Source organism: Colossoma macropomum, unplaced genomic scaffold (genome assembly GCF_904425465.1).
Source record: "Colossoma macropomum unplaced genomic scaffold, Colossoma_macropomum, whole genome shotgun sequence".
Lineage (NCBI taxonomy): Eukaryota > Metazoa > Chordata > Actinopteri > Characiformes > Serrasalmidae > Colossoma > Colossoma macropomum.
In genome coordinates, this window is record NW_023494799.1 from 35,968,841 (window position 1) to 36,040,929 (window position 72,089).

Sequence of the window (72,089 nt, forward strand, 5' to 3'; positions counted from 1 at the left end):
TGTGCTGGTCAGCTGTAAGTGCTGTTGTTTTGAATTTTGAAGTGGAAACATCTCAGAATTTTGAAGTGGAAACATCTCAGAATTTTGAAGTGGAAACATCTCAGCCATAAAACATCAGGCTACCAAAGTTTCCCAAGTGTTGTTTGTTAGGAGCTTCATAAATAGTTTCTACGGCTGAGCTGTTATACCCAAGCCTACGATTACTATGTGCAATGCCAAGTGTTGGATAGAAAGGTGTGAAGCGAACAACCATTGGACTCAGTGAAAACACGTTATCTGCAGTGTTAAAACAGATTCAGTCTGATGGACAAATCCGCGTTTGGAGAATGCCAGGAAAAGCATACTTTTCCGAATGTATTCTGGTAGCTGTTTGGTGGAGGAGGAATGAGAAATGATGGTGGAGGCCTGTTTTTTAATGGTTTGGACCCCATACTTATAGTAAAGAAAGCTCGAAAAGCTTGACTTTCTCAAGAACTGTGTGATTGCAACTTTGTGGTAGCAGTTTGGGGAAATAGGGCCTTTCCTATTTCAGCATGACAATGCCTCTGTTTACACAGTGAGGTCCAGAAAGAAATGGTTTGCCAAATTTGGTCTGGAAGAACTTAACTGGCCTGCACAGAACCCTGACCTCAACCCCATCCAGCACCTTTGGGATATATTCACTGCTCAACCTCACTTATACTCTTGTGGCCAAATAGAAGCAGATCCCTGCAACCGTGATCCAAAATCTTGTGGAATGAGATGTTCAACAACCACAGATAGATGTTATGTTTACATGTTGATGGAGGGGCGAGAACAGGACTAGGGTTGTCCTCAGTTCTCATGAGCGTACTCAGATGTACAGAGATCACATTTCTTTTAAAGAGACTGCAGTGATGGCCGTTTGGCATGTTACCCAACTATTGCTTGCTTTGCTTTATTGGTTCCTGCATGAGTCAGTGTGTGTGTGTATGTGTGGGTGCTTGTGTCTTCCACCGACGGTCACTCCTCAGCTCCTCTGGTCTATTCAGACGTGTGTTTGTCTGACACAGGCCCCCACCTCCTCCCAGAGAGTGGAAAAAGGCCTCTGTTTGTGCTCCAATCAGTTTTCTATTCAGTTGCTCTAAAAGAAGCTGTCACTTGGTCGTCACTTGCGGAGCAAAACAAGGAAACAAACAGCACCTCACCAAGAACCAGAAATCACAGGCACAGTGAGTGACACAAACTGAAGACGCTTCCGCAACCCAATATTACAGCTCTGCCTTGACTTGACAGTTGTATGAAACTGAATTCTGCGAACATTTACAAGAATACAAATTCAAAATCCTCATCTTACCACTCACAAACAAACAAAACTGAACAAGGACACGAGACTGTCAGAGGTGTTACAGCACGTCCACGTTTGCCAGGTGTGCTGCCAGGTTTTCTGTATAAAAGAAGCACAAGGATTCATTCGTCGTGGGATTCACTGTGACCTTTTCTGAGTGATCATATGAGGTCATTCAGAGCACAGTCCCACTGCTAAGAGCTTGTTAGAGATTGTTAAGTGAGTTTAGTAATGATAAACGTCACTCATGTGTGGCTTAAATGTCCTATTCATTCCTTTGTCTTTTTCAAAAAATTCTTTTGTGATATTTACAACGATTTTGTTATGATCTATTTAAACCCAGGGCATTAATTGAGATAGTAATGAGCTAAATATATATAAAATCATCGTTCTATTGCGAAGTGTCTCTCTCAAACCCTAACTCCCCATCTAATGCTTATATATATATATATATATGCATTTTTAGTGTTTTTTTATCATTTGGACACAACTGCTCTCCCATGTTTTCAAGTCACTAGTCCATAGGTAGAGCCTTATTTTAGCCACACCCCTGCATTTTAGAGCAGAAAGTGAAACTGCATCCTATTGTTTTGAATCAAATGTGTCCCAAAGTCTGAAAATCCATGTGTAACCTTAAGAATTTTAGGAATTTTGCAGGAATTTTTCAGACCATGTCATTTGTCTTCATACGCACATAGTCAAAAAGAAGGTCTGACTCATGTTTAGGTCTCAAATGTCCACATACACAGCAATAATCTGAAGACATTTAAGGTGAGGTTTTGCAGATGCAGCACTGGACACTGTTTCTTACAATTACAATAGACGTTAAAGAACATTTCTCATGATTTCTGCATAATCAAATCATTTAGATGTAAGAATCATTCAAAGTGGTTTGATGTGAAATCCTCCATTCAGCAGAACTGCTCATAGCAGTGGTGATAGGAAGCCAAATGTTTAGTGGTACAGAAATTAACTACAAGAAATGGTCATGAATGCAGTGTCTGTTGTTTTAGAAATCATTTTTGGGCTAAAACATATACTTTTATATCCATGATAGAGGTAGTTGCAGGCATTGTAAGACAAAATAGTAGCCAAAGCAAACCTTTTTTTATATATTTATCACCCCTCTATGGCTCCAAAACAAGACGGGAGAAGCCAAAAGGGTACCTGAGTGCCCTCTAGTGCTCTGTGGGAAATTACCAGTGCACACCAGCACCTCGAACCTACGCAACTGACCCCACCATGTGACCGTGGAAAATTATGGGACACTTGAGTCTATAAACTTTAAATACCCTGAACGTTTCTTGAGCGTCGATTCGCTTGCGCAGTGTTTGCACTGTACAGGACTCATTTCAGTGAGACTGTAATGCTCACTCTGTAAAGTTGGTGCCTCTCAAGAGCTCCAAAGTTCAGGAAGAAACCAATCTGCTTCAAGTCTTATCACATCATTCAGTCATGAGGCTTTTCACACATCAAACAGCTCATCAAAACTCAATGATTTACCACGATGTGTTGATGTGTTCATGCATGCGCTGTAGGTGTTTATGCATGTATGTGGGATGGAGAGCGTAGAGAGATAAAGAGGCCCAGGAAGCCATAATCTGCCAGTATGGTGATATGTTAGCGTTATCATGATAAGCACATGATACATCACAGTACACATGTATCTTTCAGTTCTAGGCAGCACCAAAATGGGTTCTGTTATTGCTACGATGTCAAGCTTGTAACAATAGCAAAACCCTTTTCGTGCTATATAGAACCCGTTTCAAAAAGGTTCTACATAGAACCATTTATAACACATTGTCCATCAATCTGAAGAACCATTTCGCCATGCAAAGATCCATTTAAACATAAAATGGTTCTATATAGAACTCATGGTTCTAAATAGAACCATTCCTGTTACTAAAGAACCCTTGAAGAACCATCTTTTTAAGACTGTAGAGAGCCTGTAAACAATAATAACCACTGTACAGTAATTGCATAAACTGTGTATCATGCAGTAACATGTGGCTCATTAGATGTCAGCCCATTGTAGCATCTTCTTATTTATTAGTTTGTTTATAACCATTTGAATGATTGTTTTGTTGTTTGTTTTTTGTGTTCCTGCTTAAATACATACTCAGTTTCAAACCAGCTGAGACAGTTTGTGAAACACTAATAAAAACAAAAAGCAGTGATTAGTAAATGCTTAAGCTGTATTAAACTGAAAACTGTACAAAAACACTATTTGATGTTTTTTTCTTTTAGGAAGTGTATTATTTTTAGTACATATTTGCTTAATCCAAATGTGATGCCTCCAAAATGTTCTAAAAAAGTTAGGACTGCAGTACGTTTACCACCATGTTACATCACCTTACATTCTATCAGCACCTCGTTTGGGGACTGAAGACACCAGTTAATCCAGTTTTGAAAGCATATTGTTTTTGACATTCTTCTGTTACAGAAGTCTTCAGCTGCACAACCATAGAGGGCCTTTGTTATTGTATTTTGCACTTCACAATGTGCCAGATGTTTCAGTGAGAGACAAGTCTGGACTGCAGGCAGGCCAATCAAGCATCCAAACTCTCTGATTACACAGACATACTGTTGTAATACATGCGGAATGTGGCTTGGTGTTGTCACGTTGAAATAAGCATGGACGTCCCTGAAAAAGACATTGTCTAGAAGGCGCATGGTTGATGTTGTTGTGTTAAATGTGCTCTATAATTAATATTTATTTACTTATTTACTATATGGAAGTTATCTATTCCATGAGCACTAATACCCCCCCTGCCAAGACAGACATCAACTTTTTAACTTTAAGCTGGTGACCGTCCAGATGGGCCTTTTCCTTTGGCCCAGAAAACACAATCTGTGTTATTTCTATAAACAATCAGAAGGGTTGACTCATCTGACCACAATACACTTTTGATCATGTAATTGCTGGACTGAGAATAGTCCACCAACCAAAAATATCCAGCCAACAGCGTCCTGTGGGCAGCGTCCTGTGACCACTGATGAAGGACTAGAGGATGCCCAACACAAACTGTGCAGCAGCAGATGAGCTATCGTCTCTGACTTCACATCTACAAGGTGGACTGACAGGTAGGAGTGTCTAATAGAGTGGACAGTGAGTGGACACAGTGTTTAAAAACTTCAGCAGCACTGCTGTGTCTGATCCACTCGTACCAGCACAGCACACACTAACACACCAGTGTTACTGCAGTGCTGAGAATGATCCACCACCCAAATGGTACCTGCTCTGTGAGGGTCCATGGGGGTCCTGACCACTGAAGAACAGGGTAAAAGGGGGCTAACAAAGTATGCAGAGAAACAGATGGACTACAGTCTGTAACTGTAGAACTACAAAGTGCACCTATATAGTAAGTGGAGCTGATAAAATGGACAATGAGCGTAGAAACAAGGAGGTGGTCATAATGTTATGCCTGATTGGTGTTTTGTATGATGTTGTGTAATTACGTGCATATGTGTTATGATGAGTTTAAATGAGGTGTGGTCACTATTTCTGAGGATCTGTATCACATATGATGAATAGGGTCAGGGGTGTAGCTAGAACGTTTAGGATGGGGTAGCAGGTAAGACACCAGAGATTTTATTGGAGCGGCAAACTGCTCAGAAATTAAATTAATAAATGAAATAGCATTACTGTATTAAAATGACATATAAATCGATGTGTTGTTTTTTTCTCTGTACATAACTAAATGTGTCATATCCACATGAATACAATATTACACCAATACAGCTATTGCTGAAAGTAAAGTGAAAGACAAAATTGTGCTGATGTAACATATTTTAGTCATTTATGAGGAAATGATGGATTTAAAGTAAATGTATCAATGCTTTATTGCGCAATGTTAACTCTAAAGAAAACATTTCATATAGACAGTCCATAGAAGTTATTCATTTAGGTTGTGTTGACTACAGATTATAATTATATAATTAATGATTGCAAAGCCAGGCAGGCAGCACTGTATAAGGTAACCTACAACACATGCATGTGCTCAGCTGTAAAAAGGAATTAGTTAGCACAATAAATGATGCGGATAAATTAGAACTGACTAATTTTTGATAGTTAACTCATCTTTACATCACATTGCTTCCTTCATAATGTAGCTCACAGAGCAGCACTGCTGAATTCATTCGCCTGTTTGCTGAGCAGATTAACCTGTTATTATACATTATTAAATGCAGCATCATCACTCATAAAACTAGTTGGTAACCAGATTTTCACCATAAACTGATGGCTGACCAATAATGGCTGACTATCTCACTTTTCAGGGTGACCATGCGTCATTTCCACCCCTTGGATGTGCCTGTGAATTGGGTGTAAGGAAAGAGCAAAAAGGCCCACTCTTTCACCTGTTTTTCACCCATCTACACTCTTCATACTCTTTCCTCCCCGTGTTATTAGTACTGTGAAACAGGTATTAGTCTCTGAGATCTCCTAATTTCTTGGTACGCTGTTTCTAGAAAAAAGGCTTAAAATGAATCACTCGTCTTTTTCCTGCGCTAGGCAGGAGGCAATGATGTGACATCAGCTGAAATCCTGGCTTTACTCTACTATCTGAGCGGAATCCTTTCATTTAGCTGCTCTGCTCACCAGTAGATGACCAGATGCTTGTCCCTCATGTGTTGTGCAGTGAGAGATCTAGTGCACAGGGCCACTCAGGAAATGAGTTCAAACGGGGTGATCTGAGTGAAAGGCTGTTGTTGTATAAGGCCTGCCGTGAAAGTCTTGAAAAGACTTTCCAATATAGCCAAAGGCTTCATACAGTGGGTTTGATTACTTCTGTGTATACTATCTATTATCACTGCACTCACATAGCATTACACAACAGCACAGCATTGTGCTTTACATTGACTTCTTCGTAAGACGGGCCAGACAGAAATCACTGTAACAGCGTTTTATAATTTTACAAGTTATCCTAATTATGGCCTAACTTTTTAATTTTATAATTTTATTTATTTATCTGTGCTTTTTTTGTCTGTGGAATTTATAAAGAGCTCATTTGAGATTTTTTTTATGTTACTTTGTTGCCACCTAGTGGTCAAAACGTAGAAGACAATGAAAAATGTACCAAGAGCAATGAATTGTTCTTTATAAATCTTAAAATATTATTGTTTAATATTTGTAAAAATGTAAGAAAAAATATAATCTGTTCCATAATGGGGTTGCACATTGTTTGATTAATAGAAAAGAATAGAATAAAGTAGAATGAAATCGAATAGAACTGAATAGAATGTCTGCACTGGAGATTGCAGTAACTTTTATGTACTAACATGTATTTCTAATTATCTCAAGCGATTAATAACGTGTTAAAATATCACGCTATTTATGTATTCTTTACGGAGCCCCGCTGGTGACGTCCTGTGGCCACGACTTAGTAAGGCGTGGGATTGAGATGATTAAGTCGTGGCCATGATGCTTTACTAAGTCGTGGCCATGACTTAATCATCTCAATACCTACTAAGACGTGGCTACGCATTATTTTTATTTATACAGGATGTCACCAGCAGGGCTCCATACTGGCCCTAGTTTCCCAGGTTTCTTGTCTTACCCCGAATCTCAAATGGCCCCCTACACCCTACGTAGTGCACTACATGGGCTCCTTCTCCCAGAAACAGCGCATAGCATGTCTAATAGAGGGCCATTTGGAATTCAACCACGTGTCCACAGTTCCTTCCTGGACATACAGCGCACTATTCGCGTGCAGACGTCAAAATCACATAACTCACATAGTGCACGTACTATATAGGGAATAGGGAACCATTTGGGATTCAGCCGTATTCTTCGACTACAACACGCAACGCGTGCGGATAAACACAAACCCTCCCGATCGACCGTGACGGTTTCACTTTCTAATCAATAACTGACTCACCCAGCTGAGCAGAAACCGGGGCTGACCGTTCTGTTTGTGTTTATGAATCGCTAATGAGCCTGTTCTTCGGCGAAATCCCATTGGTTGCTCTCGCGGCTCCTCGCATAGCCATTGGCTGCCGGGCTGAAGAGGCGCTCCGCGATTGGCCAGAGCAGGCGACGCGGAGTGCGCGGTCGAGCCCCATTGGTCCGATAAGTAGGTTAGTGGTGCGCTGCTTATTACAGCGGGGAGGAAAGTAGGTCAGTGTAAATATGTACAGTCCTAACGCTGCGCCGTCCATGTTCGCGTGATGATACATGTGCTTCACTGCCTTCTTCGAGTGAGTACGACCTTTTCAGCTCATAGATTCTGTATTACTCACCCCTGCGTGTGTATATATGTGTCATGCGCCGACGTTGTTTTAGCCCGTTCTTTTGTTTTTGTACTTGGCGGCTGGGGGGTGCGAAGTAGGCTACAGCCTGACTTTCACTGCATAACTTTTAAAGCCCCTCAGAGGGGAGAGGCGCTAACTTCATCTGAGACTCCTATTGAATAAAATAGGGCTGTGGTTTGTAGCTGTGACGGGTCTAAAGTCTCAGTCCGACTGTTATTAATTCATTTCAACGTCAGTCGGTGTAAAAATGCTGAGCCCCGCTGTGTTTCCAGCCGTCGTTTCCCTGTGTGGTGCACTGGCAGCCACAATGAGCTCAATAATAACAGGCGGTTTGTCGCGCCTCCGTGCGCGGCTCACATCGCTGAAGCCCTTTGTTTGATCTGTTGCACGGTGACTAATGTTAATGTGTCAGATGGTCCATCTCATTCATAGCCTACAGCTTGAAAATGAGCATATATTGGATGAAAAGCAGCGAAAAGCGCTGTAACGTTAGCCTTTCCCCCCTGGCTGCTGTATGTAAGTATGCACGACACGTATTGGTGCAGCAGGCTAATAAACAGCCCCTCAGTCTTGGTGGCCTTAAGGCGTGTTGGTGGTGGCTTTGAGCTGCGAGTGTTCATCCCTGACCTGATGGAAGACAGTTTTCTGCCCTGCTGTACGGTCCAGTGTGATGCCCCGCTATGTTGTGCTGTGTACTGCTTCCTGGAGATGCTTATAGATGAGCATATATGGGCAAATACCATAAAGGCTCAAGCATATATTTCAATATTTGTACCACTTAATTAAGGACAGCTCCACTTACTATATAGGTGCACTTTGTAGTTCTACAGTTACAGACTGTAGTCCATTTCACCCTGTTCAGTGGTCAGGACCCCCACAGGACCACCCCAGAGCAGGTATTATGTGAGCGGTGGATCACAGTGATGCTGACTTGGTGGTGGTGTGTTAGTGTGTGTTGTGCTGGTGGAAGTGGATCAGATACAGTAGTGCTGCTGGAGTTTTCAAACACATCAGTGTTGCTGCTGGACTGTGAACCAAAAATATCCAGCCAACAGCGTCCTGTGGGCAGCGTCCTGTGACCACTGATGAAGGACTAGAGGATGACCAACACAAACTGTGCAGCAGCAGATGAGTTATTGTCTCTGACTTTACATCTACAAGGTGGACTGACAAGGTAGGAGTGTCTAATAGAGTGGACAGTGAGTGGACACAGTGTATAAAAACTCCAGCAGCACTGCTGTGTCTGATCCACTCATACCAGCACAATATACACTAACACACCACCACCACATCAGTGTTACTGCAGTGCTGAGAATGATCTGTGGTGGTCCTGTGGGGGTCCTGATTGGTGTAGAACAGAGTGAAAGGGGGCTAACAAAGTAAGCAGAGTCTGTAACTGTACAACTACAAAGTGCACCTATATAGTAAGTGGAGCTGATAAACTGGGCAGAGAGATTAGATATAAGGAGGTGTAGTTACTGAAGTGGCTGGTACAGTTATGTTTAGTTTGAAATATTAAATTATTTAAATGAGCCAGAGATCAAAATTTCATGTGTTAATGACTTTACTGCATAGCTTATGATGTGCATGTATGTAAAATTTAGTTACATAGCTAGTATGCAAATGTTAACTTTAATGTTCTATATGTATATGTTTGTATATGTTGATATCTGGCTAAATATCGCTGCTGTCGAAACGAAACCTCGTATCTCCAAAATGGTAACTTTACAGGAGAAGGAAAAAACATACTTTACTTATAATGTAAGTCAGATTTTTTCCAGGTAATTTTGGGCCGTTTCCTTTGGTCCATTCATCATGAAATTTACACACAATGTAAAGAACAACAAGCATTTTCCAAATATGTCAAAAACTGAAAAATGTCAAAAATGGAGATATGAGGTTTTCTTCCAACAACAGCGATATATATCCTACATTTGAGAACGGACAATTTCAAAAAGTTGGTATATATGTCCATATGTTACAAAAATAAGTTAGATATAAGGGAAATCCATATATGATAATGTGTCATATATCTGAAACCCATATATTGCACATATATCAGACTTAATAGGCCTGTATTAGCAGTCTGTGTTGTCCCAGCATGCTTCAGTTTTCTTCCTGCACAGTGAGCCTGATGATTAGAGCGAAAAGGCTGCACTGAGTGAAGAGAACACAGAAAGCAAAGACAATGTGCTGAGCAGGAAGGTGAGAAGGAGCAGATGTTCAGTGCAAAGAAAGAATATATGTAAAAAAGAGTTTTTAGGCTGAGAAATGAGAGCAGAATGCAGGGCAACACGGCAGAGATGATCTAGGTATCCTGATCTGTCGAGGCTGATAGCTTCACCTTTATAAAAATGGAAGAATTACTAAATCTGTCCAATGCCGATATCATTCCGATCACCGTGCATCCCCACAACGTAGCGAGTTCTTGTTTGTTTGTTTTTGTTTTGGGTGTTGTTGACATGAATAAGTGCATGTTTTTCTTCTTTTGCTGTAGATACTTTTCCACTTTGTCACCTTTTTATCAGTATCTATTATCCGACTCGTTCTCATTTCCTCTCTGATGTATTAAGCCCAGTGTTTGTTCACGCAGTGGATAATAATGGTATTTGTGAGGACAGACGGCTCAGCATGTGTTTACGGTCCACGTGAGAGGAAGTCTTAGTTGTTTACCAACTGCTTTGGGATGGATCCATAGGAGCAGGCTGCGAGCGAGGAGAAACGGAAAACAGAGCTCTCTGGGAAGGCTATTAACATATCTCGCTCATGTTTAGGTCAGCTACAGTGAGTCAGAGAGCCCGGGAGAGTTTAGATTAGGTTGGGAGGGTCGGCTGTGCTGAACTATGAATTAAAGTCAAGTCTGTATTTAACTTCTCCCGACAAGTTGGTGCATCTTTGAAGCAAGTGAAATGGGAGAAATCATTCCGGTCTAAATTAGGTGGTTCTGCTTTCCCCATCTAAAGACAAATATTTGTTCTGAGGTTCTTGAAGGAAAAACTTTCCATAAGGCGGACAACTTTATGTATTCTCACCAGTATGAATATATAGAGGGATAACTCTCCCACTAAGGTCTTTATCAGTCTTTCACTGCTTTTATTGCTTTTTTATTGTTTTTTAATTTATCTATCCGAAGCATTTGAATCACATAGATACAATACTTTCCTGAAAAAGTCAGTGTTATGGTAATATACACTGATCAGGCTGAACATTATGACCACCTCCTTGTTTCTACACTCATTGTCCATTTTATCAGCTCCACTTACTATATAGGTGCACTTTGTAGTTCTACAGTTACAGACTGTAGTCCATCTGTTTCTCTGTGTACTTTGTTAGCCCCCTTTCACCCTGTTCTTCAGTGGTCAGGACCCCCAAGGACCCTCACAGAGCAGGTACTATTTGGGTGGTGGATCATTTCACTGACATTGTGGTGGTGTGTTAGTGTGTGTTGTGCTGGTCTAAGTGGATCAGACACATCAGTGCTGCTGCAGTTTTTAAACACTGTCCACTCACTGTCCACTCTATTAGACACTCCTACCTTGTCGGTCCACCTTGTAGATGTAAAGTCAGAGACGATAGCTCATCTGCTGCTGCACAGTTTGTGTTGGGCATCCTCTAGTCCTTCATCAGTGGTCACAGGACGCTGCCCACAGGACGCTGTCGGCTGGATATTTTTGGTTGGTGGACTATTCTCAGTCCAGCAGTGACACTGAGGTGTTTAAAAACTCCAGCAGCTCTGCTGTGTCTAATCCACTCAGACCAGCACAACACACACTAACACACCACCACCACGTCAGTGTTACTGCAGTGCTGAGAATGATCCACCACCCAAATAGTGCCTGCTCTGTGAGGGTCCATGGGGGTCCTGACCACTGAAGAACAGGGTAAAAGGGGGCTAACAAAGTATCAGAGAAACAGATGGACTACAGTCTGTAACTGTAGAACTACAAAGTGCACCTATATAGTAAGTGGAGCTGATAAAATGGACAGTAAGCGTAGAAACAAGGAGGTGGTCATAATGTTATGCCTGATTGGTGTATAACTAGTGTAGTTAATCAGCTATACTTGTGTTGTTGATGCAAGCTGATTTTTTCTGTCAAATAAAAATAAAGACAGAATTTTAAACAAACAAAAAAACTTTGTCTAAAGTATATTGTATATCAAATATAAAGTATATCAGTATATTGGCTGAATCTGCTTTACAGATGTGGATATGATCTTCAGTAAAGCAGCACTAAGACACTTCGGATGAACCAAAATACAAATTCTAACAATACCTGTATACTTTTAGTTTTTGACCTTTTATGTCTTGAAAATCATAAACAGTCTTTTTAAGGCAGTTCAGGATTTTATTTTTCCTGTTTTTATAGCTTTTCTTGAAATATCAAGCAGCAAACAGTCCTATTCTTTCAATATAGAACTGGATCACATGCACATGTGTTTCATCTAGTAACCTCAGGTTTGCCTGAAGACACAGCTTCAGTAAGATGGGCTCAAAATGAATGAATGCCACGTGAGCTTTGTGGCTTCCTGCCTAAATATAGCGATGGCCAAATTTGCTTTGTGGTTGTTGGAGTCAGGGTGCGTCCGTGGTTTAGGTGGACTTCCGCAGGTGACCTAGTATTGTCAGTGGGCCTTGTGCTGAGCTTCGAAGCGCAGTGGGAGGAACTGAGTATCGCAGTATGTACAGTTATAATGCTTCATATTGCAGTTGTGGTATGTGCTGAACTCTAGGCTTATTATTCACTGATTACACTGAAGACATAGTATCCAGTAACTACAATTGAAGTCTGAGCCACCATTAGAGCTAAAAATGTTAAATCTTTTTAATCCTGCAAAGGAAAATTTGTCAATTTGCTGCCTAACTATATTCAGTCTGGGAGCAACACGGGGGGTTAATGCTGCGTTTGACTGAAGCTTATAACCCAGAATTTCCCACCTGAATTTTGGTAGTCCTATGGCTAGGAAAACGCCCACTCAGCTGGAAATTTTCTTCTCGGAAAGTCGGGATGGTGGTCTCAACTCCCAGCTCGGTTTATGATGTGAAATCATCATGGCTGCTCACGCCGTCAGTTGTAATGATAATCACTTCTCTACTTTAAATGATATTTGCTTTAGATCAGTCAACATAAAGACACAGTGATTGGTCAAGCCTATAATGTTGACCATAAAGTTCACTGCTTTGAGAGTGTAAATACGTTTATCACTCATATCACTAACATAAGCTGGCTAGGTTATTGATAACAATACTCGCTTACCCTTCTCACTGGCACACTTCCATCCAAGCATTCACTTCTGTTTTTTTTTATGCATCATTTTCATGCATCAAATCAATCAGCAATACGGTGATGCAGTATTTTCTGTTAGAAAGCTTGAAATCTCAAGATTCAATTCCTGCAAACCATTTAATGATCCATCCACAGCAGTAACGGTCGTCTCATTTGCAGCATAAGCATCGAATGAGCAAACGCTAGCAAATCTGTGGGTCTTACCCTCAAAGCCTCGCCGCTGTCCACAGAGACAAAATCCAAAAGACGTGGTCTTGATAACGCAGCAAGAGTCAGAGATCAGTTTAGAGATCTGTGAGTCAGGCGGAAATAAACCCCTTCGTTCTAGACTCTCTTACTCTGTGTCAGTAATTTCTACAATTTTTCTGACAGTTGGAAAAAAAGTTGAGTGTTGTCTTTCAAATGAGATCATGCACTCAAGCCTAGATCATGGCTGTAGCCCAGAGTATGTGAAAACAGTGCTCTTTTTACTTTGGAATGCCGTTTCAGGCAAATATGTGGTGGCAGTTCACAGGTGAAACAGTACTCATGGAGGCATCCTTGTTTTTCCCACTCTGTAGCTCAAAAGAATGGCATATTTCCAAACTCAGACTTCCCAGCCAAATCAAACACAACATTAGCTCCAACCAGGAATACCCAGTCAGTCCTGGGATTTGAATCCATGACCTTCTGGTTGCTGGCTCACCTCTCCCACCACTAGGCTAAATCGGACATGATTTAAAATTAGTCTGCACTGTTTTGACTAAAAATATTTATGTTTGTTGGATCACTTGAATGCCTTGATTCATAAAAAAACACCCACTGAAATGGGCTGGAGGTTAGGGAAGCAGCCTTGTGACCGGAAGGTCGCCGGTTAGAGCCGACAGTACGTGACTGGGGTGCCCTTGAGCAAGACACCTAACCCCCCTAACTGCTCCCCAGGCGCTGTGGATAGGGCTGCCCACCGCTCCAGGCAAGTGCGCTCACTGCCCCCTAGTGTGTGTGTTCACTAGTGTGGTGTTTCACTGCACAGATGGGTCAAATATGGAGGTTAAATTCCCCCATTGTGGGACCAATAAGAGTCGCTTAATCTAATCTTAGAAACTCATCTGGCGCATGAACGATTGGTGAGGATGCTCACAAAAAAAGTGATTCATTAGAGGGTTTGTTTGCGTATTGTAACCTTCTGCAGTGTTAGTATAAAAATGGCAATAATAGCAAAGCGCTGATATAGAATTTTCAATAACTTTTTTTTTGCATTTATAAGCAAGTTCACTCTGTGATTAGATAAGGAATGGGGAATCTAAGGCTACGTTTACACAGCAGGTGAAAGTGGCCCTAATCCGATCTTTTTCTTCATATGTGACACAGATGTGTGTCTGTTTGTCAGTGTGAACAGATAAACACACTGAATCTGACATTTTCAATTCCGATTTGAGACACTTTCATATGTGGTACTGAAATCCGATACGGATCCAATCTGCGGCGATGCGACTCCGCCTGAACAGCCAGATCGGAATTCATGCGACTTTTAAGTCAGTCCAACTCCACGTTCGTCATAATTTCGCGCTGCTGAGACTCATAAACGTTTAGGCTGATGTTTCTGTACCAAAAAATTAGCAGAGACTCATCAAAGCGCTCCGTGTTCAAAGAGGTTTCGAATGAAACGGCCGAACGCGGCCGGAGGAGACCGAGGCTGCAGCGTCAGAGAACAGTTTAAAGAATCCGAGGACATGAACCAAAGAAGTGGCCGTGGCCGAATAACGAGCCCTTTTTACAGGGAACTCGAACACATTGTGGGTGATGAGCCCAGCTGTCAACCACTGGAACTTCATAATCGCTCCTGTGATGCTGGCAAAGATGAAACTGAAAGCTTCGGGCGTTCACTGACCATCATGATTGTTTACCTCTGGACGAGCCACGAGACGCACTGTTCTTTAGAGCATGCGAGTCGGTTTAGGAGCTGATCTGTTCAGACTGATGTCGCATATGGATCACATTTAAAAGATAATGTGAACAGCCAAACAAAAAAAAACGGATTTGGTGAGAAAATCAGATTTGGGCCACTTTTACCTGCTGTGTAAACGTAGCCTAACCTCTAATCTTCTGTACGCAGGGTGGTTATGTTTTCCAGTATGCTATCTAGCGAGTGTGCATACTAAAAATGACAGAATTATCAGTTGTAATGACCTGTAGTTCTAACAGCACACCTCTGATAATAAAAGCTAAAATTCCCTGTGTATCAGCTGATAATATACCGGCTGCCTGTCTGTGTTTCACCCTCAGTGATAGTGATCAACAAGCAATGTTTTGAACAGCCCCATAGAGAAAGCGTGAAGGGGAACGGATACTGTAGTATCACGATGGTTAAACAGCTTGCCGTGCTGTGGCAGCCTCTGAGCTTTGGCTAAGAAACTGTGGCCTCCCACGATCTCCTCTGCAGCACACCATCTGTGGATCACCCATCTGTCACCCATACTGCCTTACTCATCACAAGAAGTTGTTTATTGATGACCCTACAGCCCAGCTGCTAACCTGTACTCCGCTTCTAGCAGTACAGTCAGTGAGAAGTCCACATGTGAGTGGGCATAGCTGTTCATAATGCAGTCAGAGAAAAAATCCACAAATAGTGGCTATGACTGTTCATAGTATACTCAGTCGGAAGCCCACATATGAGTGACCATGACTGTTAATAAAAGGGATGTTACGATTGCAACAGAAGTATTGTGTCAAATTGTATTTCTTGAATGTTGAATGCTTTACCATTAATATATTAATCCAAGGCACATTAGATAAGAATGTAATGAACCTTTTAGCCAACTGTGTCTGACCACATCGGAATTAGACCTCCGCATTTAACCCATCTGTGCAGTGAAACACCACATACACACTAGTGAACACACACACACTAGGGGGCAATGAGCACACTTGCCCGCAGCGGTGGGCAGCCCTATCCACGGCGCCTGGGGAGCAGTTGGGGGTTAGGTGCCTTGCTCAAGGGCACTTCAGTCACGTACTGTCAGCTGAGGGGATCGATCCAGCGACCTTCCAGTCACAAGGCTGGTTCCCTAACCTAAAGCCCACGACTCCCCAGTGTCCCTCATATCATAATATGAATCATATTGAATCAAATAATGGATGCTGTGAATCTTTACACCCCTAGTTAATAATACGCTCAGTAAGTCCACACATGTGTATTCATGACCTGGTGCTTGTCCCTCTTTTCTGTAGGTTTAGTGCCTGTTCACATATCTGGAGGTGAAGGCTATCACTGGGAACTGGACACTGGTCACCTCTAAGGTATGTACCCTTTAGTCCATAGTCAACAATTGATGTGAAAGGTGTTGCAGTTTTGAGTGGCCATCAGCTGTGTTGTAAATGTTGACTATGAGCTTCATATTTAGTGGGATTGTTGTAAAATGCCGTAGAAAATGCAAGAATTTGCCACAAGTTTATACAGGTTTCAGTTATTCTGTTTCAAAGGGCATAAACTTATGCTGGTTAACTCCTCCCATTATCATGCGTCTCGACTGATCTGATCAGACTTGTATGGTGCTAAGTACAGCTGTGAGTGGGGTTTGTTGTGTTTCGGAGATGCGTTGGGATCTGATCAGTCAAACCACCTTTGGAGGTGGTCAGGGATGAATTAGGAAGAAATTCTGCAAAATAATCTAATGACTTTTTTGCCATATAACATTAGAGTCTGTTAGGATAGAACTCATGAAAGAAGTTGCAAGACGAGATGCTGCATCTCGGCTCCAAAGTGTCCAACAACGGCTGGTTTTGAACGACTAAGAATGGACGCAAATCCTTGGCAATAAAAGTTGTGATAGAGTTTGTAATTCGCCTCCAAGTTGGGTGGAAGCTTTGGCATCACTTGTTCCTCTGGTTGGCAGCAACTGCAACGGAAAACAGGTGGAAACATGTAATTTGCTTTCTCATGTTTGTCGTTTCCAAAATATTTTAGTTTAGTGTGACACAACTCGCATATGGTATGGCTCCTGTCCAGGTCCCTTTTCCCCTGGCGTGCAGACTGCAGGTCACCTAGCAACGCAGTCTCACTTAGCTAATAGCTAACGACAAGGCAAAGAGATAGATTTAAGACAAACATTAGTCTAACTAGTCAGTTAAAAAAAATAGTTGACTGGTTGTCATTACTATGTCAGTGCAGTCTTATGCAGCTTGCAGTGCAGTTGGTTTAGTCTTGTGTAGCGTTTCCACACTAATAAGGTACTTTGGGCTTTTTCTTTTGCAGAAAAACTGTTTCTCTTTTGTCCTCCAGCCTTTTCACTGCAGTTTTTACCACCTCAAGTCTTAGACTACCACCAATTGCAGTGCCAATATTAAATCACCAGCCCTTAGTGTAGATATACACTGTATGGTTAAAATGTATGTGGACATCTGACCATCACACTAATAAGAGCTTGTTGGTTTCCAAAACAATGGGTATTAATATGGAGTTGTCCCCCCCTTTGGGGTCATAATAGCCTCCACAGTATAAGGAAGACTTTCCACAAGGTTTTGGAGTGTGTTTGTGGGAATTTGTGTTGGACACGAAGGCCTGGCTTGCATCTGATGTTTCATAGGAAAAGGTGTTAACGTCAGGGATCTCTGCAGGCCACTGAAATTCAGCCACACCAGATTTGTCTTTATGGACCTCGATTCCTGCTGGAACAGGAAATGGTCTTTCCCAAACCGTTGGAAGCATCTAATTGTGTAAAATGTCTTTGTATAGCATTACCCCACCTTCTACACTGAAACTAAGGGGCCTAGACCAAACCCTGACAAACAGGCCTAGACCATTATCCCTCCTCCACCAAACTTCACTATTGGCACAATGTAGACGAGCCAGACTCGTCCGTCAGACTGACAGACGTGATTCAGCACTTCAGGGAACGTTTCCACTGCTCCAGAGTCCAGTGGCGACACCGTTTATTCCCCTCCAGCTGACTCTCGGCGTAAGTGATCTTAGGCTTTTGCAGCTCCTTGGCTATGGAAACCAAATTCCTGAAGCTCTTAACGCACAGTTCTTGTGCTGATGTTGTCTCCAGGGACAGTTTGGGACTCTGTAGAGAGGGATACAACGGAAGCTAGGTGACTTTTATGTGCTACGTGACCTCAGCGACCTGAGTTTGCATGGTCTCCTGCTTTGGGCTGAGCTGTTGTTGCTCCTAGATGCTTCCATTTCACATCAATAGCACTTACAGTTGACTGGGGCAGATCTAGCAGGGAGGAAATCTCACAAACTGACTTGTGGCAAAGGTACCTTTCTATGACAGCGCCTCGTTTAAAGTCACCAAGCTCTTCAGTACGACCCATTCTATTGCCATTGTCTATGGAGATTGCATGGCTATGTACTTGATTTTATGCACCTGTTAGCAACGGGTGTGTCTGAAACACCTTAATGATTAGAAGGGGTGTCCACTTACTGTTCTGACCATACAATATATAATGGTATATAATGGTGTAATAGTGAAGTCTGTGATTGTTATTGAACAATGGAGTTGACATTTGAAACCTAACTCAAGACACTTACACGGGAATTGACCCCTGACCTTATTTCGATATATGGTGGTTATAGAGGTGATAAATGAATAACAGAAGTGTAAAAAGCCTGAATAACAGTGGTACAACAGTGAAACCGGACAGCAGTTTGAGTGCGTTCAGTGTGGTCAGCTGAACTGGTTGGTCTTTGAGGCCACTGTGGAAAAGGAAAGAGGAGGTAGTTAAAGCACTGCTGACTCATTTAAGCACTGTGTGTTAACAGGCTTATCCAGATGACCTACATTCACCCAGCCCTCTTTTTTTTTTTGGAGCCTTTATGTTTTTTGCCTTCTCTCCATCCGACCAGCAGCCTTTTATTTCTGCTAATGTAACCAGCCTACTTTTTCTTCGTGTCATCTGCTAGCAGGGAGGTAATGATGGATAATTTGACCGACACATCCTCTCCATCCTCACCCTTTTATTCTCCATCTGCTCATTTTCACAGCAGACCTGGAATTAGAAATACATTTTCAAAAGCACTTTTCCGTCATCTGATGGTCGGTTGGAACATCTTATAATATCGCATGAGACTCAAAACAAATGGAGTACAGATGTGGTGACTCTTCGATTTCCAGATCCACCCCTGCGATTGTACTGCAGTTTGCCAACCATGCAGGAAATGCGTTAACCCAATATTAATTGTTGCCGTTTAAAGCTACACCTAGGAAAACTTGTTAGTCCACTTAGTCCACTTGGAGGACTGATTGATTTTGATCTCTCTTGCTTAAGATAAAAGGCAATAGAAGTTATACCAAAAAGAGAAGTGTGCGCATGAAAAGATGATCGAGCTTCTTTTGGCATTTGCCCAAGAACGCTGCCCCACTGCTGTATCCAGGTAACAGGAAGATCATAAACCATCAGCTTTGCCAGCAAACTCAAACACGCTTTTATGGCTGTTTGTTTGCCATCTGATATCTGATACATCAGTTCATTAATAAAATCGGCTGGTATTAAAATTCTGCGTATTTACTGGTATCTGAGAAAATCACACTGATAAACCAGCAATATTTGAGGTTTTTTTTGTCAAGAGGTTTTTTTTCTCATTAAAAAGCAGTGCATTTTGTTACAGCTGTATGAGCGAATTAAATGTTTCAACCAATATCAAATACACCGATCAGGCATAACATTATGACCACCTCCTTGTTTCTACGCTCATTGTCCATTTTATCAGCTCCACTTACTATATAGGTGCACTTTGTAGTTCTACAGTTACAGACTGTAGTCCATCTGTTTCTCTGCATACTTGGTTAGCCCCCTTTTACCCTGTTCTTCAGTGGTCAGGACCCCCATGGACCCTCACAGAGTAGGTACCATTTGGGTGGTGGATCATTCTCAGCACTCAGTAAAAAACTCCAGCAGCACTGCTGTGTCTGATCCACTCAGACCAGCGCAACACACACTAACACACCACCACCACGTCAGTGTTACTGCAGTGCTGAGAATGATCCACCACCCAAATAGTACCTGCGAGGGTCCATGGGGGACCTGACCACCGTAGAGCGTAGAAACAAGGAGGTGGTCATAATGTTATGCCTGATTGGTGTATATCATGTGTATCAAATATACAGTCAGTGGTTCCAGCTCTTCCAAGGTTTGGGCAGTATGACAGTATTTATCGTTATCATGATAAATTATGTCACACTGTGCTTTTCTGAGCATAAAGTGGATATCGTGGGTACTTAAACACTGACCAACTGCATGTTTCATGACAAAGAGAGCATAATTAGTCCTGTTTAATTGGATTTAATGCATAGTATGTGAAATATTGAGTAACAGTCATTGGATTCATTAAAATGCAGCACTGTTTTAGCTTATCAGATGTAAAAAAAAATAAAATGTGACATAGTGTATCATAAAAAGATATTGAAGCATCAGGAGATTTCATTTTTGCCATATATCCCACGTCTACTTCCATGACTGTATAAAGTTGGGCAGAGCTGAACCTTTGTTGCGCCACTCAGAGTGTTCACTTTGCTTTGCCAACAGCTCCACTGCTGCGTTGTTGGCTCTCATTCAAAATGAATGAGCGTCTAAGCGTTGGCCCTGTCATTGGGAGATTGGGAGTCCTGTCTCTGGTGATGCCACAGCCATCTGTGTCAAGGAGTACTAGAGAGATCCCTGGTCTCCCTGTCTCTGGGTGGGTAGGATGGCCCCAGCACTATGCTAGCCTGGCTGGGTGTCTGTTGGGTAATGCATCAGAGTGTTTTAAGCTGTCCAACGAACAGACAGTTTGAAAAGATTGCATAGCTGGCTTCACATGATTTAGAGCAGCATGTACCAGCCTTAAACCTCCTAGTGCTGGTAGTATCATGTGACTGGGGGAGACCCAGGGGAGTTTGCTAAATTTAGGAGAAAAAATAATAGACTTCTGGCTGCTTTATCGCTGTCGGGGTTAGAAAGAAAGAAAATTATATTTATATTATTTATTTGTTTGTTGGCAGATCATTGACATGTTATTAACACATTATAAATGTTTTTTAGCAGGTTAACTTTGACAGTCCTGAGAATCGGTTTAGCTACTGTTATTGATTACCGAATTTCTTGAATTCCTTTTAAAATTCATATCTAGATGAAACATTAGACCAGCTGCACAGAGTTAATTAATTGTTGATCGAGCTTCTTTTGGCATTTGCCCAAGAACGCTGCCCCACTGCTGTATCCAGGTAACAGGAAGATCATAAATCAAAGCAAACTCAAACACACTTTTATGGCTGTGTTGAGAGTCCTGAGAATTAGTTCAGCTACTGTTATTGATTGTCGAATTTCTTGAATTCCTTTTAAAGTTCATATTGGTATCAGTAATCAGTGTCAGTCGGGCTCCAGATGAAACATTAGACCAGCTGCACAGAGTTATACAAGAATTATTCACTGACAAGAAGCACTCTCTACTGTAGAACATGCTCATTTTAGATGGTAACGCGTGAGGGGGCTGAGAGTGTTACGTGGCGTGTCTGATTCAGCGTCCTGACACACTGAAACCCTAGCGTCATCTGGATCGGCTGAAAGGTAGCGATGTAGTAAGGGGGAAAATAGGTCACTGGAGAATCTAATTACAAGCCGACTGGTGGCCGCTGGAGAGCATTAGCGCCGGTCCGATTCTGACAGCGGGGTGTAACCTGAGGTCTTCTGCTTTTCACGCACCTATTTTTGTAGGATTTCCATAAATCAGACAGTGAGAGTCAGCCCATTAAGTAGAAATGTTCACAGCCTGGGGAAACAAGGCATTCGAAGCAGCCTCAGCTCATTTCAGAATGTCGTGCGCTCTTAAAACGCTTTAAAAAGGTAATATTGCCAAAGCGCTTGGACAGGTTAACAAGATGAGATTCATCAAAGAGTAACTGCACCCTAAGACCTTTTTTTCCATTAACAGATGAAACGCACTGCTCTGTAATAATAAAATATACCAGCCTCGCTTAAAATGTGAACGCGTCTTTGCAAACTGTAAAAATATCATTTTTATCATGGTCAGTTCCGCCTCTGCAGCGTCCCTCTGGTTCAACTCTGCTATAGGCGCAGATGACCGATTACAGTATGCAAATCAGTCAAACAACGTTGATGCCCTACTCATCCCACACTCATAAATATGAAAGCATAGGAGCCCAGAGAGGAGATAACCACAATCACGCGCTGAGCTAAATACCCCCAGCACCACCTCACAAGGCTGTAAATAACCCAAACTGTAAATAACCCAAATAAGCTTAGTTTGTAATAAATATTGATCATGTTCAACATATGACTAGGTAACCCGAAGAACCGATTAAGTGAGGGTTCACATTTTTCTTCACGAATCCGTAGTTCCAGTGCTGCTTGCCGTTGATTTCATTTCAGTGAGTTTAGGTGCCGAGGGTTCGGTTTATACAGGGGAACATGAATTTGAGAGGGAACTGAATCAGATATAACACCGGTAAATGCCATGAACAGCTTGCAGAACGTAAGGGTTTAGGGCCACTGCAGCAAACCCTGGCTGACCGGTGATGCAGTCTGCGACCTTGATGTCAAACTGAATGAAACTTAGACAGAGTTCAAAGAAAGCCACTTTATTCATTCGGGATTCAGGGCATCTAAGAAATCAGGACTCTGGTCATATCGAATACGGACCTGCTGAATAGATCATTAGAAGCAAACCTGAAAATCACTGCAGTGCCCCTCCCAGCATGCCCCTCGAATCGTGCTGGGGTCGAGTTCACTGAAAACAGTGGGGTGTAGTTACTCTTTAAGCAGAGCGGGTGAGATCAGAGATTCTGTAATTGAGTTTGGTCATTTGCGCAGATGTTGCCTCTGATGTTGCGCTGCTCTTTGCGTAATGCTGTGAGATTTTTTATAAGACAGTTGTTTCATCTAAGATCCAACTTTTATCCTTTATCACTGATGTCTGAGTCACGCATCACCCTCAGGAATGAAGGATGCAGCGTTCGCTGCGAAATCAGCGGCGGTACATTTCTCGAATCGCGTTTGTGTATTTGAGTTGACGTTCGCTGGTAAATATGGGTTTCTTTCATGTCTTTAGGCGAAAATGATGTGGACGTATGTGGGCCGTTCATTTCTTGCGTCATCGGTATCATCACTATGATCTCCATGTTATGAAATGCCTTAATTCCTGTCTTAACATGTCATGCCCACAGTCTCGCCCACTACCAGCCTCCTTACCTTGCACACCACTGACAGTGGGCGAAGAGTCTTCATGAGATGGTCTGAAAACATCAGTCCTCATGAATCTCTGTGGTGAGTTGTGAAAGCCTTACCTTTCATTTTTATGGCACTATTTGTTTTTTTTTTTTAATTTCATGCTTCATTTAGCAATCAAGATTAGATTGTCACTCTCATAAGAAACAGGTTGTATATTGTGCTGTCAGTGTCAAAAAAATTGACACTGTCCAAAAAAAAAGGTTTTGATTTTTCTACATCATTTGAACACAGGAGAGCTTCTTCCCTTGGAATAACATCTTTTTGCATTAAGATTCTTTATTAAGAATTATTATTTTTTATTATTCTTTATTAATCTTCTTTATTTAAGATTTTAATTTTGTTTTTTCTTTTTCCTGTTCCATTTTAGAGGTACATACTGTCACTTGGACATCACTCATATTTTACACCACTTGAAAATGCTATTACATTGTGTGAACATGACACCTGTGCCAGTTGAAATTTCAAAAAGCTTTATTTTTTTAAGTTATATTAACACAAATTGAGAATGTTTTATCCTTTTTCTAGAAAGTCAACATTTTGGAGATTTAAAAAATATTACTTGACTTTATACTTAAGATGTAAATCTAATGTCATACATGCATTACTGATCAAAGGTTTGGAATCACTGTTCAAATATCTGACATGAATATGTTCAACAACATAAAACTAAAAAAAAATTTATTTTATTTAAATTTATAGAATTAGTTCAGTATGTAGCCCTGTACAGTTTCAGAGCTTTTAAATAATTTGTAGGAATCTCTAAAATAAATTAAGAAATGTTCGATGTGTCCAGCATAATGAGTTATAATAAAATTAACATCCAGAATCCATCATATTTGAAAAGTGGTGCTGAAATGTTGATAAAAAAATATTGAAAATACATAATTACTACATCTAATAGCTCACAATTCTTTAAATAAAACGAGACACATTTTGGTGCCTGGTTAATAAGATTTAGATTAGGGCTGTATTGTATGGACATAAAATACAATTTTTGATAAAGCTCTTTGATGTCATATCCATAAATTATTATTAAAATAGCGAGCTGGTGACTGGATGTCCTACAAATACAGACTTTGTTTTTCGGGCTGTGTAAAAAGAAATCTGAATAACCTCACTTATAAGCAAATAGCAAACTTATAAAGCTTCAAAAGCTGTTTGCCTAGTAATAGTGCCCTCTTGTGGAGAATTGTAGACTGTGAAAGCTAAGTACCATGAGCTGCATGAGGATCCCCTGACTTTTTTATTTGCGTTGGCCGTCAGGCTACAAACACAAATGACTGTATAACATTTTACTCTCAGAATAAGGCAGTAAATACATAACCGGTTCATTAAAAAGCTCCTTATGATGATGCAGATTTGTTGTGACGGTACCGGTCACTGCTTTATACATTTCACACACAGCACTGAGAGCGAGAATGGTCATCATATTCTTAGGAACTTTTACAGGCTGTTTGTTCAGGATAGAGGAGATTGAGTTGTGCATGTGGGTGTATGGTCACAACCCATTTAGCCAAATTAATCATGTTTAGTGATCATGTTTAGAGTTGTGCTTGAAGCAACTTGATCCGTTTTATCATCGCAACTCTTAACAATGTATTCATTAAGGAAAGTCTGTGCGATAATGATAAAAAAATATGATTAATTAACCCTTGTGTGGTGTTGATGTTGTTACTCAGTGGTCTGGTGGAACCACTGCATTATTTAAATCAATACAGCCATAACAATTTATGTAAAAATACCAGATGTTTAAAATATCACAAGTGTCCAGCGTAGGGTTCTCCTTTAGCAGCTGTAGCCAGTCAGCAGCCTGTCCATGTTGTCCACCCTCACACACACACACACACACACACACACACAGACACACACACACAGTAACAGCAGGCCATGTAGGAGGAGAACAGAGTGAAGGACACAGCACCTCCACACTTTTACTCCCCACAGCTTCACCCAACACCATGTGTAATATAAATGTGTGGGGGTGAACAGAGTGAAGACACTGAAAATGGGTTGTTTTATATGTTCTTCACAGAAAATGAGCAAAGAACACGGAACCTGGGGTTAAAATAATAATAAATCGCATCATTTTTTCTTTTGGTAAACATTGAAAATGGGCCCACAGACCCGAACACCACACAAGGGTTAAATAAGTAAATTATCTAAGCACATTGTATAAATTATTACTATAGTAATAATACAGACTGATGTTTTTTCCGCACAGATGATCTAATGGCAGACCAAAGAATGGACATTTCCTCCACAATGAATGAGTTCATGTCGCCCAGCTCCACTGACCTCATCAGCAGCTCCATCGGCACGCCCGGGATGGACTACACCCGCAAGAGAAAGGGCAGCTCCACTGACTACCAGTAAGCCGAATTCTGGAGGACCAGCCTCCATCTGCCATTCATGTGTCTTGTGCTCCTTCTAGAGTCATTTCACCCTTCTGTGATCTTTGAGAACAGGCCACACCCACCTGAGAGTAGTTTTAGTTTTGTTTAAAGTCTTATATAGAACGATTGATCAACAGAGTAGCTTATTACTGCAGGTAGCAGCTCCCTGTGTAGCTCATATTGGCCAAAATTTGGAAATGAACTGAAGTTTGTCGTTTTTCTTGCTTTTTCAGAATTGATGGATTTTCATTTGAGTAAGTATTAAAGCAACTTAATTTAAGCAGACAGAAATGTCGAACAGTGAGATGCATTTTATAAACTTCACCAAGTTAGAGAGAAATTATTATGCCCGAGGCTTCGCAGCTATAAGGTCATAACAACACGTGCAAGTTGAAATTTTAGGTGTTATCATTCTGACATGGGAAAGAGATAAAGTTGGGCATGTGTGCCAACTCAGTGGACTCCTGTATTAATAACTCTTCCTGGACAGCAGAGTAAATCATTCACCAGTATAAGAGGTTTGCTACCACATTTTTACAGATTATTAACAGACATATGATTATCAACATGCAGGACCTTCTAGAGGGCAGTGAGGCCATTTCCAGTGGTGTGAAATAATGTAGAATCATACTGGCTCCTCATACTGTGCAAAAGACCACGTTTCATTTATTTAATTTCCTGTCAAAACCAGTCATTTAGTACAAGTTATTCATTTTTCAGCAGGTATTTCTGAGGAGATCACATATAATATAATCCACCTGCATAAAGGAGGAGAAAGTCAAATCAAAATGAGTGGAAAAAACAGGACTCTTCAAAAGCGGAGCTGATTAAAATAGAGAAAACTATCACACTTTAAAAAATGGTTCTTCAAGGGTTGTATTTAGGACCAAATGTTCTACGTAGAACCATTCCAACCTCTTGAAATCCGTAGAACCACCGGTGGTTCCAAAACGCACTTCGTCATATTCTTTACTTCATAACTTTCGTATTTCATAAGCTTCATTCAAAAGGTGGTATATGAGAGCTGTAACTGTCTTCTTTCCAGTTAAATAGATGGGTGATGTAATTTTAAAACTCTATAATAAAAAAAATCACATTTTTTTTTCGACTGAAATTCGACCTCCCCACAAATCTGAGCTATAAACTGGATCTCAGATGGCGTCTCTTCAGTGATCTGCACTGTAAAAATTATTTTTATAAAAAATACAGAGTGTCTAAGATTTTTTGGCTTTCAGCAGTAAATTGTAAGCATATGACATCATGTTTATGATTGTAAAACACATTTTCTGTTAATTTGATTCTTCACATTTATTTCATGCAGTTACTGAATAATTTGCCTTAAGATTTGGGCATGTAGATTCAGATGGACAAACCAAAATACACCCTGGAGAATAAGAGGTTAAATGTTTCTTTTCATGGTGAAATTGTTCTTCAGATTGGTGGAGAATGTGTTGTATATGGTTCTATATAGCAACAGAACAAGAAGGCTTCTTCTGTTGTTATAAGCATGACATCATAATAGTAAGAGAACCCTTTTTGTTGCTATGTACAACACATTCTCTATCAGTCTGAAGAACCATATCACCATGCAGAGAACCATTTAAGCATGAAATGGTACTCTATAGAACTCATGGTTATAAATAGAATCATTGCCTTTACTAAACAACCATCTTTTTAAGGTGTGTACTTAAATAAGTAATATAGAACTAAAATTTACTATGGCGTTCAACTGTAATGCAAGGTGTCTGTGTGAAACTGAGTACATCACGGTCTTAGAATCTGTTGTTATTGTTGAAATGTCCTGGGATCTCCTCCATGATCCTTTATGAAGAGCAGTTAATCTAAGTAATTACAAGAAATGCCTCCGAGTCTTTTATCTGCATCATAAATAAAGAAAGAGATTAGGAGCCACGCTTTTCACAGAGTCACGTTCCAGAGATCTACAAAACAGTCTCTTTTATCTGTTGTAGTAAGGAAGTATTAGGACTTCCTTCCTCATTCCATTGATTGTGTATCGCTGTTGTCGGAACAAAACCTCGTATCTCCAAAATGGTAACTTTACAGGAGAAGAAAAAAACATACTTTACTTTTTTTACCGAGTCGTTTTGGCCCGTTTCTTTGATCCATTCATCATGAAATTTACACACAATGTGAACAACAGCAGGCATTTTGTTCCGACAGCAGCGATATGCTTGTGCACTATAGCATTCAGATGTTTATGAATATTTTAATTAAAAATTAAGGAATTAAAGATTCATTAAGGTGATTCACTGTGCTGAGTTCACTTTGTTGCTGCCAGGACAAAACCTTGAATCTCGTTTTAATTTTTACCCCGATTTTCTCCCCAATTTAGTCGTCTCCAATTCCACCCCGCTAGTTAGGACTCCCCCAATCACACGATGCTATCAATGCTAGGAGGGTGAAGGCTAACACAGGCTTCCTCCGAGACCTGTGAGGCCAACCACCGTTTCTTTTCGAGCTGCCGCTCACGCAACGTCACTGGACAGCCGAATGCGCTCGGAGGAAAGCGCCAACCGGCAGATCTGTTACGTCAGCTAACAGACGCCTGCGCTGACTAGCATCGCGCTGAGTGATGGGGGGAGATGGGCAGCCATCCCGCCCACCCAGAGAGAGCGAGGCCAATTGTGCTCTCTCGGACTCCCAGCTACGGATGGCTGCAGCATCACCAGGGATCGAACTCGCGATCTCCTGATGACAGGGCCAACGGTTGCGCCACTCGGGAGCCCCTCAATCTCGTTTTTTTTTTTAACCATTTTGCATAATATGAAATCTCCAAGGTGATAAAAGTCAAAAAAGCCCAGAAATACTTAAAAATGTCTTAATCTTAACTTCTATTATAAATTAAGAAGAGGAGCTTTTACTCTCTCCTGTAAAGCTACCATTTTGTGGATACAAGGTTTTGATCCGACAGTCATGATATCACTCTTCACATACTCTAAATAAAGGTTTAAAGGTTTGAAAATGGATTGTCTAGACTAACGTTATCGTTTGATTTGTCAAGGGACAGTATGGACACAGACAAGGACAAACAGCTTGGAAGGTAAACACAACATCCGTATGAAGTCTGTCTAGCTTTGTTTACTGAAATTTACGCTGCACATATTTACTGATGTTTTAATTTTAAACTATAAGCAAAAAATGTGGTTCTTCTGTGATCGTTACTAAATATATATTTTTTCACCTAACAGGGATTGCACTGATCAGCAAGGCCGGATTAAGAATGCAAGGTAGCTTTATTTTCCATATCTTCACTCTTTTAACAGTCATGCAGGATGTAAATGGTTTTGTATTCAATAACTCGTCCACTGCATAGCACAAACACTAAGTGCACACAGTCGCATTTTGACAGAGCCAGAATTGGTCGACATTAATAATAATAATAATAATAATAATAATAATTTTATTTATATAGCACTTTTCATGCCGGTGGCAGCTCAAAGTGCTTTACAGACAGGTGGTAAAACATAGTTATAGAAAAGATCATTAGTACTTAATTAGAATCAGAAGAAAATGAAGAAGATTAAATAACAAGATAAAAACCACGAGACGTTCAGTTTTAGTTAAATGCTAATTTAAAGAGATACGTTTTTAGGTGCTTCATAAAAGTGAGCTCTGAGCTTGACTGTCTAATAAAAGTTAGAAGCAGAATAACTGAAAGAGTCTCTCCATGTTTTCTTCAAATCTTAGATTGCGTGCCGGAACATAAACAGACAGACACTCTGAGATGTCAGCGGTGCTTTAAGGTTGTTTTGAGCTTTAAAGACTAGTAGCAGAACCTTGAAATCTATCCTGAGTGATACAGGCAGCCAGTGCAGTTCTTTCAAAACGGGACTGATCTGATCTCTCTGTGTTGTTTTTGTTAGGATGCTGCTGCGTTTTGTACGAGTTGTAAGGGATGTGTAGTTTTCTTAGGAAGTCCAGCAAGAAGATCATTACAGTGGTCAAGTCTGCTTGTAACAAACGCATGAACGAGTTTCGCTTCATTTGCGTACTCTTGCTATACTTTTCCAAGAATTTTAGCTGTTTGGACATATTTCAAAGTATGGCCAAAAGTATGTGGACACTCCTCCTAATTAATGATGTGTTTCAGCCACACCCATTGCTAATGTATAAAATCAAGCACATAGCCATGCAGTTTCCATAGACAGACACTGGAAGTAGAATGTATCATGCTGATGAGCTCAGTGACTTTAAATGTGGCACCTTTGCCTCAAGTCAGATCATGAAATTTGAAATAGAGGCATTTGGGAACAACACCAGCTGAGCCACAAAGCAGAAGACCATGCAAACTCACAAAGTGGGACCACCGATTGCTGAACCTCACTACAGAGTTCCAAACTGCCTCTGGAAGCAACATCAGCATAAGAACTGTGCGTCGGGAGCTTCATGAACTGGGTTTTCAAGGCTGAGCTGCTGCACACAAGCCTAGATTCACTGCGCAGTGCCAAGCATCGGCTGGAGCGGTGTAAAGCAGTGGATGCCAGGTAAAAGCTCCCTACCCGAAAGTATAGCGCCAACAGTACGGTTTGATGGAGGAAGATGGTCTGGGGCTGTTTTTCATGGTTTGGGCTCAGCCCCTTAGTTCCAGTGAAGGGTAATGCTAACGCTACAGCATACAAGGACATTTTAGACAACTTAATGCCTCCAAATCATACGTTGTTTGACGAGATTGATGTGGAGAAACTCTAGTGGCCTCACAGATCCCTGACCTCAACCCCACTGAACACCCTTGGGATGAACTGGAACATTGATTGCAAGCAAGGCCTGCTTGTCCAGCATCAGTGCCTGACCTCCCAAGTGCTCTTTTGATTGAATAGGCACAAAATTCCCACAGACACACTTCAAAATCTTGTGGAAAGCCTTTTCAGAAGAGTGGAGGCTGTTACAGCTACAAAGAGGGACCAGCTCCATGTTAATGCTTGATGGTTAATGGTTTTGGAATAAGATGTCTAACAATTTGCATCGGTGTGGTCAGGTGTCCACATACTGTTGACTGTATAGTGTATTTGAAGCTCTGCGTTTCCTGTATGGGTATTCATTTATCCTGGAGCTTCAAGTAAAGAGGAGTTTCCAAAAGTGGCTTATACCAGGGGTGCACAACTCTGGTCCTGGAGGGCCAGTGTCCAGCACAGTTTGGAGGTTTCCCTACTCAAACACACCCACTTAACCTGGCAGTTAACAAAGTGTAATCAGGTATGTTGAAACAGGTAAATCGCCAAACTGTGCTGGACACCGGCCCTCCAGGACCAGAGTTGTGCACCCCCTGGCTTGTACTGACTATAAACTGGCCAATAAAAAGTGTCCAGAATGGGCTGTGGAGAAGTTGGAACCCAAATCACAAATTCTTGATCAGTGTACTGCTAATAATTGCCTTATTCAGTTTTTAACCGAGGGACTCTAAAGTTGAGTGAAAGATAGTTTAGAGCTTTGCTATGTTGTTCTTATGAGTCTTGTCTTTGGGTTCTACACAGGGAGGCTCACAGTCAGATCGAGAAGAGGCGCAGAGACAAAATGAACAGCTTCATTGACGAGTTGGCCTCTCTAGTGCCTACCTGCAACGCCATGTCCCGCAAACTGGACAAGCTCACCGTGCTGCGCATGGCCGTCCAGCACATGAAAACATTACGAGGTGAGGACGATGCTTCACTGCTTGTTAGGGAAGCACAATATGGACAGAATACCCTATTACTATTATATGGCTTAGACATGTTCTGGTATTGGGTAACTTGGTGTCCTGCAGTATTAAACACACACTGTAGTGTAATCCTGGACACTTTGGACACCATTACTGCAGTTTAGTCAAACAAGTTTGTGCAGAGATTTATTTTAGAGACACAGAGCAGTTCTGTTTTCTCAAACTCCTACTGCGCTGTCGCATACTGGTCATGTGATACGGTCCCTCCTCTGTGTGGAGCTTGTAAACAATCATCATCACCATCATCATCATCATCACTTTTATTTACATTGTGCCTTTCCCATGCTGAACGGGGTTTCAATCAAAGAACATATTAAACAGGAGATACTTAATTACTTCAAGTGCAAAAGGAACACTAGCCACGTTTACATGCAGCCTAATAATCTGTTCATAATCCAACTAATAGCTCAATCGGAATAGGATACGCCCATGTATACACTTCAGTCGGAATAGTCTAGTCCGATTGAGGCCATTCGGAGTCCATTTTCTATCCGATTGAACGAGGTGGGTAATCCTGTAAATAATCCGTTAAATAGAAGAATAATATCCATGTAAACGCCTGTATCTGATTACATTCCCTATCGGAAAGTTTAAGTCCGTTCTGATCATGTTCGTCGCGTCATAGTGAAAGTTTACACCGTTCAACATGGCGGAGCAGAAACTGGTCTGCAGAGGAGTCGAAGTTTATGCTCTGATCTTTAAAAGACGGCGGTGGGACGGACGTCCAGCTTATGTGTCTCAGAACACGACGTCTTCCTCTCGGCCTTCTTTAATAAGGACGTGTGAAGGACGTTTTCCTGAGTCTGACATCATTTTAAAGTAATTAAAAACACAAGCGTGCCAACTAAAAACTCATCTCACTCGGACCGGACCTCACGTGATGTTCGCTGTCATGGTAACGTTTACTCTAAGTGGTACTCAACGCATGGGCGTCGTTTTAGATCAGATTACTTGTAGTTGAATAGAGTGAGCATAAACACCTCAGTCTTAATCTGTAATCGGAACGTATTTAATCGGATTGGCAAAAGTCTTTGCATGTAAACACAGACACTGATAAGATAGTGAAAACGAGTATGAAGATGGATAGGAGGCTTCCTAAATAGACTTGGGGAGAGTATTCCATAATTTTGGAGCTACTACACTAAATGACCGACCACACATAGAGGTCACTTTAAACCTTAGATCATGGAGTGTTTCTATATCTGTTAGGCTGAGAGATGCTGGCGGTGAGCAATATAATGCCTGAACTTTAGAATTGATAATAATGTCAAAGGACAGTGTGGGGTCAGCAGTAACTCCGAGATTGCAGACGTAAGTCAGTGTTGATGCCAAGGACAGATGAACTAGATGTCAGTGCTTCAGAGCCGATTAAAACAATCACAACAGCCACAGCACGGCAGAAGGAGGAGCAGACCGAGAACTGTTTCTCCCACAAAAAGTGAAGACTCGCATCCCTTCGGCTTGGAGATGGAATCTCACAAATACATGTATGTTTGCAGAGACAAACTTCATTTGGATGAAGTAAAAGGCACAAAAGAATATCGAACCTAACCTTTCGTTTTGTTTAACAAGCAGCTCTGCTGGCTGCTAATGGGCTAACATATAATATTCAGAGTCAAGCTGAAATATTTATTAAATCAGTCACGGTAAAAATAGAACATTCAAAGCTGTTACAAGCTTCATTTATCAGAAGTCTTGGTGTGGACTTGAGCCATGCAGTATTGAACGCAATGTGGAAAAAACTCATCACTGTTAGCTGTTAACTGCTGTGTCTGATCCACTCGTACCAGCACAACACACACTAACACACCACCACCACATCAGTGTTACTGCAGTGCTGAGAATGACCCACCACCCAAATAGTACCTGCTCTGTGAGGGTCCATGGGGGTCCTGACCACTGAAGAACAGGGTAAAAGGGGGCTAACAAAGTATCAGAGAAACAGATGGACTACAGTCTGTAACTGTAGAACTACAAAGTGCACCTATATAGTAAGTGGAGCTGATAAAATGGACAATGAGTGTAGAAACAAGGAGGTGGTCAGAATGTTCAGCCTGATCTGTGTTTTTTATTGTATACATGCACCTAAAAACATGACATGCAGAATATATTTTTTTTATATACATATCTTTAAAAGAAAAGTAATCTGTAGTAATTAGCTTGTTTCATTCTTCTGTAACATCAAAAGCAAATCTCATGAGTAACTTTAATAATCAGTGTGTTGTGCAGCTCGACTATCTGTTTGACCTGCAGTCGGTCTAATCCACAGAATGCTTTAGCCGAGTTAGGATGATATTACGTTGTTATCCATTATGTACTATCACTCTTCATTACCATGCTTTATCTATAAGGTGCTGCAAACCCCTACACTGAAGCTAACTACAAACCAGCCTTTCTGTCAGACGATGAACTGAAGCACTTAATACTGAGGGTATGTGGGACTAAGGAACACAACTATAAGCTCTACTTGCTGACTAACCTTATGTTTTTGGTTTTTGATTTGATGCTGTATCTGATCCACAGGCTGCTGATGGTTTTCTCTTTGTGGTCGGCTGCGATCGGGGAAAGATTCTGTTCGTTTCAGAGTCGGTGTACAAAATTCTTAACTACAGTCAAGTAGGTCCAACTGTCTTGGCTTTGTGTGATTCATATGTTTTAGGCCCCGTTACACTTGATATTAACATCCGTCTCAAGTGGTCTGATCGTAAGTGGACAACGAGATGTAGCCGGTTACTTGTGTCTCAGATGCGTCTTCAGTGGTCACATATGATCAGTGGTGGACAGTACTGAAGTCAGTGTAATTAGTTACTGTACTTAAGTAGTTTTTTTGTGTATCTGTACTTTACTGAAGTATTTCATTTTGAGCGACTTTTTTCTTTTCCACTACATTTCAAAGTCTAATATCTCACTTTTTACTCCGCTACATTATGAGAAATCTGTCGTTCCTTTTGGTTTATGTGTGTATAAAAACATAACATGTCAAAACAAAAGAAGCGTGAAGCGAGAACACCAATCAGGCACAGCACACACTTTGTTTTGAGCTTGTTTTGACCTGTTGGACTTACCTACCCAGTGCAGCACACGGTTCAATGATAGAACTAACCTAACTTTGTAAATAGACCACAATATAGAAATATGTACAGATATTCAGTTGTGGCTTTCGTGTGTCTTTTTTCTGAATTTACACAAACACTATTTCATTTTATAGTAAATTTGTTTTTGCTAGTTTATGTTTATGAACTGAGACCTACAGATGCAGTTTAGTAAAGGAAACTCATTTGTGAATCTGAGTTTACAGTTTTTATTAAATTTAAACTTGTAACTAAGTTGCAAATAAATCTTAAACCGAAACTTTGCTTGTTTGCAAAAAGTTATTTCAGAGCCACTCAGTTCTACCTGATGGAAACTGTTTGTCATCAGTGTTTTGTGCTTATGATAATTTTAATAGACATCAGCGTCACTAATTAAAGGCAATCTATTAAAAGACTGGTTTACCAAGAGAGACACTGGAGTATTTTCACCTAAAATGAGTTAACGAAGCAAGTCTTGTTATAAAAATGATAATAGGACATCAGAGCCATAATTAATCTTTTAGTACTTTCACTTTTGATACTTAAGTACATTTGAAGGCAAATACTTTTGTACTTTTACTCAAGTGGAGGTCTAAAGCGAGGAACTTCTACTTTTACTGGAGTAATATTTTACCTTGGGTATCTGTACTTTAACTCAAGTACATGGTTTGTGTACTTCGTCCACCACTGCATATGATCTGATTTTGTGGACCACCCACATTTAATACGCCAGTGTTTTGCTGCATTTGTTGTTAGATAAAAATGTCCATGCAAGTCCTTGTTCGTCTAAATGTGAGGGCAGTCACAGATCGCATGGTTCGGGTGATGAGATCACAACGTGTCTCTGAGATGCATTAAACCCATTTCATACTGGTGCTGTCCACTTACGATCGGATCACAGCTTAATGCCAGGGTCTTATTTTCAAGATTTAAAAGTTAATCATACATGATCAGCAACTTCGCAAACTCTCTGATGTAACCTCTGACATCTCTTGGCAGAACGACCTGATTGGCCAGAGCTTGTTTGATTACTTGCATCCTAAAGACATTGCCAAAGTCAAGGAGCAGCTGTCCTCTTCTGACACAGCGCCAAGGGAGCGACTCATCGATGCCAAAAGTATGTCCCCTTGCATCTTGGATTACTGATCTGTTCTTTAGGCCTCGGGGTGAGGCGAAGCAGGTTATGAGGTCACGATGTACTGTGTCGAGGCATTTAGGTGTAGTATGAAGGTCACAAGCCCAGATGAGCTGAATGAAACGTAATTCTGAGAAAGGTCTGGTTGTATAACATGAACTTTAATACATGCTGCTCATCAAAACGTACTAAACACTCTGCCTTCGTTTGAGAATTTGGAATTTTAGTTTCATTCATTGAAATACAGTGTTATGCCAAAATCAGAGCACTATTGATTTCATTCCCAGTCAACATAGTCATTAAGTACAAGTTATTATATTTCAAAAAATTACTAAAATATATAGAGAAAATGGAATTCTTGACAACCATGCAAAACCTGGTAGACCTCCAAAACTGTGACCATCAGAACTTACTGCTTTCATCTTTGAGAGAGAGGAGAAAATCAAGCTGCTTCAGATCTGAAAACATCCACAGGTGTTTCTGTCCATCCTTCCACTGTGAGAAGACGACTCAGCGCTGTGGGTCTGAAAGGATGTGTAGCTGTCAAGAAGAACCTCACTGAGAAAAGGAAATAGACACTAAAGAAGAAGACTAAAATAAAAGAAAGAAGCTGCTGATGTTCTTTAGAACAATGAACTGACTACCCCAGAGTCCAGACCTATGGAGTTACTTTTGTGCCAGAAGTTTCAACTAAAATCCACAAACAAAATACTAAGTATCAAAAGGTCCGAAATATATTTCAAATACAAATATCCATCCATCCATCCATCATCTAAACCGCTTATCCTTCTGGGTCGCGGTGGGATGCTGGAGCCTATCCCAGCTGTCATTGGGCGGAAGGCAGGATACACCCTGGACAGGTCGCCAGTCCATCGCAGGGCAGACAGACAGACATACACATTCACACACACAATCACACCTAGGGGCAATTTAGCCTGTCCAATTGGCCTGACTGCATGTTTTTGGACTGTGGGAGGAAACCGGAGTACCCGGAGGAAACCCACGCAGACACGGGGAGAACATGCAAACTCCACACCGAAATGACCCTGGTCATCCGGCCGGGAATTGAACCCAGGCCATTCTTGCTGTGAGGCGACAGCACTACCTACTGCGCCACCGTGCCGCCCAAATACAAATAATCAGAGTTAAATCAAACTTAACCTTTCAAAAAGATTACTACTCATTTTCACCCGTTCTGATATAAATGTGTTACTTATATGTTGCCAGTTTTTGCTTTAATTTGTTTCTATTTCATGATGTCACTGATAAATTCTTTGCTTCTGAAATTTTTCTTTTGCTTCTGACTTTTGGCACTTTTTAACGGAGGTCATGTCTTAGAAGAGGGCGTTCTCCTGCACTCTCTGTTGGGACTGATTTGGAGTGGCAGGTTTTTGGACATATAGCCACTCAGAATGAACTGCCCCCAGCATGGCGGAACGCGCTGTATGGAGTGCTGCTCTGAGAGCAGCGTTTCACTGGCATATCCTACATTATGAGCAATGTTTATCAGGCCTTTTAAATTATGGGTCTGAAAGGATGTGTAGCTGTCAAGAAGACGTTACTAAGAAAAGAGAATAGACACAAAAGAAGAAAGAAAATTTGTAAATCAGACAAAGAAGCTGCTGATGTTCTTAGAACAATAGACTGACCACCATAGAGTCCAAGCCTCAACCTCATTGAATGTGTTTTGGATTACTTGCATTGTGAGAAACAGGAAATGCAACCAACTTCTAAGACTGAACTTTGGAGGTATGGAAAACATATCCCTGCAGATTCCTTGGAAAAACTGAAAGCGAGTCTCCTGAAAAGAATGGAAGCTGTTATAAAGGCACAGAGTGACACACTGATACTGAAAATGATCATTTTAAGTCAGTCAGGCTTCTGTATCATTTTCTGTTAAGTATACACTTAAACTTAAAATGACTTTGGACTGGAAATTAAATCAATGAAGGGTGGTCTCTGGTTTCTGCACAGTACTGTGAAAGGTGCTAAAGTTCAGTTAACACGAGACACCTGTTCACTAATACTTTGCAACACTTAACTTCATCAAAGTGTCTTCATCAAGGTCACCAGAGTAGTACTTTGCCAGCTTTTCCTTCAGTTGAAAAAGTGGCAAATGACAGAAACAGCAAGATCTAAACAGCCGTCTCTGAAAAAGTGTGACTATGCACATGAAAGTCTATGTATCCCCAAACTTTTGATGGGCAGTTTATAGCATCGTAGTATACATTTAAAGTGTGTCTTTTGCTCATGTGGGATAGCATGCGCTTTGTTTTAAGTTGCATTCTGGGGCTGTGTAAAGGTTTGGGGTGGTGTTTGGATGATGGGTGTCTGTTCTGTCGCTCTTTCAGCTGGGTTGCCCGTAAAGACGGACATCACCCCAGGGCCGTCGAGGCTGTGCTCCGGGGCCAGACGCTCATTCTTCTGCAGAATGAAATGCAACAGGCCCCTTGTCAAGATGGAGGACAAGGACTTCCCCTCCACCTGCTCCAAAAAGAAAGGCAAAAGCTTATTTTTGATTGATGGATTTTTAAACTACTGCATGTCCTGAATAACTAGTGCAAAAATCAAACAACATTCACTGTTCACTTTGGAGTCTACTGAAAGAAACGTCACTGAAACATGTTTTTTCCTGTCCTCTACAGCTGACCGCAAAAGTTTCTGCACCATTCACAGCACGGGCTACCTGAAGAGCTGGCCGCCCACCAAGATGGGCCTGGACGAGGACAGCGAGCCAGATAACGAAGGCTGCAACCTCAGCTGCCTGGTGGCCATCGGCCGCCTGCACCCTCATATAGTGCCCCAGCCCATGAACGGGGACATCCGCGTCAAGCCCACCGAATATGTCTCACGGCATGCAATCGACGGCAAGTTTGTCTTTGTGGACCAGAGGTGAGCAGGACAGACGGCACTTTACAGTTTGAAACGATAGTTGAGAAATGTCAAATGAGTGTTATTGCTTGTAAAATCACCATATGTCATTAGAATAGATGCAAATAAGCACAAATACAGTAAAAGTAACTGGAAGAATTACAGTAAGAATTTTGTATTTTCAAAAAAGTTGTTATCTTGTGAGCTAGTTTGAAGAACACATTTGGGTCCAGTCCCATTTCACCCCTCGCCCCTACCACTTAGCCCTTAGCCCTCTGTTTTGCGCGTTCACGTCTAGGGTTGAGATAGAGGGGTAGGGCGAAGTGTTAGGGCTACATGGTCCTCCAAACGGAGATTTTTCATAGACTCACTCCAAACGGAGTAATATAAAAAGAAAAACCTGCAGGATGGCTGAGCGAGCGACCGAAGAAACCCACAAATGTGAGAATTTTCTCTGTTAAAAAATTACAATAACCACTGTATTATCTTAGTTTAATGTCGTTTCAATGTATTATGGTCGTTTTCTTCATAACAAGCATAAAAAATCTCGAATAGTATTCTAATGTCTCAGTAGCTAGCTAGCTAACTGTCCCGTTCCACCTTAAATAGTCCAGCAGTTCTGACACCTGAAGCGCCAGAATGTAACTGCTGCACCATTTAAGGTGGAACGGGAAAATTCGAACAAGGAGCTGGGGAATAGCTGACTTCAGCTTCATATCACTGAAGAATTAGGGGTGGGTGATAATAAATAATTGCCCCCCTCTTTGAAGGCATATGATGCCCTAAATGTAACTAAAGCCCAGCAGTGAGGAGCTGAACTTTTCCCTCCTCTGCTATCGCTGCAGACTGGCAGGGTCGCCTACAGAGCAGCGCTAGTAGCTGTTAATGAAGTAATGCTCTTTTTATCTGAGGGTCCCATTTCATAGGGCAAGATTTCAACCACTACCTCTTGTAACTCAGTTCCAAGGGGTTAGGGTGACACTTGAAAACAAGGGGTAGGGGTAAAAAGAAGAAATGGGATTGGGCCTTGGTTCCAGATTTCTCCTGACTGTCACCAGCCATCATATGGATTTATGAAATTCCAGTACCAGCACACTTGATCTAATTTAATCAAGGTTTGATTAGGCAAACCAGGTAATGGATGACAAATAATACTGTGCTTCCTCTAAGAGAGGCTTGGAAAGGGTTAAACGAACACAGTGACATAAATGACGTAAAACCATTACTTTTTGTATCAGTGCTATTTGTAGTTATTCTAATATCAGTGTTTTTCTGAGCAAATAAATCCTCACTGTCCAGATAAATAGCCTTTAAATTCTAACTTTCCCAGGTTCTTAAAGCTTTTTCATTTTTTCAGTACTGTAGTTTGACCAGTCAAGAAGCGTTTGGTGTCTGAAGTTTGAATTGTTTAGTATTGTGCTGAGCTAATGTAGCTAACAGTGGACAAAAGTACAATGCATAGTTACATCAAATTAGTTACAGCTCTCTAGAAGACCGTAATTTGACCACATGTCCGTTCTTTTAAGATAACAGTTTGTCATACAGCGTCACATAAGTCTGTTTGAGATCAGTTAACGACTCGTGGTTTGAAGCAGGTGTCTGATGATTTAGGCTTGCAGTTAGCACAATGCTAATTTGTGTACATGAGTACACTTGTTAGCTGTATTAGCCTCAAAGTGACAGAGCAAAACCAAAAAAGCAAACTTCAGACACCACCACTAAGTGGAAAGTTGATTTTTGGCCTTACCATAAAGCCCCAAGTAAGATTTAAATTTTCCCACCAGTAAAAATAAGACAGTGAACTAAATGTCCTGAAATGGACAAAACCCCTAATTAAAAAGTAGATTTGGTACAGTAACAGTAACCTATAATGCACGAACAATGCCTAAGAATTAGAGCATGCGACAGTCTGGCACAATTTTTGTGGGTTTTAATACGCACTGTCTCCAGACTCAGACAATTTTCTAAATATTTTCTGCTTATTATCGTACTGGAAAAATGTAGGAATGGTATGGGGGAAAAATACTCTAAGGCTGTAGCTGATTGGGTCAAACTCACAACCTCCACCACTCAAGCCGTCACTGTAGAGATACACTGTTTTGAATTGGAGTCGTGGTCTCGTGACATGCTGACCTTATGACCAGACTTTGGTGTGGGCTGGTATCTATGCCACAGAGCAGGCATGGGGTGACTGGTGAGCCTGGTCTGCTCTCGTGGCCAAAGCTACATTTAGCATGACGGCCTGGGTGTTTTAAAGCACAGTGCTGGTCAATACCCAAATTTAGCCCCAGCAAAATGTCCCAGCAGGAGGAAAAGTGGCGTCCCAAAGAGGCCCTGAAATGTAGGGCAGCCACTTTGTCTAAAAATACCTCACTGCACCGCTCTCAGACAATAGCGCGAGGATTTTGTGTGTCAGTAGAGCATTTGGACGTTTTACAGACGCCTGGCTAATTTATGTGGCTGGAGTTTTGAGGCATTATTTATTTAATGCAGGGGTGAGCGATATATCAATGTCACATTCATCATTCACAGATTAATCCTTTTATTTTTAGAATCCAGTATTAGATTTACTGGCAATGATTACAGCGGATAATTTAGTGCTGATGCCGATGTGGTCAGGAGTGGTGGCCATTTCCATGTTTTTCAGCTCACAACTTGCAAGTGATTAGCATAATAGCTAACACCACCGCTCTACACACTGAAGATCAGTGTTCAGTTCTGCTCAGGCAGGAAAGCCTCTGCTATTCTGATAAGAGTTCATGAGCAGGACTCCTAACATTATATTGACCTGTCAAAACCTCATCTCCATTTTTGTCATTTTTCAGTTTTTTACATAATGTGAAAATACCTCTTGTCCTTTACATTGTGTGTACGTTTCATGATGAATGGACCAAAAGAAACAGGCCAAAATGACTTTTTTGTGGCCCAGATCCAATTAACTGCCCAAATCTGAATTTGTTGTTCAGTCTTTTTAATGTGACCTGTATCTGACATCAGTCTGAACAGATCATGCTCCTAAGCTCACCTGCAAAAGAAGACCCACGCTCAACCAACCAGCACCTTTAATTTGAAAAGTCCAGTTACCCTTTGCGTTGTGTGAAAATTTCATGATGAACTGACCAGTAGAAATGGTCTAAAATGACTTTAACTGGTCCAAAATTATATTAACTTCCATTTAAGGGTAAGAAGGTTTTTTTTCTTCTCCTGTAAAGTTAACAGATACGAGGATTAGTATCCAGGCGCTTTGATGACGTTGCTGTAAAAGGTCCATTCTCTTGCATGAAATTACGATCTGACCATTCAGACAGAGGTCACATTGATGCATATCAGATATGTATCAGACACCAAATCTGTCATCTGTATGAAGAAAAGGATCAGAACTGGGCCACGTCTCCCTGAAAGTGTGATTGTAGCCCAAGACAGCATAACTGGTCTCACTCTCACTGGGTGGGTAGGATGGTCCTCTCTCTCCCACCCATGACTGAGCGCAGTGCTAGCCAACGTGGGCGTCTTTTAGCTGATGTAAAAGAATTGACAGTGTTCTCCTCCAAGCGTGTTGAACTGCCCAGTGACCTGGCGTCAGCAGTAGTTCGGAAAGTTGTGTTGGCGTTAGTGTGACTTGCCACATCAAGGCACCCCTTATTTTGCAGTATGTCTCCCAGTCATTACCATGAACTCTTCTCATTTCAGGGCTACTGCCATCCTCGCTTATTTACCCCAGGAACTACTGGGCACGTCTTTCTATGAATATTTCCACCAGGACGACATCGGACACCTCGCTGAATGCCACAGACAAGGTAACTATGGGAGAAATAAACAGCTATGAAAAATCTCTGAAACAAAGCTGTGATTTGATTGTCATATTATGAGATAAACCACATTATATTAACAGTACAGTGAGCAGGATTGCTGTAACTTATGGCTGTGATCTCTTCACAGTGCTGCAGATGCGAGAGAAGATTAACACTAACTGTTACAAGTTTAAGATCAAAGATGGCTCCTTTATCACTCTGAGAAGTCGCTGGTTCAGTTTCATGAACCCCTGGACCAAAGAGGTCGAGTACATCGTGTCCACAAACACAGTCGTCTCGTAAGTAAACGACTCCTCTGACATGGTGCATTACGTAGGCCGCATCATAAAATACATCATAAATGAACATTTACATCCAGTTTTCAAGTCTACATGTCTGACTTTTTCCATTTGTTTTGGTTGCCAAGAAATGACAAAAATGTCATTTTCAATTAAAATCCTAATACAACATTTCTTCTGCTTACAAACACAAACAATATGGACTGAACGTTTAGAATATATATATGTGTGTGTGTGTGTGTGTGTGTGTGTGTGTGTGTATGCATTCACAGTAAATGAAATAATGAGTGTGTTTACATGCACTTAATAATCCGATAACTGCAGAAAATCAGATTTTGTTAGTAATCCGATCAACATGTTTACATGCTCTTGAATAATCAGATAATGGGGAAACTCCAGGTTTACAGACAGTCAGACAGTAATCAGATTTCTGCTTTGCAACCGGCCAATAAACTCACAGAAGAAGACGTGACGTAAACATAATGTAAAACTTATTTTATTATTATTTTTTTTTTTTACATCGCGCGAATCCACTTACAAATACTCTCCAAAAGTGTTTTACTGCGTCTCGCGACATCCACCGTCTGCTCTCGCGTACGACTGTGACGCAGACTGAGAAATCGGAAAGAAATCAGAGTAAGAGTTCACATGCACTGAGGAATCTGATTACTGAGCTAAAATCCAGCCTCTTTATCTGATTTCTTAATCGGATTTCTAGATCGGAGTATGGTGTTTACATGACCGTTTGAATAATCGGACAATGGCAGAAATCAGATTATTGAGTGCGTGTAAACACACTCAATGTTAAGCAGAGAAGTTTATCCTTTCTTTTTATATTTCAGTGACTAAAAATAAGTAAATCTAATAGATCAAATTAAAATATAAGTAAATTTAATCAATTAAATTAAATTGACCACACCTTACCCCACCCCATGTTGGTCATGTAGATAGCTATAGTTAGAAGCTTGGTTTGAAACATAGTTAGAAACTCAAAGGGAATTGAGAGATGCAAAGCCAAGACGCAGGCGACACGCAGCTGCAGTGGTCTATGCGTGTGTCCATTGAGTGAGAAATGATTAATATCAGAGTATACCACGCTGTTGTAATCACCAGGGGTAACTATGACGTCTAATAATACGTGTATGCTGGTGTTTTAGGGGCAGTACGCTCGATGGAGCAGACCCCAGTTATCCTCAGCTCGCTGCTTCCCCCCAGAGCATGGACAGTGTTCTCACAGCTGATGGTAAGCAGATGTAATTCCTGTCAGTGCTGCAAAAGTTCTGCCTTTCTGCCTGATGGGAAAATGACTTAACGATGGTCACTTACCGCTGACGACTGCTAGACACTACATAAAAATGGGATGTTGTTAGGGATGAACTGAACTGTGCAGTTCAGTCTAATCCCATTTAGCTGTCTTAGTTGCACTATACTGCATTATTAAATATGTTCCACAATGTTTTATTTAGTTTTAAAAAACATTTTAATGTAAGTTAAATAAAGTTCTTATGATTTTTTGGATTGTTTCTATCCGCTTATGAAATTTTTACACAACAAAAAGGTCAGCAGGCATTTTCAAATGATGTAAATCAATAAAAAAACAAGGTTTTAATCAACCAGCAATGATATACAACACGTTCATTTCTTGCTTTCTGAAAGTAGCTGTACTTGCTGTTTTTCGCTCCGTACTAATTTGCAGGCTCAGGGAAGAGAGCGCTGCAGACGGTTCCTGGCATTCCTGGAGGCACGAGAGCCGGAGCAGGGAAGATAGGACGCATGATCGCAGAGGAGGTGATGGAGATCCAGAGGTGAGCTACTCGCTGATCAGATCAAATGGAAAAACACTCTAAAAAGCCGGCAGTGCACCTTAAACACTTGCAACTGCGTGTAAGGCGGCAGTTTGATTCTGTTGTGTTCTTCAGACGTTTGAAATAAGTTTATGCCAGCTTAAGTTTATACCCTGATCTGGGTCGCACTGACTCTTTCTCCTGATTGGCAGGATAAGAGGCTCGTCGCCCTCCAGCTGTGGCTCCAGCCCGCTCAACATCACCAACAGCACACCCCCTCCAGACACCTCTTCTCCTGGGGGAAAGAAGGTAAGAGCCCTACTCTCTTATATATCCATCACGCGATGTTACAGTTACTGCATTTGTCTTATTTGTCTTCAAACTGTTTTTCAGATTCAGAACGGTGGGACTCCAGACATTCCTTCAGCAGGGATGGTGTCGAGCCAGGACTCCATAGGATACCCTTACTCAAACAACTCCCTTTTAAGTGAGTCTTAAAGACCATTAGATTAAGTTCTGTGCCAGGGTCAGTATTATATAGTCATACCTGCTACAAATGAAGATGTAGACTTCGTTTCCAGTGCAAATGTTACAGGTTACGCCACAGCTGGTAAATCAATGCAAACACAATTAATTTAGTACAGTTCTGTGGCATTTGAGCCGAATGAGCTTTCCAGCATGCACATATATATATCTATATCTATATATATATATATATATATATAGATAGATAGATAGAAATATATATATATATATATATATATATATATATATATATATATATGATTACTGAAAACTACAATTTGTCAGCTTGATAAAACGTACATTTTTTGATAAATTAGTGCAGACATATGTTATTTATTACAGAGAACAGACTTAAATATGCCGTTTTTTCTGCACATTTTAATACGTAATTTTCATTTATTCGCTCAGTTTAACATATTGGAAAGAATAAAACATGAAATATAAAATATGCCATACCTTTTGAACAGGCCACTGCAAATAAACAGTAATTGTGCATTAAAATGTGTTCTCTGTAGAGGATGTGTAACTTATTAAGATTAAGTGACCCTTATTAGTCCCACAACAGGGAAAGATCACCTCCACAATCTAACCCATCTGTGCAGTGAAACACCCACATACACACTAGTGAACACACACACACTAGGGGGCAATGAGCACACTTGCCCAGAGCGATGGGCAGCCCTATCCACGGCGCCTGGGGAGCAGTTGGGGTTAGGTGCCTTGCTCAAGGGCACTTTAGTCACGTACTGTCGGCTCAGGGGATCAAACCGACGACCTTCCTGTCACAAGGCTGGTTCCCTAACCTCCAGCCCACGACTGAACCCTTATTTTCACTTAGAAAATGAACAAAACATATATTGACCAGGGGCATTAAACTGACTGCATTAAAACTAATGCCGCTGTGTGGACACTGTACTGACCCTGGGTGGCTCTCACTGATATGCTTTAAAATGGTGCAATATTACAGCCACCAAAGGAGGGAATACAAATTCAATGTATGACTTACACACTTAACTCAGTAATCAAAAAAGCTTGAGAAGAACCTTTTTTTTATGGTATAAAAACAGTCTGCAGGGTGAATCATGCGCAATATGGATCTCACTGATTGTCAGAATTCACAGATGAGGGTGCTGTGGTAATATGAGAAGGTGGCTAAGAGCGCATTCCACCCGTTTAACTGCATAAAAAAGCCTTTCAAAGATTCCAAAAGGCCTTTATTGGAAATCAGTAAACTAGAAAGTCTTTTTTGCTTAGTTTTTAAGAGATCTGTAAGAATTTCAAATATGCATCATGATGCAAACTGCCAACTACTGTCAATGCATCATATTACATCATACATTTTTAAGTAATCGTGTGTAATAAAACAGTCGTGCACAAGTCGTCGTCACGATACTGAAAAAAGCAAATCACAAACTGATGAGATCCGGCCCACATCAAGCACTGGTTAAGATATGTTTCTGATATGATCATTAATACTAACATTGTGCAGAGATGAAAGAGCACCTGTAGTTATAACCTACTGTGACGTTCCACAGGTGATAATTCCCACATCGGCATCGGCGACATCATGGACGAGCCTGGTTCCAGCAGCCCCAGCAACGACGAAGCTGCCATGGCGGTCATCATGAGCCTTTTAGAGGCCGACGCAGGGCTGGGCGGACCCGTGGACTTCAGTGATCTCCCGTGGCCTCTGTGAGAGGAGCCTGCCGTTCCCCTCCTGCCCGAGACCGGAGTGAGAGGGAAACCAGCGCTCCTTTTCCATCGTGTGTCTGTATCATCAGGGCCAGATTTTCCAGAAGCATCACAGCCTAATGATGGGGAAAGTGTTCTCCTACAAGTGTTATTACTATAGACAAATAATCGTTATGCTGCAGAGCTTTTCGGAAACACGAGCTGAAAACAGCATCTATGCCAACAGCAGAGCCACTACAAGCCTCACAGTGGACGACGTTCTACAACACGAAGCACTTAGCTCCCTTTCTGAGAAGTGAAGAAACTTAGAGTCCAGCAAAACACAAAACATTTTCGTCTTGCAGGTGTTTTCTATATATATATTCATGTAAATCACACTGGAATCATCTCACTTCTCTCTATGTGGCACTTCTGTTCTTTTCCTGTATTTTTGGTGGATTTTACATGCAAAGATCTCTAACATATACATTTTTTTCTCAGAATATATATGGTATTATAAGTGTATTGTATGGGCAGTGACATATTTTTAAAATAAAAAGTTTTCCTTTCTCTTGATAATATTTTTAGGCCTACCGGTCTTTATAAAAAACGAACCAAAAACCTGTGTAGTTCATGAAGAGCTACTCCTTCTGCATGGTGTTTGCATCTCTACCATTAGTGGCATCAGACTTCCGACTCACAGACCTGACTTGTGACTCACTCATGTTTAGCAGGCTGAAAATCGTCCACAAGGGGGCACCATTCACAGTATTTGATGCTTCTTGAGGGGAATTTGATCAGTTTGTCAAAATGTCTGCATAATTTAATCGTTGCGATGTAAACAGAGCCATAAAGAGTACGTTGTTGTAAAATGGTTCAATTTAGAGAAACTTAGCAACTCAAAATTCTTTACAGTGGTGGTGACAGAAACCAGGGGTTGCCATGTCTACATAGCAGTTTCAATTTCAGGTTATTTCGGCCCCGTGTACCACTCCACCATAAACGGGTTTTTAAAAATGTTTTATAGACCAAAAACATAAAGCAAAACTATCAGAAAACTCTCAGGGCAGCACAGGCACAATCATGGAGTTACTTCATGTGAGGGATATTTTAGAGGCAAACATCTGGGGCCGTATTACAGAAGATTCTTAAGTCTGAGATCATATCTGCTTTGTTGTCATGGCAACTTTAGTTAGGACTTAAGTTAGGACAGAAGCCATTACAGAACAGTTCTTAAGTCTATAATCTTATTTCCAGATAAGAAAACAGTATTACAGAAACATCCTAAGTTTCCAAAATATCCTAAATATTTTCTTAACTTTAAGATAAACCCAGAGCGTCTTAACTTCTGCTTTTAATCGTCTGTTTCTATTGTTTTATGCAGTGATAAGCAGCTCAGTACAGTATAAGTAGCATAATGACGCTCAGTTTATCTACACTGAAAACGGTGCTTTGACTCGTGAGCTTACAGAGCCAGACGCTGCAGACTCGATCTCCACCATCCCGTCTGATTACCTTCGTGTGTTAATGTTGATGATGAAATAGTACAGTGATGGTGGTGAATAATGAGGAGACAGAGCTGAACGTGTGTCTGTTTATAGGAGGAATAACGTTAGCGCGCTCGGCTAAACGTTTGGGAAATGGAGACTGAAACTGTGGAGCGGCGACTCTGATAAACAGCAGGGGGCGCTGAAACAACTTTGTTAACTTTCAGTTCATCACGCTTTGGTTTTATTTGACATTGTTTACTTCAGTAACGGTAGCTAACGTTAGCTGTCTGGCTAACTAGGTTAACTTAGTTACGTGTTTACGTTTCAGCTGTGCGCGTATGGTCGGTTGCTAGGCAACAGACAGTTGATTGTCGACTTCAATCGAGTAAGTTAGGAAGATAGGAAAAGATGCTGTAAGATAAGATTCTTAAATTAAGATCAGATTCGCTTCTGTAATACAAATTAGTGAAAAATCTTATCTTGACCCGTCAGATCTTAACTTAAGACAAGAAGATAAGCAGTTTCTGTAATACGGCCCCTGGTTCCCATCACCACCACTGTGAATATTTCTGATCAAACCCCTTTGGTTACATCTTAGCTAATTATGCAGGAATTCTCCGTGACCTATCAGTGACCTGGCGTATTCTTGTTAACTTGAACTAACAATATTTTTGTGAGTCAGTAACAAAAAAAGGGATTATATTCAAAATACTCTGTAGATGATGGCCAGGCTGAACCTGGTTACAGTCACCTGCAGCTCTTATAATCGTATTAAAGAGTCTGGAATGTGAAAGACACAGTTTTGGCCAAATGAACACTGAACATACCCCATATAAGATACTAAAGGCATGATATCAAATTACAAACATTTTTTAGTATTAAAGAGTCTTTCAACATTTGACTATGCACTAAAATTCAACTCATACTTTTTAAAAATCTGTACATAATTTTGGAGTGGCTGCTGAAGCAAACTGAAAAGGCACCGCCTTCACCATCAAAAACACTGTTAGATTAGCTTTTGGTAAAAGTGCTCATAAGTGATTATGTTCATTCTGTGTTACGTTTTAAAACCACACAAGTCCGTGTTTTACAACTTTATTTATACAATGATTCTCAAGCTCTGAATAGAGGGATCCTGACCACATGAGTGTATGTCCTGCCATGGAGAAAACAGAAAGTAACACTGCATTCATTCACCAGGCAAAAAGAACTCCTTTGGCCGTGTGCTGCAAAGGAGCTTTGAGGGGAATTTCTCAAACCGGGATTGTGGGAGAGCTTTCCAAAATAAAATAAAAAAAAATAATAATAAACAATACAAATAAAAATAATTATAACACAGTGGCACCACCCAGGATACATCCCAAACTTATCAAATAAAATAAAATCTTATAATAATAAACCATAGTGATAATATCATGGAAATGGAAAATGAACAATGGTAATAACAATAATAATAGGCCCAATTACAAAATAAGTGAGGTTGCTAATTTCATTTCAAACAGCTAACAAAAAATAAATTTCCTTTGGTCAAGTAAAAAAAGAGAAAACCAGGAGAGCACTGCCCATGCCAGTATCCCGAGTTCCTCATGGGTATTTTTTTTTCCCCCCATTTTTTTTTTCCTTTATTTTCATTGTACAGTAGACTAGATAGTTGAGGCTCTAAGGCTGCGAAGGAGGTGCAGAAGGCAATCTGGTTATGGTGTCACTCTCGCTCCATGCTGCAGCATGCTGTGGAGGGGGAGCGGGGGGGTTGGCGGGAGGAGAGAAGTGAGGGAAGAGTCTGCTTTCAGAGTGCAGGCGAGGCAGCATCAGGGTCAGGCTCGTTGTTGTAGTTGTTGCTGTAGTGATGGCCTGGGGGAGGGTGGTTGGGTAGAATGTCCAGTTCATCCACCTGGGGGCCAGGATGCATGACCACCAGCTGGTCTTGCGGAATGTCCGCTGCCGCTGCCGCGAGGTTGGTGATGGACTTGCTCTTGACGCACTGGAAGTCCACGTGCCGGCTCTTTCCCTCCTCCTTCTCCCAGGACATGCGGATGAAGGGTCTCTGGACGTAGTTGTAGATGACCTCCGGCCTGCCGCCTGGGCGCTTCTTCACTTTCTCTTTGTATGTGGGATAACCTGCAAAACAGATTATTGTTTTTGTATTTAAATATGTGATGGCCAATGTGCGCCAAGCTTATGTTTTTCCCAACAAATATTTTAATATGAACAAATAAAATATTTTGCAGTTTTCTGTTACTAAAAGCTTCTAACGGATATAATCAGATACAGCTACTGCAAAGAAAACAGAACTGGTCTCCACTTACTGTGCCTTTCAGTACAGTGACTAAAGAGTTTACTGTAATTAGGCCATTTCTATTCTATACAGCAAAATATGAAGCTATCTGAGCTTTTCTGATGGTGTCTGCTGAAAAAACAGAATAGCTGGTCGTAGGTACCACTCTGTGTATATATAGGGTGAAAAAGATTCATCCAAGTTTAAAGCGCCATATTTTTTACAACCGTGAGGCGCCTAGGAACCAATCACAATCCAATTGAAAGAGGGGGTCATAGCGTTTCTGACTGTCAGTATGGCAGTGAACCTCCAACAGCTCAGAGCCTTCGTCGTTGGTACCAACAGTTCCAAGAAAAAGGTCACCAGTGTCACCAGATCTCACGCCTGTGACGTAAAGGATTCTGTTTATGTGCCACTCCCAACAACACTGGATGATCTCCGAAATCGCACTGAAAGAGCCGTGAGTTCAGTGACACCCGACATGCTCAATCCAGTATGGGATGAATCTGACTGTGGCGTTGATGTTGTCCGTACAGCTGGAGGAGGTTCATACTGAGCACTTGTACAATGACATAATAAACTTTATGCTCATTTAAACCATTTAAGGTTTACTGCATTGTTCTGTAATGATTTACAAGTGAAATAATCATTTTGAAATCTGATGAATCTTTTTGAATCACCCTGTATTGCCAAAAAATAACATGGCAAACATTTTTGATATTCCATTTTCACTGCATCATGTCCCTTTAAGAATTTTATCTGGACAAGCTAAAACAAGCTCTATACCTGCCCTCAAACACTTGCAGCTGTAAAAGTCATGTTCTGCAGTACAGCTTCAAGAGTGAAATGACCTTTTCAAAAATGCTACGCCATTGATAGAGGAAATGAAAAGCAAGTCTGTCATCTCTCATATCACATTAATTTCTCCAGCACATTGTGGCCGGTAGATGCCACTTTTTGTGGTGAATGTATTTAATTTTAATGAAAACTGTTATATTACATCACAAACAAATATTTCACATCAATTACATAATTTATATTATGGATCAAGAAAGGATGCACAGTTTTTTCGACAGTTTTTTTTCCAACATGTAATTGGCAGTTGGATTATTTTATCATTTTTATTTTAGTCAATCTGTGTTGCAATTTTAAGATGTAAATAAGTCAAGTGCGCTCACACTGTATTTGAATGTTGTAGCACAATTACGAATGACTCTTTGTGCTAAACAGTCAGTTGGAATGATGACTATGAAATGTCTGGCGACAGCTCCTGGCTCTGGTACCCTCAGTGACCAGGCTTACCCAGGACCATAAACCAAAAGTGCTAAAGTGCACTTCCCCCACAAGGTTTACTGCTGTAATATTCTTGGGCCGAGTTCTTATAGCATTCCAAAAAGGTGGTCTGTTTACCTCTTCTTTAACAACAATGCCATGATATAAAGATTTATGTCCAGCATCACATGACAGATCTAGTGGGGTCTCCCCACTACCAGGTACTGAGTTGGTGCTCCTGGCTCAAACTCTGACTGATCTCACTCTGAACTCAATCAGAACCTTTCTTGTCAGAAGAGGAGACAACGCACTGAGAGCATCTAGATCTGGCGCCCTGGTTTTCGTCTACGATGCCCAGAAACAACCAATCAATGACTGATGCTTGTGGCCAAGCCACTCAATCCCAACCCAAGAGCCATCAAATAAATATGTAAAGCTTTTAGCTTTCCTTTCCATTACCAGCATGTGGCAAGTCTTGAGATGCTGCAAACCCTCTAGAATCTAAATTGGTGTAAACTCTAGACAGTTTAGTGTTATGCCACATTTTCATGATGTGTTAAAGTCTTTTTAGTTTTACTTTTTAGTCCCACTGATGTCTCTGTGAATGCTTTTACTGCTTTCTTTTATTGTCATTTATTTCCAATTTCCAATCCAATTTGGTTTGTTGCGGCATTATGGGACATTAAAAACTAATGAGTGTGGAGAATGATTGCAGTCAGCTTAAATAATTGTGAGCTGGTAAAAAACTGGAAACATGCTAGCATATTTGCATGTGTTAGCCCTGAAAAAGGCAAATAAAAATCGACCCAAAAAATGTTTTAAAAATTAAAAAAAAAAAACTTTTAAAAATCCACCACCAATACGGCTAAAAATTCATTCAAAACTGGTGAAAAAAAAATTATGCATCCCAATTGTGTGTCATGTGTATAATTCAGAATAATTTTTTATTCAAAGAGTTTATGAGATGGATAAATTGAAACTTACCTTCAATGCCTAGTCTGATCTTCTTTAGTCCTCGTTCTTTTAAAACTGATTTGGCAACATCTCGGTTTTCAATGTACTTGAAGAAACGGTAGAGTTTTGTACTGTAAATTACTGTAAAATAAGATAGAGCAAGATGTACTTAGCCAACAAAAATAAAAGCAAAAACAGCTTTTATAAACATAAAAAAATACACATAAAAAGATCCTTGTTATTAAAACTAGGTGGTGTAATGTTTGTTTTGTTTATACTATATAAGACACCATATGCCATCATTTATGAATTTGCAAGACGGGGTGTGACAAAGGCTTTATATGTTGATTGATAAATGTCATAAGTCGTATCATAAAATCATCATCTAATAATAGTAAAATGCTGAGTGGAAAACGCCTTTGGCAAATGATTCTGCTGTCTGAACAATTCGAATTGGAACAGGTTTTCTCCAGGCAGTTAACAAGTCTTAAAAAGTCAACTCTAAACAACTGAAAGTGTTGGGGCACTCACTTTGCGAATACTCCTCTCCCATCTGGGGCGGGTACTCCTCGTCCCAGTCCACCACATCGTCATCAGTGAGCACAACGATGTGGCACTCCCTCTCTCCACTCTGCGCACTGGCCACCATCAGCGGCAACACCATCTCCTCCAGGTAGAACTCGAACTGCCGCCGTGCGCCGTCGTTTGACAGCTCGTGCATCAGGGCGCCTGTGAAGAACAGCACAGTTAACACAGAAACAGACAGACACATACAGCAGAAAGGCCCTTTGCTCCTTGTGAAACGTTGCTATAGCCTATTGAATTACTGCTTTTACTGGACCAGCACTGTAAGATTCCACAGCACTTTATATCCGATATGCATTATTAGAGCGAATCCCACTAAATAATAATAATATTTGTGAAGTCAAAGAGTGACGCAGAGAATATACTCACTCAGGTCCCTGCACTTGATCGTGCTGTAGTCGAAGGAGATGCACAGATAGTCACATGCTTCCCTCAGCTCAGGAATGGAGATTCCATCAGGGCAGCGGATTATCCCAGATTTATAGTAATCCTGCCATTTAGGTAGAGTGCAGACAACACAAAGGCAGCCATTACAGAGGCGGCACCATTCAAAGACATCGGCTCTTAAAAGCAAAAACGGCACAGTTGCCAAGGCTCTCGAAGTGCTGACACTGGTTTTGAGCCAGCAGACTTGGGGAGGTGGAGATCACTCAGCTATAGATAAAAGTACACAGAGCTTTTGGTGACCATACAGGAATGCAGTTAAACCTCCCACTCATGTACGCATCACTTTCATCCTCCTTCACTGAGAGCAAGCCAGAAAAACTGATTTAAAGCAGAGGTCAACTGTGAAGGTATTCCACCTGATACTCAACGGTCTCATTACCGATTCCCTCTCACACTTTCACTCACTCTAGCACACCCCTGTGCCGCAGAGGCATTCTACAGTGTCCTGAAATCAACCCCTTTACATAACCGTATGTAACAGACACCAGGCCATGATTACAGCGCCAGGTTGGGTGGCAGCTTTAGGCCTCCATGGGCCACAGCACAAGGCTCGAGCATATTGAACCAAGGCTGATGTAAGGGTTTTAGCTCCATCATTAAAAAGCAGATGCTGACAAATATTATGCAATGTTACCCAAAACAACGCACAGGCTGAGCTTTACATATAAAGTAAAATACGCAGCAATGGGTACGACAAATCACTGACACAGCAAAGCAAACTTTGTGTCTAATATTATTTAAAATCATTCGACAAATCACCTCTGAAGGTGTAATTCTTAATAAATTAAGTGCTATTACAGCGTACAGCGTACAGCGTACAATTCACTATAGGCTTACACACAAGTAAGTTAAATAGCTCAATTGTAACACCTTCATGACAATCAAATTCCTAAAACTAAAACTCACGGTAGGTCATGAAACACAATTCCAGCATTAGCACCTGGTGTGACCACAATTTACCAGTAGCCGCTTGACACAGTTCTAGGAAAAAATCCTGGAATTTTTTTTAATCAAACTGCTGCAAAATGGGTGTTGCATTTATATTTTTTTCAGTATACATATTTTGTTGTAAGTGAAAATAAGCACACATCCTCAAAAATGCAAAATTATTGTTCATTTACAGAATTTAACATACTGTGGGAAAGAAAATGTAACATTAAACGTAGCCTGTGCAAAGATTATAACACAACATATTTTAAGTTACATGTTTTATTTTATATTTTTTCCAATCTGTGAAACTCAACAAATAAACAAATAAAATTTGCAGCAAAATGCCATAGTTAGGTGTGTTCTCTGTAGAACTTATTTGTGTTAACTTCTTTTCACTTCATTTGACCAGGGTGTTTGCATATGAACATGTGAGTTCAAATTCCATTAACCAAAAAGACAAGACCTTAATTGGTTAACAAAAGCATGTAAACCATCTAATGACAAAGCCAACTTACCAGAATAGCCCTAAACACAGTGGAACTGATGCCCTCTGCCACCTCATACTCTCCTTTCTCATTGGGGCGTGTAAAATTGTGTTCTCTTCCGGAACCAAACATTCTATAAAATGAAAGACAAAAACAGGGTTTATTATTATGTTTAATCAATATCTCTCTCTGTAGATGTAAATCAACTTGAAAAGCTGTAGCAGTAGGGTGGGGTGATATGGCAAAAAATGTATCAAAATACTTTCACAACACATGAAATTCATCACAATACTACATTTTTCTTATGTCTAATAAGTTGAAACAGACAGGAAATCTCAGCAGTGCCACATTTAAAAATACAGGGTGATTCAAAAAGATTCATCTGATTTCAAAATGATTTATTTCACTTGTAAATCATTACAGAACAATGCAGTAAATTGTAAATGGTTTAAATGAGCATAAAGTTTATTGAGTAATTGCTCAATATGAACCTCCTCCAGCTGTACGGACAACATCAACGCCATAGTCAAATTCATCCCATACTGGATTGAGCATGTTGGGTGTCGCTGCACTCACGGCTCTTTCTGTGCGATTTCGGAGATCATCCAGTGTTGTGGAACCAACAACGAACGCTCTGAGCTGTTGGAGCTTCACTGCCCACAAAAATCACACTGCACAGTTATGATGGATTCACTCTTATTGAAGTGGAGAATGCAGAACGCTTTGTGCTCAAGGGTCTCATCTCCTCTCAGACTGAAAGGAGCCATCTTCCACTGACAGTCAGAAACACTATGACCCCCTCTTTTAATTGGATTGTTATTGGTTCCTCGGCGCCTCACGGTTGTAAAAATATGGCGCTTTGAAATCAGATGAATCTATTTGAATCACCCTGTATTATCAAAAACTGTACAATGACCAACATTTAACGCACTCCACACTAGGGAATTTAACACTATGACAATAAGTATTGCAATAACAATGTACATTATCGTAATGCAGCCATTTCCTCCTTACCTGCCCAGCATTGTGTTGGGCTGTGCGGTAAAAATGGAGGGGTCCACTACAAAGCGTGTGTTGTCCACGATGAGCGTGACCCTCTCTGAGGTCCGGATGCTGCGAGCTCCCTCCTTGACGTTTTCATAGATGAAGACCATCTCGCCCACGCCCGTGCTCTTCAAGGTGCCCTCTGAGCTGGACAGGCTGCTGTTGCGACTGCTGACCACCCCACTGCTGCTGCTGGAGCCACTGGGAGAGACTCTCTGAGGCCTGGGGCTGCTGGGCCGCGATGAGCCGCCCTCTCGTTCTGCGCAAACAGCACATACTCAATACGCCGAATACAGTAGTAAATTATAGTTAGACTACACTTATAGATCAAAAGAACATCTGACACAAGAGAGAATACAAGGAAATGCAAGCTATGTTTCCTTCAGTGACTCAGCATTCCATCACAGCTGGCCAGGTGCCCTTCATTTTCCAAACAATAGCCAACCAACTGTTTGACACAGCCACAAATATGTATACTCTTGCTGAGACTGATAAGAGAGGGGTCTCTCACCACTAGTGTGCTGGCGTGTGGGTGAGGTGACGTTTCGGATACAAGGCGTGAGCTGGCCTTCCCCCCGTTCATGAGAGGAATCTCTTGAACGGTCACTCGACCGCCGGCGATCTCGCGAGCGGTCACAGCCTCCACTGGCACCATGCAGGCTCATCTTCACCCAGGGAGCCTCAAGTGCAGACTAGCAGGTCTGGCCTCTGAGAAAAAAGCAGCTATGTTAATTCCAGGCAATACGAAAAACACGGTCACACACGTGGCGCTACACGTGCAGTCCGTGGGTTTATTTTCAGCACCTGATAAGATGACATTGCAACATGAAAGGAAATGCCCTTAGCCTCTCAATGTTTTTTCAGTTAGTCTATAAAAAAAAACACAGACAAACAGCAACCGACAATTCTGTGAATATGAAGCTGGTACTCTGTGCCAATGGCAAATCATTAACAAACAAAGAAACAAAAAAAACTCCTTGTACATTCTGGAATTAACCAGATTTAATTTAAAAAAAAAAAAAAGCTGAAAAGGCCAAAATGGTTGGCAGAGCAGCCTCATCCAAAAGCCTGGCTTTTCTTTCGTCTTAAATAGGCTCTTTTTGTGCAAACGGAATATGAAAATCCTCCATAACGATGAACAGGAATTTCAGTATGCACTGACTCAGTATGCACTGACTAGGCAAGTCATAAGAGTGTTACCGGTGTCTCCTTTTCTGAACGAGCCTGTTTTCAGGAACATAAAACACCCTAAGCTACATCACGCTCTTAAACTGGAGTATCTTTTTACTCGAGGCCTAAAAGTAACCCTTGTTCACAAAGGCAGACCTTATAACACATGGAACAATGGGTTTTACCTGAACTTGCTACACTATGAGTCAGAGCAGGTAGGGATAAACAGCGATATAACCCTGTTGTGCATCACAGCTGTGAACAAAGGGCTGAAAACAAAAACATTTTCCATTTTCTGTCTCCATGTTAAATATTTCAGCAAAGCCACAGCCCCTTCAATTTCCGGATACAGTGAAAACAGGCCTACTTTGGCCTCTGGAAAACCAGGAAATTCCACAGATAGTTTTCCTTCTAGACCACCCTGCAAAAAATAGACAAAAATGACGAGAAAATCCCACCCCTTTTGGTCAAAGCTGGGCAATACAAAAGCAATGCAGTGAATGAAGATGATCAAGCAAGGAACCACTGGCTTCTTATCAGAAATCAGACTACTGTCTGACAACACTGTGCACGGCCAAGGGGCTGTTACTGTTGGGCTATACGTCCAAAGAAGAAGATTGGTCCTCTTGACAGGAAATGTGATGATTCAAACAGTGGTTAGCACAGCATACTCATTACTGAGGCCAGTGGCTTCTAGGTTATGGGCAGCCAGAGGCAAAGCCCATAGAGAACTAGCAGAACTGCACGTTTGACAGAATGTAGTTTAAACCCAATCAGCTAAAGTAACCTTTGAATCCAGGATGCTGGGTAACGTTGATTTGATAAAAACGACCCAAAACGTGACTAGTTAATCATTCAGCAGAGAACAAGGAAGAAGCTAATCGCTCAGTTTATCTTATGACTTACGGATTCTGTTGATACTTAAACCTGTAAACCAGATCAAATAAGCACTGTCACTTCCCGTCGTCCACAATTCCCGGAGTCGCTGGCTCTCGTAGATCATATGACAGCGGACGTGCTGTCATTACACGCACCCCAAACACACCCGTCGAGATTCTTCTTCACGCAGGCAGTCAGGTTTTACATGTTATGAAATTAAAACTCCCTCATAATGGACCATTCATTAACTGCTAAGACAAAACTATGGAGTCATCAGAGACGCATAGGTTAACTCCTGACTTCAAGACGAGCACCAACTAGCTGTACAGGCACGAACTGAGACTGAGGCAAGCCAGACGTCAACGATATCAATTCACCACAAGTAGACCCAGTTTATTTACCTGTTAGTTAGCTAGAATCGCTGGACCTCAGTTAACTTTATGACATAAAATCATCATAACGTCTAAAACTTCGCACAAGCTAACGTCAGATGGCTGTCTAGTTCTAAGAACTGTCAGACAGCTGACATAAGGCTAGCTAGGACAACGCAGCTGGTTGCTTTTGGTTTCACCAACTTTAAATTCAAAAGACCACAATAAAATCTACCAAAACAGGCTGTTAGCTAACGAGGAAGTTCAAGGTTATCACCACAAGCTAACTACGTGAAAACTGAACTTACAGCCGTGTCTACCTGCCGAGCCATCCGAGAGGAACGTCTTCAGGCAGGCTAGGTTAGCTAACGTTAGTTATATTTTTCAAAGTAGCTACCGACAGCCAGCTTAGCTCGCTCCGACCTCACTGGAACTCTATCAGAAAGTTATCTAGAGTTTACCAGAGGAATGAAGCGACCAAACACAGCTCAAAACGCCTCATGAGGCTCCGAGGTTGTCGTTAGCTAGCCGCGTTTCCGTTGCTCTGTTAGCCAGTTAGCATCGCTAGCACAGATTTGAAAGGAATTCGGCTGAAGGAAACCGAAAAGCAGCCAAAGCCAGGCGAGAAAACAGCCACTCTTTTCGCGTCTACGGACGCGATTCCTCACCTCTACGCCGTCATAAGCACTGGTGTTTGAAAGAGTCTTGTTCTGAAAGAGTCAGAGCACTGAGAGACAGAAATCAGGCGAAATTCCAGAGACGTCTCCGCATTTTCCAAAAAAGCGAACTCGGTTCTGCGCTGAGCGCCGCTGCTGACACAACTCAGCCCAGTCAGAAAATAACAGAGCGAGGTCTCGCGAGAGCAGACCACAGAGTAGCAGAGAAAAGCGGCGTAACGTAGTCTCGCGAGAACTGACAACAGGTCCGCTTCAGCAGCTGGCTGCTTCGAAAAATTTCTTCTCACTTTTGTGAAGTTCTGATGCTTTTTATTCTCCTTCAGACACTCTTTAAACTTGTTGTAGGTGTTTCTGGGGCGCGGGGTTCCTCAGTAAGCCGGATAACTCAATCCAGAAGTGAGGACTAACCCCCTAACCCTCCTCCTGTTGGACAAGGCTTGGCTTTTTTTCTGATTTGACTGAGAAATCCAGCTTTGTGAAATACCTTCCTGTTGCTGACATCTGCTTTTTTTAAAAAGACTTTTTAGATACGTCACTCTTTGGCGTTCGTGCAGTTTCTCATGTAAATAACCAGAACATATGGAGTTGGTTCAGGCTTTTTTTTTCTGAATTGCTGAATGTAAAAAAAAAATAAAAATAAATAAACATTTTAACAAACATTTTTCTTTCATTTAGACTAGGCTACTACAGTGATTCATGACAAATGAAGAATGAAAGCATGTTAAATATGCCCACATATGATGACCTAAAGCAGAAGCCGTGTCCTTCACTTGTCCTAGTTGGTTTGATCTCATTTGTACAGCCTTAGCCATTCAACAAACATGTCTACAGAGATGATTTTATATCAGACAACAGTGAAATAAATTAACACATAAAAATAAATACAACAATTGCAGATCAGTGCATTTTTTATCAACAAAGACTTATGGTTTAATGTCTGCACAGAGGCAATGTGTTGTTTCTCTGTGATGACATTAAAATTTAGAGTGAAGACACTTTTTAAATGTTCACTTTTTTCTTTTAGGTAAGACCAAACTTGAAGACGTCTCAGTGTTAGCTCAAGGTCCCGACTGGATCTTCCCAGCCGTTGAAATATCTGGAAAAAAAGTCCTGGTTTTTCCTTTTTGTCCTTTTTGCGAGTCGTTGACGGAGGGGATCAGGATAGACTTCAGCTTCACCTGCAGCCAGTCCTGCCTTTCTAGCACTTGCTTGCGTTCTCCAACATTGTGCATGAGCTGGACTTCACTGATGGACCTCTTGCTGTGGGAGAATCAACAGTGGTCAGTCTCATAGCAACCAGTAACAAGGAAAGTAGTTTTACATAAGTTCACTAATACGACTCAAGGCAATAAATCTCTACCCTACCCGACTGGTAGTCCCTCCAAACGTGGCAGACTGCACAGGTTCCACAGCAAAATCATTAAAATGGTTTTGTCCATGGCAAGTACTGATGACATTGTGTTAGCTGTAACATAAAGAAAGTTGCTCAGAACGACAAACAATTAGGAACCAATGTTACAACTGATCTTAAAAAGATTCAACTTACATAGCTGTGGCTGGTCTGTAGCCGCAGTTTACGCTCCATGTGTTGGTCAGCGTTCGTTTTCATGTTGGCCGCTGCTGTCCCTCTCCTTTTATGCCCGAGCCCCCTCCCATTGGTCATTGATGAGCAATCCCGATTATTGATGGTGATGTCAGCCCATCCTTTGAAGGGGACAGGCATGTATATGACGACACCTCTACAGACCCCCGCCCCACCACTTCTGTTTTCAACACCTCCACTAAGATCTACTGTGATCAAACCGCTGGTGAAGTTATGTCACGTATGGATGGCTGTGATGTTGCCAAAGTAAAAGCAAACAATTTTGCATTCACTGGAACTCTGTGCACGCACTTTCAGCAACCCAGAAAGGAATATTCTGGATTATTAAGATGGTGGACGATATAAATCAGAGCAAACTTGAGACAGAAGATGGTGAGATTTAGAAGCCCAGCTGAGAAGACGTAAAGAACAAATGAAAGCTGCCAGCGAAAGTACTTGCCAACGTCCCGTGGTGAGGCCTGCTTTTCTGTGGATGCCCAACTGTATTTCTCCACCACTTGTTTTCTCCCAGACAACGACAGCTCAAAATCCAGCTCCCATAAAAAACAGCCTTTGGAAGAAGACTCACTAAGGAAAGCCCCATCGCTCCTGGTTTGTTTGTGTTAGCCATAATGCAGACAACAGCAAGTTGAGGATTTATTATCATCTGTTTAATACTTGACATGTGATATTCCTGCAATGTAAAAAAGAGACTGTCTCTAGTCTTTGCTCAACACCACAGTGCAAAACAAGGCCTACCTGATGCTTACATGATCTATGAGAAGTGGACAACCTTGTCATACTCTCATGGGACACATTGGGTAACCATGAGAGAAGTTTTCTAAATGTGGCAGAGGAATGGCTATGTCATGACACAAGTAGTAAGTCCGAGGAAGAATCCAAAACGATGTGCAGAGCAACAAATCTCTCCCGTAGTAATGAAAGTCTTCTATCTTGGGTTGGGAGGCCATGATGTGATTCTCTAGTTTCACAATAGTGCATATTCCCTTCGGTATCTCCTAAATCAGAGAGGGCGAGCTTAAATATTGAGGTCAGGAGGACTCCGCCCACGAGACCACATGGCATAGCACATAGACTGGAATTGTTCGGACAATGCTCAGGATCTCTTTCAAAGGGCAAAGGTTGATTTGTGTGATGCGTGTCATGTAAAAGCACTGTGGTAGGTTGTTATGGTGTCACTGGATGCCTCGTGTCCGGTAATAATAGCAGCTTATTTCATGTGTGGTCAGCATGACGTTATGGTGGTCTTTTTCATTTCATTTCTTTGGTTCATTCTGAATTGCAAACACGTTAGCCATAGACCTGAATGGTATGTCCAGTATGGCGCTGTGTAAAAGACAGAGACCAACCAATTGATTTAATATACGAACAAAATGGCCAGTAGATTCAGCTTAGATCCACAACCCTGCAAGATCTGGTAGACCACCACACCTGTCAGATAGACAATACTTAAAGCTTTCAACTTTGAGAGACTCCACTCTTTCTTCAGATCTGAAAACATCCACAGGTGTTTCTGTCCATCCTTCCACTGTGAGAAGACGACTCAGCACTAAGGGTCTGAAAGGATGAGTAGCTGTCAAGAAGCTGTTACTGAGAAAATGTCTTCAGACAAAAAAAAAGAAAAAAACAAAGAAAATGTGCAAATGGGGGTCTTGGAACAATGGAATGACCACCCCAGAGTCCAGACCTCAACATCACTGAATGTATTTGGGATTACTTGGATCGAGAGAATCAGAAAATACAACCAACTTCTAAGACTGAACTTTGGAGGTGTGGAAAAACATCCCTGCTGATTTCTCAGAAAAACTGAAAGCAAGTCTCTTGAAAAGAATGGACGCTGTAATAACTGAAAAAAATATATTGTATTCAGTTGTTGAGGTTTGTGTAATTTTCTGTTAAATATATGCTTGTTTTACATGCTGATGTTTATGTACTGGCCTTTTTGACTGAAAATAAAATAAAGCGGTTGTACAGCAAAGCAGTTTTCATTGTTTTCATTTCATTGTTTAGTTTAATGGCCAGGTCCAGCCAGCCTGACCTTACCTTTATTACCCACTTGCATAACTTAAACATAACTCAGCTAGTTTGAATTGGTTTCCATATAGTTGCTGAATAATAAGCCTTAGGATGTAATAAGGCTGGGTTTCGTAAGGTGTTAATATGAGAGTCATGCATTTATCCTCAAGGTCTTTGCTCTGGAACAGAACACAATAATGACCACGCACTGACCACAACGGCTTTAGCACGGAATTCAAATTTCACATGTAAACAGCTCTGTCCTCGCGCCCAAAGCTGTCCTTGCACTGACGAAATTCATTCTGCATCGTGGCCTGCAGCATACGTGGAGTCAACCCGACCAAACTGTTCACATTACCTCATGCGGGTACAATGTTTGTCATCCCACTAATGGCATGTCACTGCAGCAGTGTGCAAAGGAACTTGGCAGGGATTAAGGTGAAGAATTGCTTACAAACCATTAACTGGGGGTCACCCCCATGCTGCTATGACAGCCATGCCGCATGAAAATCACGTAGGTTTCCCTCTAAATTTGGAACAATGAGGTAGATATATAGAAAATAAGTCTATATATAACCTTTTTAGTTAAGCTTGGGCTTGGTATGCTCTTTTAATACCAACATGAATGCATTATTTTTATCTGGGGAATGTGGAAAAAGCTAATGTGAGAAGCAGCCTCCCACACACTTTAGTGATTCTTTGCAAGACATTAATAATGCATGACCGGAGATAAAAACAGATTGCACTGGATCCCACTAAGGCTTGAAAGTGAGATTCTGCTGCAAACAATCCTCCAGCTAAATCTGGAAATGTATAGTTAAGTCTATAAAACATGATTGTTATAATTTCTTACTAATCTAAAAAACAGACTTTTCCAGTTTTATTTCCACATGCAGTGCATTTACTCTTGATTGCATAAACCAACACAGACATTTCAGAAAATGCAATGCATGAAGACACAAATCTGATACCGTTAAGAGGGGAAACAAATACAGTGCCCACCAAAAAGTGAAGTACAAGTTATTCATTTTTCAGTGTCAGAAAAAAAGCAGAAAACATATGTTTGACATAAAATTACACAAAAGCTTCCGAAATATCACGTCAGTGTTTCTCCTAAATTAATATACAACAAATATGCACACTGCCTGGCTTGGATGAGACATTAGGGTGTAACTGGCAAGCTAATGTTCGCTTCTTAGCGGTCAGTTTTTATGAGGTATTCACTTAGTTTTTAAAAACAATAATTTATTTTTAAATTGAAAATGCACTAAATTCAGATCCCAGTAACACGTAGATCAGTGTGTAGAACGGCCGAGCTGGTTTGGGCCGAAGGATCAGCGTAATCTTCTTGTATCTGGTCATAGTTAGTCTTGTGGGGTCAGATGTGATTTTGTAACAGGAATACACTTCTGGATAGAACATGTTAAACTTTTGCTGCAGCAGAATCCATCACTAACAAGAGTTTGCCTCCTCTAAAACTCACCCCCAAATCCCTGTAGTCCCTGCTGCTCTAACATTCAGAGTACAATCATAATTAAAGCCAAACAAGGTAACGAGCAACTTGCCATCCTTAAATAATGGAACTGTTTTTCTCTTGCAAGAAGTTTCTGGGGGACTTTTTTAGCTATGATAACTTACATTACAAGCACATGCTAACAAAAGGCTTGATGTCTGTCGGACAATGTTGCTGAATGCACCATTGCCCCCTACCTTGAGCTCTGCCTTCACGAGACATTGGATTGTATTAAGAATTTCCCAATCAGTTTATTCCCATCCTAATAAGTCTACATTCCCACCCACATTTAGCCCAAAAAAAAAACGGTTGTCCCCAGATGTCCTCATTACAAGATCATGTCTGGCCCCACAAGACGCCAAAGGTTGTACAACATAAGAAACTACTTAATTTTTAAGGAACTATTAACACTATTCTTATGCATTTCTACAGAAATATATGCAAATTATTCTTTAAGTCGTTAACTGTAAAGCATTCAATCATACATAAACACTTTGTATATCAATTAACAGACTATAAATGAACTCCTACAATCAATCACAACTACACTTCTTGAAAATAAGTGCATAGTGTATAGTGTATAAGTGTACAGTGCATTTGTCAAATAATTCTGATGATGTTACACTGATCCCTGCACGTTTGATATCACCATGTACATACAACACCCACAGTTTTGAAGGGTCTACCACCCGGCCTGAAAGAAATCCAGGGGAAACACTAAATGTATCAGTATTTCATTTTATAATCAGTCTTTTCTGTTGTGCACCCCTCTGTCACTTTCACTCCTCCATCCTTCCAATCTTAAAACCAGCAGAGACACTACTATTCATGAATATTCACACAAGCAACTACCCCAACACACCTTAGCTGCCTTTAAACGTCTTTTAGCATGCTCATCTAAAGTGGCTGTAGGAGGTATTTGTGAGGAGGGAAAGGTAAAGCCAAAGGGAAATAGTGAAGAGCAGGTGTTTTTAAAAGTAGAGTTCAAAAATAACTCAAAGATACAGAGAAAATAGGACTCCTAACAACCACCTGGAAGACCTGGTAGACCCCAAAACTGCCCCCATCAGATTAACAGCACTTCAAGCTTTCATCTTTGAGAGAGAGGAGAAAATCAAGCTGCTTCAGATCTGAAAACATCCACAGGTGTTTCTGTCCATCCTTCCACTGTGAGAAGACGACTCAGCGCTATGGGTCTGAAAGGATGTGTAGCTGTCAGGAAGCTGAAACAGAAGAAGAAAATTTTGACTAAAATACAGAAGCTGGACATCTGACATGTGGCATAGTTTTACAGACTGACCAGTCTAAATTAAAGATCTTATAAAGTAACAGAATGCAGTTTATACGCAACTGAAGCAATGTAGGACTTTGTGAACCGTGTCTACAACCACCAGTCCAGCACGGACACACTTATCAGGAAAAGAAGCTGCTGGTTCTCTCAGAACAATGGACTGACCACACAGAGCCCAAACCTCAACATCAACAAATGTGTTTGTGATTACTTCAATCATGAGATGCAGAAAATTTAACCAACTTCTAAGGCTGAACTCTGGAGGTGTGGAAAAATGTACCAGCAGATTTCTTTGAAAAACTGAAAACAGGTCTTCTGAAAAAGAGAGGCAGCTGTAATAAAGGCAAAAGATGGACAGACTAAATACTGAAAAACTGATATTTATTTGTTCTGTGTAATTTTCTGTAAATATATGTTTTCTGCCTTTTTTCCTGACTCTAAAAAATGAGTGAATTGTACTTGATGGCCTTTTGGACTGGAAATCAAATGAATGGTGGTCACTGACTTCTGTACAGTACTGTATGTTTGTTATCTATCATCTTAAATTGAAAAAAATATGGGTAATCTAACTTTTGACTGAACTAAATTATTCAAAGAAAAACTTTTAATTGCTGTTTTTATCATCTTTTTGCCAACAATTATTGAGGGAACTGTATAAGTGACATTTCAAATGGTAATTGCAGGGTCGACTCTATTTGGTTATGATTGCCTCTCTAACTCCCCACTAAGTGTGTATTCTCGAGTCCACTGTAACAAAACTCCATTTGGATGGAAATGAGGGGTAAATGAAAAGCAAAGTTAGAGTTGCTAATGTGCCGCTAGTCTTCCTACGAAGTCTATATCAACCTTTAAATGGTCCACATCATGGGAAAATAATTTTTTTCTCACTTTTTTTTAAATATAAGAGATTGTAAACATTATTAACCCCTTAAAATCCCAGGTTTATTACATACTGAGGCTTATTATTCAGTAACTACAGAGACAATGCAAACTGGTTGAGCTACTATTAGGTTATAGAGGTGTGTAATAAAACTTCAAGCCCACCAGTGGGGCCTCGCCATTTAAGGAGTTTTACAACATATCATTTACTCATTTGTTATTTTTGTCAAGTCATGAAAATTATAACATTTGCATACATTTAAAAGTTTGGAATCACAATTCAAAAGTTTAGGAGCACAGTTTTCAATGGAAGGTTGTGGGTTCAATTCCCAGGATTGGCTTTTAATCAAAAAAAGCCAGTTCATTGGGCAAAGCTTTGCTGCTGTGCTGGTGACACTGTGCTGCTCCCAGGCTGGGCAGAATGACATATTTCCCATGTAGAATCATTAAACTCTACAAAACATATGAATCTGTGAGGAAGTTTTAGATGTGTTCAGAAGGATGAACAGAGCTGTAGGTGATTCCATAATGACTGAAAGAGCTGTAACACTGAAAATGAAGCCTTAATAAAACATCCAGAAACATCCAAAAGGCCTCGTATTTAAAATGTGGTGCTCTGATCTCAGGCAGATAACGTTACAGGAAATTACTATGAATTATTAATTACACTGTATAATTATCAATTAATAACTTCTTGCTGCTTATGATGGTCAGTGTACTGTAAGACAGACACTATGAGGTACTCCAAGATGTTTTATTCAGTACATCCCAAAAAACTTTATTGGGAAATATTAATTATAAAGCATCTTGAAGTACCTTCTAGCGTCTAGGTTATAGTATTTTAAACTACACTCCCTGGGCAAAAAAATGGTCCAAGCCCAAAATATAATGTTTTTTACTGATGGTTTTGGCCTGGTCAGAGTCCAGATTTAACCCTATAGAGAATATTTGGTCTCATATTAAACAAAAACTAGCTCAGCAATGGTTTTCAACTGTTTGACGCCGTCAATGCTGAGTGGAAAAATTCGGACTCTTCTTTCTGTAAAAGGTTGTCAGCAAATTTACACAAAAAAAAATTACATTTAAAGAAATCAAAGGGAAAATCTATCCCATATCTATTTGTTTAATGATTTGTGAAGACCATTAAAAGCTTAATGTTTTGCCATTTTGGGCAAAAATATTTTATTAAAATAATAATACACATACACTTTCTAAGCCGATTATCCTTCTGGGTCTCAGGAGGAGCTGGAGTCTATCCCAGCAGTCATTGGGCGGACGGCAGGAAACACCCTGGACAGGTCGTCAGTCCATCGCAGGGCAGACACACAAACATATACACTGACACCTAGAGGCAATTTAGCATGTCCAGTTGGCCTGACTGCATGTCTTTGGACTGTGGGAGGAAACCCAGGCAGACACGGGGAGAACATGCACACTCCACACAGAAAGGACCCTGGTCGCCCGGCCGGGGAGTCGAGCCCAGGCCATTCTTGCTGTGGGAGACAGAGCAAATGTAAACATCTAAAGTTGGCTTGACAAAGCCAGCTTACTGTTCTTCATTATCTTCTTCTTTGTTTCCTTTTCCTAATGGTAACGATTGGTGGGAAATGATTGATGGAATGTTGAGAAAACTACTTAGGATATCATAGCAATATACTAGCAACACCATAGCAACCACCTGGGATACCATAGCTACACCTTACCTACCACCAGGGATAGCAAAGCAATGGCCTAGTAACACCTTAGCAGCCACTTAGGATGCCATAGCAACAGCCTAGCAATACCTTAAGAACCACCTGAGACACCATAGCAATGACCTGGCAGCACCCTAGCAATCACCTGCAATAACATAGCAACGGCTTTTGTCAAGTCAACTTAAACTTTCCTCTTTTATTTTATGACTGTTTTTGGTACATAAAACCACACAAACGCCAAAAAATAGACCTCATGAAACAAAATAATACTCCAGAAAAATGAAGGATAAGGCCTTTAAATCAAAAAAGAACAGCCAGCAGTGCAGTTTGCGTCAGACAGCATCCTAACATTTCAAGTACTCAAGCAATTTGCAGTGCACATCCGAAAAGAAAGTTCAAAGGCCTGTAATGCAGTTTTCTAAGGCAGAAAATTACATACTTAGAGTGGACTCTGACTGCCCTTCTCTTCCCTTAGTCTACTCTCTGTAAGGTCCATTACTAATGCTGAATCCTATCGATTTAAGGTCTGTAATGATGTGTGTCAGCAACACAATCAGCTTAAATTATTCTGCAAACAGATGAGAAAACTTCACTGCGAAACAGTAGATCACGGAAAATGAGATGACAGCACATCTGTGGTTCAATCCTACATGCTCAGTAAAAACCTATATTATGAAATTACAATATAATGCACTTATTTCTTGTAATTTCATACATATGTGTCTGTTTGAATAGCCAACTAAGTTAAAGAGTACTGAGATGAGTTCGGATATCCATGTGCAACGGGTCATAGCCAGAAGGTTTTCAATGGGGTGGCCAGGTGAGACTCAGTGATTTTACTGGTACGCAGGAAGGCAGATCTCCAGGACCAGCGTTGGTGACCACTGCTTTAGCTGTTCGCTGTTTAATATTTGTTCAGTTTTACTGGTTGAGAGGGTCTTAATTAATCGCCAAGAATTGTTATTTACGTTACACTTCAGCCAGCAGTAGGCCAATCACAAAACAGAACCCTCATTTGTATTATTTCATCCACAAGGGGGCAGCAGAGCGATACTTTTAGCCAGAACACTGTGTAATTTACACTTTACAGCAGATATTTTAAAGTACTTTGGCATTTAAAAGCGGAACAACAATTTTCATAAAATTCATAAAATAGTGAATTCTGTGTGTATTTAGCTCTTTTTGCTAATTGTTTTAGCTCTTTAGGTCTCTCCAGGCATTGTTGCCTCATCCTCTCCCCCCAGTTCTAGACTACTGTACTATTTTAATATTGTAGGAATTCAATATTTGTTAATGCATAGAAATATCTGAATGCTACAACATGCAGGATATGTATGCACATCAGAATACTGCAGTGTATGAGCTTCTAGATTGCTTGATCAGGCATAACATGATGACCACCTCCTTGTTTCTGCGCTCATTGTCCATTTTATCAGCTCCACTTACTATATAGGTCACACACCTCACAGAGCAGGTACTATTTGGGTGGTGGATCATGCTCAGCACTGCAGTAACACTGACGTGGTGGTGGTGTGTTAGTGTATGTTGTGCTGGTACAAGTGGATCAGACACAGCAGTGCTGCTGGAGTTTTTAAGCACTGTGTCCACTCACTGTCCACTCTATTAGACACTCCTACCTTGTCAGTCCACCTTGTAGATGTAAAGTCAGAGACGATAGCTCATCTGCTGCTGCACAGTTTGTGTTGGTCATCCTCTAATCCTTCACCAGTGGTCACAGGACGCTGCCCACAGGACGCTGTTGGCTGGATATTTTTGGCTGGTGGACTATTCTCAGTCCAGCAGTGACACTGAGGTGTTTAAAAACTCCAGCAGCACTGCTGTGTCTGATCCACTCAGACCAGCACAACACCCACTAACACACCATCACCACATCAGTGTTACTGCAGTGCTGAGAATGATCCACCACCCAAATAGTACCTGCTCTGTGAGGGTCCATGGGGGTCCTGACCACTGAAGAACAGGGTAAAAGGGGGCTAACAAAGTATGCAGAGAAACAGATGGACTACAGTCTGTAACTGTAGAACTACAAAGTGCACCTATACAGTAAGTGGAGCTGATAAAATGGACAATGAGCGTAGAAACAAAGGAGGTGGTCACAATGTTATGCCTAATTGGTGTATAGATCTAATAACTTCCAGATTTCCCACCCAAACAGAGACAAAGATGAAGACAAAACATCAGAAAACCAAACAGTAAGAGTCATGTGTCAATATATAAGTTAAGTGGAAAAAAAGAAAATAAAAAAAATGAAAAGGGAACAAAGGTACACAGAGCCCCATAATGGGCCACGGTTAAAAAAATAAACTAAAAAAACAATAAATTTTGCTTTCACTTGCTCATGTTTTGTGTTCCCTCACAAATATAATGTATTGCAAATCAGTTGCAGGGGATTGAAATATTGTTGCACTTTTTCTTCACATCCAGTGGGCTCAGTAGCGATGTGTGTGCATGCGTGTTGCTTATTGTAAAAAATATATGATTCTATTATATAAATTGTATATACAATGTCTAAATATGTCGATTTTAAATTCATGGGGATATGTGGCTGCTCCCCATGAGAAAACTGTTTATTTGTGGTCAAAAATACAGTTTTATTTGAAAAAGTGAAAGAACTAAAATGTTAGCTTTTGGTTCCTGAGATTAATGTTGGGTTTGGATTAGCACACAATCATTGGGGTCACCCCAGTGTTCCCAGGGCACAATGTCCTCACAAAGGCCTTTATTTTCTCACTGAAATTTTAAGGAAACAAGCCTATGTCTCCAGGGCTGTGGGCTCCTCAGGCCTTATGTTCCTGCTTTGTAATTTTGTAAACAGCCTAATATTCCCAGGGTCCGATGTTCCCTCACAGACATTTTCATGGGAAACAGCTCTATGTTCACACATTGCTTCAATCACATTTCCTCAACATGAAAATAAGATACCAGCAGTGTAATCTTTGAGCTCACTGACCACCCATTTAATGTTTAACATGCCCTTTTCAACTTACGGTCACCATTTCACTTTACGCCATTGGAAGTTTGTTACTTTCTTCTGCTAACTTGCTGGTTAGCAAACTAAGAGCGTCACCACTAGCAATGACAAAAAGACAGGCAGCACTGCACACTTAAACCAGACCAAGCAGTCACGTATTTTACACTCTGAATTCTCAAAAATGGCTTGAATTACAAAGTTTGCTTAGCTTACTGGTAGCTAGCTTACTGGTAGTGAACTTACTGGTAGCTAGCTTACTGGTAGCTAGCTTACTGGTAGTGAACTTACTGGTAGCTAGCTTACTGGTAGCTAGCTTACTGGTAGTGAGCTTACTGGCAGCTAGCTTACTGGTGGAGAGCTTACTGGTAGCTAGCTTACTGGTAGTGAACTTACTGGTAGCTAGCTTACTGGTAGAGAGCTTACTGGTAGCTAGCTTACTGGTAGCGAGCTTACTGGTAGCGAGCTTACTGGTAGCTAGCTTACTGGTAGCTAGCTTACTGGTAGTGAACTTACTGGCAGCTAGCTTACTGGTAGAGAGCTTACTGGTAGCTAGCTTACTGGTAGTGAGCTTACTGGTAGCAAGCTTACTGGTAGCTAGCTTACTGGTAGCGAGCTTACTGGTAGTGAGCTTACTGGTAGCTAGCTTACTGGTGGAGAGCTTACTGGTATTGAGCTTACTGGTAGCTAGCTTACTGGTAGAGAGCTTACTGGTGGCTAGCTTACTGGTAGCGAGCTTACTGGTAGCTAGCTTACTAGTAATTAGCTTACTGGTAGAGAGCTTACTGGTAGCTAGCTTACTGGTAGCGAGCTTACTGGTAGCTAGCTTACTGGTAGCTAGCTTACTGGTGGTGAGCTTACTGGTAGCTAGCTTACTGGTAGCTAGCTTACTCGTAGCTAGCTTACTGGTAGAGAGCTAACTGGTAGTTAGTGTACTGGTAGTGAGCTTACTGGTAGCTAGATTATATTAAAGACAAGTACATTCCTATTGACGACCTTTTTGTGGCGTTAGCCATGACCTTAGGAATCCTTTCATAGTTTCCATTAATGTGTCATGTTGGTATGATGTAGCATGTAAAGAGCTGAACGTAGGACAATGGGAACATAGGTAGCATAACCCTGCTGAAAAAACAGCACTGACAAGCATGAATTCCATGATGGGCTAAGCTGGTCTATGCTGGTTTATACTGATCTGGTGTCGGTGTAGCTGACATATT

General features: G+C 41.0%; 3 protein-coding genes across 5 annotated transcripts; 1 reads left to right on the forward strand and 2 right to left on the reverse strand.

Moving 5' to 3' along the window:
- Positions 1-7,397: 7,397 nt before the first annotated feature.
- Positions 7,398-46,893, forward strand: arntl1b (aryl hydrocarbon receptor nuclear translocator-like 1b). 2 transcript variants are annotated; one of them, XM_036586175.1, is made up of 20 exons: positions 7,398-7,504; positions 16,054-16,122; positions 22,989-23,088; positions 25,274-25,421; positions 25,679-25,699; positions 28,468-28,506; positions 28,655-28,693; positions 30,938-31,095; positions 33,513-33,592; positions 33,685-33,777; positions 35,232-35,349; positions 37,719-37,868; positions 38,013-38,259; positions 41,929-42,035; positions 42,178-42,328; positions 43,486-43,571; positions 44,025-44,133; positions 44,325-44,421; positions 44,506-44,599; positions 46,173-46,893. In XM_036586175.1, the coding sequence occupies exons 3-20, from the start codon at positions 23,076-23,078 to the stop codon at positions 46,331-46,333; spliced, it is 1,911 nt and encodes a 636-aa protein (XP_036442068.1). In that variant the 5' UTR covers positions 7,398-7,504; positions 16,054-16,122; positions 22,989-23,075; the 3' UTR covers positions 46,334-46,893. The 2 variants fall into 2 exon arrangements, with proteins under 2 accessions (XP_036442068.1, XP_036442069.1); XM_036586176.1 differs by lacking the exon at positions 25,679-25,699 and having other exon boundaries at positions 46,173-46,333.
- A 1,984-nt stretch (positions 46,894-48,877) lies between these two features.
- On the reverse strand, positions 48,878-59,327 carry btbd10b (BTB (POZ) domain containing 10b). Of its 2 annotated transcripts, none has more exons than XM_036586177.1 (8): positions 58,879-59,327; positions 56,302-56,498; positions 55,761-56,049; positions 54,777-54,879; positions 53,254-53,374; positions 52,831-53,028; positions 52,330-52,440; positions 48,878-49,916 (listed from the first exon to the last, which is right to left on the reverse strand). In XM_036586177.1, the coding sequence occupies exons 2-8, from the start codon at positions 56,453-56,455 to the stop codon at positions 49,585-49,587; spliced, it is 1,308 nt and encodes a 435-aa protein (XP_036442070.1). In that variant the 5' UTR covers positions 56,456-56,498; positions 58,879-59,327; the 3' UTR covers positions 48,878-49,584. The 2 variants fall into 2 exon arrangements, with proteins under 2 accessions (XP_036442070.1, XP_036442071.1); XM_036586178.1 differs by lacking the exon at positions 58,879-59,327 and adding an exon at positions 57,867-58,397.
- Positions 59,328-59,769: 442 nt separating this feature from the next.
- Positions 59,770-60,551, reverse strand: pth1b (parathyroid hormone 1b). Its single transcript, XM_036586180.1, has 3 exons — positions 60,434-60,551; positions 60,253-60,352; positions 59,770-60,147 (listed from the first exon to the last, which is right to left on the reverse strand). Exons 2-3 carry the CDS (start codon positions 60,342-60,344, stop codon positions 59,946-59,948), a joined length of 294 nt encoding a protein of 97 aa, XP_036442073.1. The 5' UTR covers positions 60,345-60,352; positions 60,434-60,551; the 3' UTR covers positions 59,770-59,945.
- Between the last annotated feature and the right edge of the window lie 11,538 nt (positions 60,552-72,089).

Coding starts and splice junctions, on each gene's coding strand:
- pth1b (XM_036586180.1), bottom strand. CDS start 60,344: ATGTCATCAGTACTTGCCATGGACAAAACCATTTTAATGATTTTGCTG. Junction 60,148..60,252: donor TTGGAGGGACTACCAGTCGG/GTAGGGTAGAGA, acceptor ATTCTCCCACAG/CAAGAGGTCCATCAGTGAAG.
- arntl1b (XM_036586175.1), top strand. Junction 33,778..35,231: donor AAATTCTTAACTACAGTCAA/GTAGGTCCAACT, acceptor ATCTCTTGGCAG/AACGACCTGATTGGCCAGAG. Junction 42,329..43,485: donor TCCACAAACACAGTCGTCTC/GTAAGTAAACGA, acceptor CTGGTGTTTTAG/GGGCAGTACGCTCGATGGAG.
- btbd10b (XM_036586177.1), bottom strand. CDS start 56,455: ATGAGCCTGCATGGTGCCAGTGGAGGCTGTGACCGCTCGCGAGATCGC. Junction 53,375..54,776: donor CTGTGTTTAGGGCTATTCTG/GTAAGTTGGCTT, acceptor CCTAAATGGCAG/GATTACTATAAATCTGGGAT. Junction 53,029..53,253: donor GATCAAGTGCAGGGACCTGA/GTGAGTATATTC, acceptor TGTTCTTCACAG/GCGCCCTGATGCACGAGCTG.